The sequence below is a fragment of the Dromiciops gliroides genome, chromosome 2 (assembly GCF_019393635.1).
Source record: "Dromiciops gliroides isolate mDroGli1 chromosome 2, mDroGli1.pri, whole genome shotgun sequence".
Lineage (NCBI taxonomy): Eukaryota > Metazoa > Chordata > Mammalia > Microbiotheria > Microbiotheriidae > Dromiciops > Dromiciops gliroides.
Genome location: NC_057862.1, coordinates 428,456,683 through 428,528,771, shown reverse-complemented (window position 1 = coordinate 428,528,771; position 72,089 = coordinate 428,456,683). Strand labels below are relative to the sequence as shown.

Sequence of the window (72,089 nt, the reverse complement as noted above, 5' to 3'; positions counted from 1 at the left end):
AGCTGTGTGACCCTGGACAAGTCGCTTAACCCTCACTGCACCGTCCTCCCCCCAAAAAATTAAGAATGTTTATGGAGGAAATACAGAAAGAGTCTTGGGTTTTTGTTTGTTTGTTTGTTTTGTGGGGCAATGAGGGTTAAGTGACTTGCCCAGGGTCACACAGCTAGTGTCAAGTGTGTGAGGCTGGATTTGAACTCAGGTCCTCCTGAATCCAAGGCCAGTGCTTTATCCACTGCGCCACCTAGCTGCCCCCCAAGAGTCTTGGGTTTTAAAGCCAGAGAAACTTTGTTCAAATTTCAGCTCTGATTCCAAGTAGATACCTGGTCAAAGAATATGAATAAATCACTTCCAAAAATACAAACTATTAAAAGCCATATGAAGGAATGCTTCTAGTCACTGATGACAAGAAAAATTGAAATCAAAACAATTTGGTTTCATCTCACATGCAGCAAATTGGCAAAGATGACAAAAGATGGAAGATGTTCAAGAAATTGTAAAAGGACATGCACACAAAGGCACTGTTGGGGCTATGAACTGGTCCAACCCATTCTGGAAAAGTCATATGGGATTTTGAGAAGAGTAACTAAAATATCCATGCACTTTGACTCAGAGATTCTACTATTAGGCATATACACCAAGGAGGTCAGAGATAAAAAGGAAGTTCCACATAAAAAAAAAAATCTTTGTAGCGGTACTTTTTGTAGCGGCAAATAACTAGAAATCAAATACATGCCTATCAATTGGGGAATGCCTAATCAAATTGTGGTATATAAATAAAAGGGCAGCTAGGTGGCACAGTGGATAGAGTGCTGGGTCTGGAGTCAAGAAGACTCATCTTGAGTTCCAACCAAGCCTGAGACCCTTAGTAGCTGTGTGACCCTGGACAAGTCACTTAACCCTGTTTGCCTCAGTTCACCAGTAAAATGAGCTGGAGAAGCAAATGGCAAACTACTCCAGTATCTTTGCCAAGAAAACTCCAAATGGGCTCATGAAGAGTTAGACATGACTGAAAAACAAATGAACAACAACATGAATGTGATGGAATATTATCGTGCTGTAAGAAACAGTGAACATGATGAAAAGAGGAAAACATGGAAATACATATGAACTGATGTAAAGCGAACTGAGCAGCACCAAGAAAACAACATGCACAATGACTCCAACAACCTAAGTGGAAAGAACAACAGGCACAAAACATTGGAAATTGAATTCTTTGAAATTATAAAGGAAGCCTGGTCCCCCAAAATGAGATGTGAAAAGGCTTCTCCCTCCCTTCCTTGCATAGCTAGAGGACTATGGGTATGAGACCCTATATGTATATAAAATGTCAGACTTGGTTGATGTGTTGGCTAGTTTTGTATAACAGCTTCTTTATCTTTTTTTATTATTTGTTGTAATGAGGGGGGGAAAATCCAGGCACTGTATTAGGTGCTTTACAAATATGACCTCTTTGGATCTTTGCAACTTGGGTGTTTTTTACTCCAAATCCAATATTCTGTCTGCCACACCACCTATCTAGAGAGATACATAGAGAAATCTGGGTGATAGAAGGACAAAAGATATCAATAAGTATTTATATTTTGAACATTACATTTCTAAAACAAAACAAAACAAAACAAAACAAAAAAAAAGGGGTCAGCTAGATGGCGCAGTGGATAGAGCACCGGCCCTGGAGTCAGGAGTACCTGAGTTCAAATCCGGCCTCAGACACTTAACACTTACTAGCTGTGTGACCCTGGGAAAGTCACTTAACACCAATTGCCTCACTAAAAAAAAACAAAACAAAACAAAAACATTACATTTCTGTCATTTACTACCTGTTCAATCTTGAGTAAATCATTTCATTTGTTCAGGCCTCGGTTTCTCCATCTGTAAAATGAGAGGGTTGTACTAGATGAGCTTGAAGGTCCCTTCCAACTTGAAATTCATAACTTTATTAAAGTATAAAAGTGCTATAAAATATAAGGAAGTACTAATAATGATGATAATAATACTGACACTTATTTGTCTGTCATGGAGGTGATGTGGTGTAGTGACTAGAGAGCTTGGCTTGTCTGGAAGCCAGAAAGATATGGATTTAAGTTCTGCCTATGACACATATTGGATGCATGACTCTGGACGAGTCACTTAGCCTTTCTTTGCTCTAGGTCACAGGTGTCCCAGGAAAGAAACACTCCAGAGTGTTGCCCAAAGCAGATTAAAATATAATTGGGAAATATTTAACAAAATACATTAAAATAGAAGAAAACATAGATAATGTTAATATGTGTTTTTCCAAGTTAATACGTATGTGGCCCACAGGGATCCTAATGTACAGCTTGGTAGCCTCTATTTATTTCTATTTGAGTTTGATACTTTTCTCTAAGGTTACAAATTGCAGTGAAGGTACTGACCTGCACTTGTAGAAGGAATTTCCTCACTCAGGAGTTCCCAATACAATAAAATCATAGATCTAGTCCCTATCCCTAACATTGACAATCATTTAATTTCACCTTGGGGCAACAAAAATACTAGGTTTGGCATCAGGTTTGACCTGGGTTCAAATCCTGTCTCTACTACTTACTACCCCACCTCTCTAGGTCTCAGTTTCCCCATCTGTAAAATTAGGGGGTTGGGCTAGATGACCACTAATCAGTCAGTCAATTAATATGTATTAAGAGTCAGCTGAGCTAGGTGGTGCACTGGATAGAACAACAGCCCTGGATTCAGAAGGACCTGAGGTCAAATCTGACCTCGGACACTTAACACTTATTAGCTGTGTGACCCTGGGCAAATCACTTAACCCCAACGGCCCCACCAAAAAAAAAAAAAAAAAGAGTCTGCTGGAAGGGCACCCTTCCAACTCTAAATATATGATCCTATCAAATATCTAGGGGAGGTTAAATATTCCTTTGGAGGCTGTCCTAGGAATTGGGGTGGGGGGAGGTGACAAAGGGAGGCTGTACTAGGCTTGTGGTCTCTAAGGAACAGTTGACACAATGTCTAGTCTCCTTGGAAGCTTCAACCTGCCCTGTTTGGTATGTAAACCTCCCTTCTCAGAGATTGCGAGAGCAGAGCAAAGTGCTACTCGCAGGTCCAATAGTGCCCCCTGCTGGGGTCTTTAATCATTTCACCCCCGATTTGAGAAGGAGATTGGGAATCACCATCCAAAGTCCTTGCTACACCTGTTTGGGGTTAAGTGTGCTGCTGCCCGCGTGGGCTATCTCACACCTGCTCTCCGCACTGATGGAATGCCGATCTCTTCCAGCTGCACAAGATTGTAAGAAGGGATAGCCCTTGGCCAAATGGTGACATCAGCTAAATTTCTCTTCCACCAGATTCCTTTTCAACATACTTCTTTACAGTTTTGCGATGGGAAAGAATCCTGGATTTGGAGTTAGGGCACCTGGGTTTGTATGCTCACTCTGGCCAAGTCATTTAACATCTCTGGGCCTTGATTTCCTCCACTGTAAAATGAAGCATTCTGCCTAAATGGTATCTGAGGTTCCTTTCAGCTCTAAATCTATGACTCTTTAGGGACCCATTCTAGGCTTTCCTCTGCTGGGGTCTCCTCCCAGGTATTTGGCTGATGACACCAAAGTATGAAGACTTAATATGTCAAGAGAAGCAGATGACTTAATTGTAGAATATCAGAGCAGGGAGAGAGTTCAGAGGTTATCTGAACTCCCACTTCACAAGGTGGGGAAACTGAGGGTCAGAAGAATTACTCTAATAATAAAACACCCTCACGTTTGTCTAGTTCTTTATAGTTTCCAAAGCACTTTCACATACACCATCTCATTTAAACCATACAATAGACTTGTAAGATAGGCAGGGCATGTCTTATCACCCAGTCAATAACCATTTACTAATGCCAGGTACTGTGCTAAGCACAACAAATACTTTGATGCAAAGAAAGTTAATGAGCTCACAGTCCAGTAGGGAAGACAACAGTGATGTCCAAATGAGCTATATAGAGATAAATAGGGAATAAGAATGACCTATAGTGGGAAGGCACTACAACTAAAAGAGGAAGGAAGGCAGAGATGAGGAGAGAGAGCATTCCAGCCCTGTGGGATAGCCGGTGAAAGGGTTTGTAGGCAGGGGATAGAGTGGGTTGTTTGAGGAACAACCAGTTCCAGTGGTAGCCAGGAACCCAGTGGCCCTGGATTTCAGAGTGGGAGTGGAAAGGGGTGGGGGAGTGGCATAAGGTATGGGGAGATTGGAAAGGTAGGGGCGAGCCAAGGACAGAGGATTTTATATTGGATCCTAAAGGAAGCCTTGGGAGTTTACTGAGTGGGGGATGGGGTAGGATTGGGGTGCCACCCCCCCACACACACACAAACACACCCCAGGAAGGGGTTAGCCTGATCAGATCTTCCCTTTAGGAAGACCACTTTGACAGTTGAGTGGAGGATGGATTGGAATGGGAAGAGAGTAGTGGTAAGGAGACCAACCAACCATTAGAAGATTGCAAATTTGACAGGCCTTGGCAACAGATTGGATATGATGGGAGAGAAAGACTGGGGCAATGAGGATGATACCTGGGTTGCAAGCCTGGAGGTCCAGGAGGATAGTACTGCCTTTGATAATAAGAGGAGGGAGATAATGAGTTCAGTTTTATACATTAAGGTGAAGGGGGGTTCAAAGTCAAATAATTTTCCTGTGGTCAGATAGTCAGTCAGCAAGCATTTATTAAGCACTTACAATGTGCTAAGCATTGGGTACACAAAGAAAGTAAAAACAAGCAAAAAACCTACCCCCCCCAACTCACCCGGAACTCACATTCTAATGGGGCAAAAAAGCTTCTAAACAATTAGGCACAGATAAGATACAAACAGAATAAATGGAATATAATTTGAGAGGTGAGTGGGGGTGGGAAAGGTCGCTTGCAGAAGGTGGGAAGCAAAGAGTCGAAGGTGAGGATGCCTAAAGAACAGCCTGGCAGTGCAAAGATATGGAGGAGGGAGTGGCCAGCATCACTGGATTGTGGAATGCATTTTGTTAAGTCGTTTTTTTCAGTCTTGTCCTATTCTTCATGACTCCATTTGGGGTTTTCTTGATAGAGATACTAGAATGGTTTTCCATTTCCTTCTCCAGTTCATTTTACAGATGAGGAAATTGAGGCAAATAGGGTTAAGTGACTTTTCCAAGGTCCCACAGCTAGCAAGTATCTGAGGTCAGATTTGAACTCAGGTCTTCCTGACTCCAGGCCTGGAACTTTATCTACTGTACCACCTAGCTGCCCCAATAGTAACAGAGAAATTGAGAAGAGGGGAAGGGTTTGGGGTTTTTTTTTGGGGGGGAGGGTAAGATAATGAGTTCTATTTGGACATGTTGAGTTTGAGATCTCTTCAAGATATTCAGTTAGGGTGTCCAAGGGGTAGCAGGAGATAAAGGCTAGGGTTTGATATCTCAATCTGGGAACCCTCCACAAAGGAGTTGGTGAGTTCACCAAGCAGGATAATATAAGGAAGAAAGATGACCAACCAAGAGAGTCTTGGGTTGGCATGAACTTGATGAAGATCCAGCAAAAGAGACTGAGCAGGGCTTGCCAGAGAGATAGGGAGAGACCAAGATCCAAGGGCATCATGAAAACCCAGGGGAAAAAAGCTCTTTTTTTTTTTTTTTGCTTTGTTCAACTCTGAGGGACCTTGGTGATTGATTTGTTTGTAGCATCCAATGAGAGAGCGTGCAGGAAAGAAGGCCTTGGGATTTTCTCCCCGCTGAGGCCATATGGTCCTTGAGAAATAGGCTTTTCTCCTTAACCTTTTAATGAATTATTTTCCATTCTTTGGGAAGGCAGTGGAGTCTCAGATCTTTGGATAGCCAAAGGAATACAGGGGACTGTGATCCAGGTCAAGTTTTTTAGACCTTGTAGCATTGATGCTGCAAGGAACAATGCAATCTTTGAGAATGAGCTTCAAGCTCCTAACCCAATGGAAGGACTCCCCTCAAAGACATTCCCTATCTAGACATGAATCTGGTTAGACCAATAATATCTGGAAACTGAGCTAAGTTTTGAGTTTACTTCTCCAAAGACTAAGGTGGCATAGGGGAGACCAAGGTGGTGTCAGGGACATTAGATCCTGGAGATATTGGAGAAAATGTTTGTTGATTTGTTCTTGCTATACATCTAAAGTAAATATTCCCTTGAAAGAGCTAAAAACAAACAAAAAAACCCCACCTAAAACCTAGAGAGAATCCATGAGGAAACGGTGATCACCAGTGTCAAAGATTGAGGAGAAGTTAACAGGATGAGGATTGGTCCCAGAGCATGTACAAATTCAGCAAATCCATTCAATTCATAAGTAGTTCCTAGCTCAATATAAGGATCATTGATTTCCCCAGATCTGGTCTTGGTCTTTCTGGAGTTATATGACTACAGGACAAATAGATTTGTTTCCTCTCATTCCAGGTTTCTAATACTTCTTTCAAGATAGAAGCTAAGAATTCAGGCATAAATTCTCTGCCACCCATAAAGGGAAAGTAGAAGTTTTGAACTAGAAGAGATCATAAGATCCAGAGGTGTTAAACTTGGTGTCAAATCTCTTGCAGCGAGCAAAACTCCCAACCAGATTAGAATGCAATTGGGAAAAAAAATAATAATCATTAATAATAATAATAAAAAGGAAAAGGAAAAATTAAAAATTTTTAAAGAAAAATGTAATAAAAGAAAAAAGAATGCAATTGGAAAATATTTTTAAAGTAACTAAAAACACAACATAGATAATGTTAATTTATAGTTTTCTAAGTCAACATAAGGCCTACAGTGAATTTAATACCACTAACCTCGTGTTTCATATGAAACAAGTGAGTCCCAGAGAAATTAGATGACTTGTCTGAGGTCACACAGGTAGTTAGGAGCAAACTCAGTTTTTCTAGATTCAAAAGTAATGCTTTTTCCACTAAACTATGCTGACTCAGAGAGTTCTAGGAGTTTTCTGAAGGATAAGGCATTGAATATGGATGAAAATGCAAAAGCAACCACAGGACATAAAAGAAACCCACACATCACACTGGACTGCATTAGGGAGACACACCTCAGCCCCTTGTGTTCTTTGGAAATACTGCTGGAGACTAGGTGGGAACCACCCACCATTTTGGTTAAGTACAACTTTGCTGGAAGGGAAAGAGGAAGCAGGGGTTTTCTCCATAAAGACATTTGAGAACATGGCAGACTTGGCTTGACTTGATGCTCCCAATATTCACCCACCAGAGTATTTTCCTGGAGCCTAAAATCCCTCAGGCTGACTTCAGTGGTCTTAGAGAAGGAAGAAAGCCATAAGGAGACAGGGTATAAGGGTGGTGCCCCCTGAAAACACGCCAAGAGCCTGGGCAGCCCGCAGGGAACCATTGCAGAGATCAGCCTGGCAGCAGCGGATGTGCACTCCAGGTAGTTCCTGCTGCTGGCAGTGGCGAGAGGTGGCACAGCCGCTGGTGAGCAGGATCCCCAGGACCACTGTGAGAATACAAGAGTATAACAGAAGTGCCACATTAGGAAAAGAAAAAAGCAGAAAAGGAGACCCAGCCCCAAACCACCCAGAAGTGGGTGAGAGTCTCCTCTTTAATCTCAGGATCTATGATAGTGGAATTATAAACTGTAGAGTCACAAAGTGAGAGATTGGTAGAATCCTAGAGCTGAATCATCTAGAATAGCCCCCTCCAACATGACCTGTCCAGTTTGTACCCGTCTTTTCAGTCCGTTCCAAATGTTCCATGTGCCAAGAAGCTTTTTCATATACATACATCTACAAGTGATTCCCTCCCCTTTTCAGGTCTGTTAGCTCCCTGAACCTCTGTCATTGTGCTTTCACATGATGTCTTACTTACATCATTGTTTATTTACTTGGTGACTTTCCTCTTAGATCATCAGCTCCTTGAAAGGAAGGACTATAGCTCATCCATCTTTGTTTCCCCTTCAGCGTCCAACACAATATCTTGAACATAGGAGGACTCAATGAATGTTCACTGAATGAATGAATGAAGTCCAGGATCTGCTGGTGGCTTGCTGTGTATTACTTTGGGCTAATCATCTCACTCTCTCTAAAAAGAGGGTGGAGAGCAAAGATATCCTCCCAGAACCTCCTTTTAAAAAGGGTGCCCAGGGAGCAGCTAGGTGGCGCAGTAGATGGAGCACCAGCCCTGGAGTCAGGAGTACCTGAGTTCAGATCTGGCCTCAGACACTTAACACTTACTAGCTGTGTGACCCTGGGCAAGTCACTTAGCCCCAATTGCCTCACTAAAAAAAAAAAAAGGGTGCCCAGACCAGTCATCCCCTCATTGCCCATCCAGCTGCACTTCTCTGGACTTCTCTATCTTTCCCCTAAATCAGGATTCCCCTTCACTTTTCAGCTTCCTTTTATGTTTTGTCTTCTCCCATTAGATTATAAGCTCATTGAGGGCAGGGACTGTCTTTTGCCCTTTTTTTTTTTTTTTGGTATCCCCAACACTTAACACAAGTGCCCAGCACATAGTAGGAATTTAATAAATTTTTATTGACTGACTGATCTCTCTGACCTCAGTTTCCTCTTCTGTAAAATGGGGATAAGACGTGGCCTCCCTCTCTTACCACAGAGTTATAATGAGAACCAAATGAGATCAGGTATGACATAGTGGATAGTGTTGAATTTGGGATCTGAGAGCTGGGCCCAATCTCATCTCTGACATTTATTAGCTGTATGACCATGTCATTTAATTTCTCTATACTCATTTCCTCACCCATCAAATGAAAGATTTAGACAAGCTGTCCTTCCTCTAAGACCTCATTCGAGATCTAAATCTATACTCCTGTAATCTTAATAAATAAATAGAGAAGTGTTTTAGGCTTCAACAATAATTTAATTCAGCCAAAACGTATTAAGTGCCTACTATATGCATATAAGGCAGTGGGCTAGTCACTGGGGATACAAAGTCCAAAACCTAGAGGAGCTTACATTCTCCTCTTCCAATATACCATAAAGAGCTCTACAAGGGGGAAGAGATGTGATATTCCCACCCCACCCCTAACCTTTCCTTTGCAGACATTAGTCATCTCTAGTATGGCAGAGGGACTACACAGAAGGACTTACCACTTTCGGTTTTTATGCAGAATTTGTGCTTGAAGCCTTGGTGTGATTCTGAACAGGTGACAATCTCTGGCTTGGAGCAGCCAGGGGCAATGTGCTGGGTGCCAACCACGATATTGCAGGCATAACACTGAAGTCCATGAGCTAAGGGAAAATGGTGGAGTGGTGAAGGTCAGGCTTTGGGCAGGCAGGCACCTTTGGGCTTCTGGGTCATGGGGGTAAATTCCCAGTTGCCAACCCCCCTCCTCTTTGCCTTTTATTCAGCCTAGCATGGTCTTAGTCTTTCCTCTTTTTCTTTTTCTCATTTTCCACTCAATCCCCTCTACAAAGAAACCTTCCATGATTCCCCATTGTCTATTGCAGGAGACCCCAAACTGGTCAACTTTACAAGAAGCCTGCATTTGGAGTTATAGGACCTGGATTGAAATCCTACCTTTGTTACTTACTACCTATGTGATCTTAGGTAAATTATTTCCCTTCTCTTGGGAGAAGCTACTTCCTAACAGAGAGGTGATGGACACAAGGTACAGAAACATTTTTGGTCATAGATACCGTGTGGATTTCTTTTGCCTAACTATGCTTATTTATAACAAGAGTTCTCTTTCTTTTTCTTGGTTAATTGTGGGTGTATAGGGGGTGATTAACAACAGTGATTTCCCTCCCTCCCCGCAAAAAAAGCATTCCATTGTAACATTTATTAAAATTCACAGAAAAGGAGGCAGCAAGGTGGTACAGTGGATAAAGCCCCGGCCCTGGATTCAGGAGGACCTGAGTTCAAATCCAGCCTCAGACACTTGGCACTTACTAGCTGTGTGACCCTGGGCAAGTCATTTAACCCTCATTGCTCTGCCTAAAAACAAACATAAAATGCACAGAAAAGAACAAAAATTCAAAAGGAAGCACAGAGAAGCAGGAGAGTTTTGAAAGCAGCATATAGAATTTGTTCCACTTAAAAAAAAGAAAAAGCAAATGATATGGCCAGTGCAGTAGTACATGTATATAATTCTTGTTACTAGGAAGGCTAAGGCCAGTGGATCACTTGAGGTCAGGAGTTCTGTTCATCGTGGAGCTAAACCATTTGGGACTTAGAACTAAGTCTAGCAGCAATATGGTGGACCCCCAGGAAAGGGACTGGGCACCAGGCTGTGAGAGGAGAGCCTAACTAGCCCAGGTAAGAAGTGAAGCCAATGAAAGCTTGTGTGCCAGTAAGTAGAGTGATAGGGCATGTGACTGCCCATTGTACCTCTATCCTGCGCAAGATGAGGTCAGTGAATCAACAAAAACATTTCAAAGGACAAAAATAAAAAGCAAGCAGTATGAAATAGAGATTCATAGTTTTGTATAGAATCCTTTGTGTGTCCTGATGTGTATATATATATATATATGAGTGCTTTTCTTTGGTGTTTAAATAAAGAATAAAAAATGAAATTAACAAATAAAAATAAACACCATTTGTTGATAGGCTAATAACTGGCAGGCATTCTACATTCAGTTATTTGTTCTTAGTGCAGCCTATCTTCTACTCTTAGGTAATTCTTTTTAATTAAATGATTTATTAAAACATTATTATCTGAAAATTTAAAAGTTTTATTGCAAACAAACTTATCAAATACTTACCATGTGTCCTATGGCCAATTCCAGGGACACCAAAATGACAATAATAATGTTATCATTTTATATAGTTCTTTATACATAACTCATTTGATCGCACCTGTCAGGTAGGAGATATTATCCCTGTTTTATGGTTGAGGAAACTGAGACTAAGACAGATGAAATTACTTGTCCAGGGACCCACAGCTAATAAGCATCTAAGATGGGATTTGAACTCAGGTCTTCCTGACTCTAAGTCCAACATTGGATTCACTATACCACATAGTTGTGTAACGATTGGAATGACACACCTGCTGGAGACTTACTGCAGAACACTCCGCCATGAGGAGAAGGCATCTGAGGGCAAGACATGTGGATCTTTGGCGTCAGGAAGTGACTTTTGCTTGTGGGAGGAAGAGGGGCGAGGCTGGCGCTCTCGCTCTTTCATCAGGACGCTGGTGGAGAGCGGAGCTAGAAATGTGCTCTCCCTTTAATAGATAGATGAATCTAGGCCTTTCTCTCTCTCTCTTTACCAAATTCTTATTCTCCTTAATAAATGCTTAAAAGCCTAACTCTTGCTAAAGCCTATAATTTATTGGTGACCACTCATTAGGTATTTTAGACAGACTAGCTAGAATTTTAGCCCTTACAGTTGTGTAGACAAATATGTATTAGATTCTCTCCTTAAGTATAGCCTGGGGGGCAGCTAGGTGGTGCAGTGGATAAAACACCAGCCCTGGATTCAGAAGGACCTGAGTTCAAATCAGACTTCAGACACTTGACACTTACTAGTTGTGTGACCCTGGGCAAGTCACTTAACCCCAATTGCCTCACCAAAACAAAAAAACAACAACAAAAAAAACCCCCACCAAGTATAGCCTGGGAGACAGACCACACATATGAAATGTAATTACCAGGATTGGGAAGCTATAGGATTTTTCTGCAACTATCAGTCAGGCAGTACTCAGTACAAGTTACAGAAACAACGATATCCTTTGACCTATTGGAAATGTATTGAAATATTGAAAATTTGAACTATATTGAAAGCGTTAGCAAAAATAAACAAACATAAAAAGAGAGGTCTTTAAAGGTTTGCCCAGAAGCTTATATGTAATTATTTAAAAATAAACAAAGAAACAAACTAGAGGCAAACCAAATCCCCAACAACAGAGGAATGATTAAATCAATTGTGGTTCAGTAATGGAATTGAACATAATGCAATTAAGACTGACAAGTATGAAGAATGCAAAGAAACCTGCAAGGTTCTTTTTCTTTATTAAAATAATATGAAGTAGAAAAAAGAAAAGCAGAACCAGAAGAATGAAATCCATTCTAACCACTACCACATAAGTATAGTGAATGAGTGAGTTCACTAAGAGGAAAACCGAATGAGAATGAATGGACAAGCCAAAGAATCTTTTTTTTTTTTTATAACAGTATTTTATTATTTTCCAGTTACATGTAGAGATAGTTTTCAACATTTGTTTTTATAAGATTTCTAATTTCAAATTTTTCTCTCTCCCTCCCCTCCTCTCCCTTCCCCAAGACAGCAAGCAATCTGATATACATTATATATGTACAATCACATTAAATATATTTCTGCATTAGTCATGTTGTGAAAGAAGAATCAGAACAAAAGGGAAAAAACCTCAAAAAAGAAAAACAAAAAAATAGAAGTAGTATAGGTCAATCTGCATCTAGATGCCATCGTTCTTTTTTTCTGTATTTAGAGAGCATTTTCCATCATGAGTCCTTTGGAACTATCTTGGACCATTGTATTGTTGAGAAGAATCTAGTCTATCACAGTTGATCAACACACAATGTTGTTGATACTGTACAATGTTCTCCTTGTTCTGCTCATCTCACTCAGCATCAGTTCATGTAAGTCCTTCCAGGTTTCTCTGAAATCTGCCTGCTCATTGTTTCTTACAGCACAGTAGTATTCCATTACATTTATATACCACAACTTGTTCAGCCATTCCCCAATTGATGGCATCCCCTCAATTTCCAATTCCACAAAAAGAGCAGCTATAAATATATATATATATATATATGTATGTATGTATGTATATATTTTAGTGAGGCAATTGGGGTCAAGTGACTTGCCCAGGGTCACACAGCTAGTAAGTGTTAAGTGTCTGAGGCCGGATTTGAACTCAGGTACTCCTGACTCCAGGGCCAGTGCTCCATCCACTGCACCACCTAGCTGCCCCTATAAATATTTTTATACATGTGGGTCCTTTTCCGTTTTTTATGATCTCTTTGGAGAAAAGACCTAATAGTGGTATTGTTGGGTCAAAGAGTATACATAGCTTTATAGCCCTTTGGGCATAATTCCAGATTGCTCTATGGAATCAAGCCAAAGAATCTTGATGGGACTTAGAGAAAGAAACCCCAAAGCCTGATGCCTTATCTGTTGGAATTCATTTTAGCTGGTTGCACTGACATATAGTCTTAAGTGGTTAATAAAACATCTGATTAATAGCTAATAACCAGGAGTCAAAGGGAGCTTTTGCTAAGTTCAGGTAGCAAGTGCTACTTGGGAGGGCTTTGAAGGCAGAGAAGAGTTAACAAAGGATCTGAGGTGACAGGTTTGCACCATATTACATAGCTGTCTTCATTATCAGTCTGCTTTCTGGGGGGAATTCCAATTCCAGACTGTTCAGAGACCAAAGACCCAGCACCCTCTGACTGCCCAGGGATGCTGAATGCAGAATTGAAGCCACATTGGCTAGGGTTCCCCTCTTCCTGACTTTCCTCTTTACCTTCCCAAACCTCATCAAAATTGGGCTATGTTACTTTCCCTCACAGTTAACCTTCATTCAGGAACTATGTATTGGACACCTCTCTTCATGACCTCATTTGGGGTTTTCTTGGCAAAGATACTGGAGTGGTTTGCCAATTCCTTCCCCAGATCATTTTACAGATGAGGAAACTGAGGCAAACAGGGTTAAGTGACTTGTCCAGGGTCACATAACTACTAAGTGCTTGGAGCCAGATTTGAACTCAGGAAAATGAGTCTTCCTGACCCAAATGGGGTCGTGAAGAACCAGACACAATTTAAAACAAATGAACAAAACCAAAAAAACAAATGAACTACAACAACAAATTGTATATTATATTATTATCAAATGAGATACTATTGTAAAGTGCTTAGCCCAATGCCTGGCACATAGTAGGTGTTTAATAAATGTTTATTCCCTTATTGCCTTATCCTTCCTTATGAATGTATCATCTTCCCCCTTTTCTCCCTACTAGAATGAAATCTCCATTAGAGGAGAGATTATATCTTTTCTAAGCTTTATCATTCTCAAAAGCTCCATCTAGCAACACTAAGTATTTAAGTAAGTATTTAATAAAATATTTGTGGGGGTAGCTATGTGGCGCAGTGAATAAAGTACCAGCCCTGGATTCAGGAGGACCTGAGTTCAAATCTGGCCTCATATACTTGACAATAGCTGTGTGACCTTGGGCAACTCACTTAACCCTCATTGCCTCACGAACAAAAAAATTAATTAGAAAAGTAAATAAAATAAAACATTTGTTCATTTGAATTTAAGTGAGTGATACCACTGGCTTCTCCTCCATACAATGAATCAACCCACACCCACTAAGGACCCAGCCCTAGTTCTAACCATAAAACCCACACAGTTTCTGACACTGAGACCTCCCTTTCCTCAGTACCCCTTGCCATAGAGAGGGAAAGTCCCCAAATCATTTTTTTCCATGCTCCACATAGACTTCTCACCAAGAGACCCATATGCTTGCCAGAGCTGAGCAAAGTGACTTACCAGCTGGAAAGAAAGAAATCATCATGATAGGAAGGAAGAGCCCCCCGGTGGAGCCAACTCTAGACTTGGACAGCATGGGAACAGAATTAGAAGACTCCTTTGTTTTCCAAAAGCAAGAAAGGCAGCTATGGGCCTAGAGAGGCGGGGAAGCCCGAGCTCTAACAGACAGCCTGTCCTTCCCAAGTGAGGTGATTATCTGGCAATTCAGATGACCATCTTGCTGAGCCACCTTAGTCACCAAGACCTCCTCTTCAAAAGAAGAAGCAGTATCAGTCTGAGTTTGCTGATGTCCATCTGGAAGAGAAGTTATTTAGAAATAAATTGGTATCTTCTCTTTCGCCTCTAGAGAATGTTTCTGGATGGGCTGGATATCACTGTGGCATCTTCTGAGTCCATGATCCCAAGAAGTGGCTGGCTCTCTCGGCAGACAGGACGGGAGTGTGAGAACTCTTATATTCCTCTGTACAGGTGGAGCCCCTCCTGCGGCAGTGTGAAGGGGGAGAGAAGGTGCTCCCCCAGCCCCAGTTCAGTTGTTCTTGAAATTACTGGCCACTAATACGATCAAGTTTTAGCTTTAAATCCACCCCACAATCCTCTGATTCTGGAGGATTAAGCGGGGTGGTTGGATTGGATTTCCCCCCCCCTCTCATCTTTGAGCTGAGTCTTTCATCTTGGAGAACTGAGCCACAGTGAAGCTATTGTCCAAGCTGATTTTCATGGAAAGGAAAACCACTTCTATCAGACCTTGACCTTCATACCTGAAGCTTGACCCAAAGACCATGTTTGGATGTCAAAGAGAGTTTGGGACCAGTGATAGAGATTTAATTCAGTTTAACAAATAATTTTTTTTAAATGTCTATAAAGCCTTGAACTTGGCATGGAATGATGAATGTGACACAGATCCTGATTAAAATCTAATTGATGAACAATCTAAGATTAAGATAATGAATTAGAATAATAATAATAAATAATTATAAGATTAATAATAAGGGGCTACTATATACCAAGCATTGTGCTAGGCATTGGAAATACAAATGAAATAGTCCCTGTCCTCAAGGAATTTATATCTGGTGGGGAGGAATAACATGGATGCATATAAGTATAACAAGGACCAGCCATTTAAGGCCCAGCATTTCAAACATCGTACATCAGACAACTCTCTGATCTAGGAATAGGAATTTCTTGTTACAGTTTCACATACAACATACAATTCTTTTTATTCTTTTTTTGTATAGTGAAATGTTGGTGTTTAAATTAATAATAAAAAATAAAATTTAAAAATAAAAAAGTAAAAGTAGAAAAAAGTTCCTTGTGACACCCCTTTTACCTCAAATGGGGTTCTTGTGTTTCCCAAATTCCAATTTGGAGACTCCTGAAAAACATGAGCATGACATGAGCAATGTACAATCCAGGGCTAAGAAGTAGACTTTGTTCCCAAGAGCTTATCTGATTGCCATGCAAATGAAGTTGAGCAAGATCCAAAGTTAAGTAATGAAGACACAGTCCTTGGCCTCCACCCTTCTGGTCCACATTCCTGCCTTCATTATGTATATTAGCAGATAGCAAAGTCCTCGACTTTCATGTTGTATGCTGGCCAGGGCAAGACCTTGTCTTCTTACACATGATATAACTTTGAAGGATGGGTCCAAGCAAAGTACTATTAGAGCTCAGATAAGAGAGAGATTGATATTATGGGGATGAGGGTAGGAAGGAAGGAGGTAATTTCTTGAAGGAGGTAATACTTGAGTTGGGCCTTAAAGAAAGACAAAGGCTTCAATAAATGAAGGTGAGACAGACTGATATCAATGGAGGGTATCCATTTCTGGCATGGGGATATGGTTAGTCAAGGCATGGAGACAAAAGACAATAGGACAAGAATGGAAATCGAAGAGTAGTCCAATTTGCTTGGAAATGGGATATAGGAGGGGGAGCAGCATTAGATAAGTCTAGAGCCACAGCCAATAGACTTGGTTATCATTGACAAAGAGTTGATAGCAGAACTCATGAGGAGGATAGATGGTAAAGGGAGAGAGGAGAGGTATATTTTTGAAGCAGAGAACCATACAAGATAATATTTGATGAAAAGTTGGAGGATTGTATATCTCAAGCTGGAAGGAACCATAGAGGCCATCTGGTCAAGCCCTATTATTTTACAGATGAGAAAACTGAGGCTTAGGAACATTAAGTGACTTGTCCAAGGCAATAAGTCCACTGACTCCATAGTCATGCCCTTTATATTGTATCATGTTACCTGCAAAACAGGAGATAGTTATAGACTGGAAGAGCTTCATGATCACCCCCATTTTGGAGCAGCTAGGTGTCGCAGTGGATAGAGCACCGGCCCTGGAGTCAGGAGGATCTGAGTTCAAATCCAGCCTCAGACACTTAACACTTACGAACTGTGTGACCCTGGGCAAGTCACTTAACCCCAATTGCCTCACCAAAGAAAAAAAGAAAAAAGAAAAAAAAAAGATCACCACCCTTTGTTGTATAGCTGAGGAAACTGAGATCTAATCAATCAATCAATCAAGAAGCACTTACCCCACTTTGAATATTTTCTATTTTTCCAATTACATGTAAAAGCAATTTTTAACATTCTTTTTAAAAAAATTTTGAGTTCCAAATTCTCTTCCTTCCTCTCTCCACTTCCCCTTCCCAAGACAGCAAGCAATTTGATACAGGTTAAGTGTAGTCATGTAAAACATATTTCCATATTAGTCATGTTGTGAAAGAAAACACTGACCAATAAATCAACAAGAAAAATAAAGTTTTTAAAAGTATGTTTTGGGGGCAGCTAGGTGGTACAGTGGATAAAGCACTGGTCCTGAATTCAGGAGGACCTGAGTTCAAAGCCAGCTTCAGATACTTGATACTTACTAACTGTGTGACCCTGGGCAAGTCACTACCTTCATTGCCCTGCAAAAAAAAAAAAAAAGTATGTTTTGATCTGTATTCAGACTTTATCAGTTCTTTCTCTGGAGGAGAATTTTTCATTTTTCATCATAAGTCCCTTAGAATTATTTTAGATCAGGGACAGCTAGGTGGCGCAGTGGATAAAGCACCGGCCTTGGATTCAGGAGGACCTGAGTTCAAATTTGGCCTCAGACACTTGACACTTACTAGCTGTGTGACCCTGGGCAAGTCACTTAACCCCAACTGCCTCACCAATTAAAAAAAAAAAAGAATTATCTTAGATCACTGTATTGCTGAGAATAGTGAAATTATTCACAGTTAATCGTCATACAATATTGCTGTTACTGCGTATACTGTCCTGGTTCTGCTCACTTCACTTTGCATCAGTTTAAGTAAGTTTTTAAGCACCTGCTACATACCAGGAACTGTGCTAGAATCTGGGCATATAGAGACAAACACAATTCCTACCCTCAAGCTGCTTACATTCTATCTTATAAAACAACATGATATATGTGAGTATATATATATATATATAGATATAGATATAGATATAGATATAGATATAGATATAGATATGTAGTTTAAGGAGACTGGGCACTAGCAGTTATGGGGAATAGAAAAGTTTTCATATAAAATGTAGTGATTGAGCTAGGTCTGGAAGAAATTAAGGGATTCTGGAAGGTCCAAAGGGATCATAGAATTAGTCTGTCAGTTGATTTAAAAGCATTTATTAAGCAGCTACTCAGTTACTGTGCTAAGCTCTGAAGATACCAAAAAAAAGACAAAAAATGGTCCAACCTCTCAAAGAACTCACAATAAAATGGAGAAGACAATATGCAACATGTAAAAACAAAAATCGGTACATACAGAACAAATTGGAGTTAGTCTCAGAGAGAAGGTGTTAATTTTAAGGAGGACTGGGAAGGGCTTCTTGTAGAAGGTGGGAAGTCAGCTGAGACTTAAAGGAAGCTAGAGAAGTTAGAGGGTGGAGATATAGAGGGAGACCATTCAAGCAGAAGTAACAGCCAATGAAAGTCGGTAGGTAGAGGGTCAGGTGGAAGGAACAACCAGTAGGTCAGTGTCACTGGATTGCAGAGTATGTGGAAGGGAGAAAGGTACAAGACTGGAAAGATAAAGGGGCCAGGTTATAAAGGACTTTTAAAGTCAGATGAATGATTTTATATTTGATCCTGAAGGTAACAGTGAGCTAAAAGTGACTTAAGAGTAGGGTCTACTGCTCCCCCCTCCCCCACTCCCTTACAGATGAAGAACTGGGGCCCAGAGAAGTTAACAGACTTGCCCAGAGTCCTTGGCACTCAAGCACTTAGTGGCAGTGCCAGGATCCAAGCAGAGTTCTCTAATTGTAAAACCACATAAAGGGACTTGCTTAAGGTCACACAATGAGTCAACACCAGTCAAAAGGAAAGCCTAGTCCTCCCAATGCCCAGTCTAGTGCTCTTTCTAATTGATCATTGTCTGCATTCAATTCAGAGCTGAAAAATGAGTGTCTAATAGTATAAACAATTTCTTTAAATCATTAAGCCACCCGCAGGGATGTACAATGTCACAACTGGCTTTTAAAATAATCATCTAACCCTGCACAAGCCGCCAAACTAACAAGCCACAAGTTGGAGGGGGAAAGGCAGGAAATTAGATCAAATGAATTCCTACATAGAATGTGATTATTAAGAGATGAAAGGTTTCCTCTCCTTAACTTAATGGGTCTGTTTTGGACCAGAAAGGAGGCTGACTGCTGCATATTTGGCCAACAGCCGTTCACACAAAATGTGGCAAGGATACATGAGCAGTATGTATAATTAGAAACACCAAGCCCAAGAGAATTTTTTTTAAGTCAGCTGCAAAATTGAGTTTACCATGCCCCTCTAAGTAACAGGCCCCAAAGCAAGAAGGCTAGGATGCTGCTGGTAAATTGATTTTGGGATAATTAACAATTCATTCCACTACTAAATACTTAGCCTCTCCCTTAAACCATTCAGATACCCAGAGACAGAGAGGATTCCAGATTAGAACAGGCTTGGAACTAAATCTCTTTTCAAGCTCATCTCTAATCACAAAATCACAGAACACCAGAACATGGAGGGTCTCGACAACACAGAATGCCAGAACTTCTAATTTTCCATTTGCTTGATTCCCCTAAATCTACTCTTCATCCTCCTGAAGGATTTCGACCTCTTCCTGACTTCCTGGACCATCAATGACCTCAACACTACGCTCACTTTTTCCCTTCATTGTCTTCAACCCAGGGTTGATAAATTTGATAGAATGCTAGCCTTCTCTCTGTCTTTATGGCCTTTTCTCAATCCTCATTCTTTTGACTTCTTTACAAGCCTTTGACATTGCTAATCAATTTATTGTTGTATTATTTGAGCCTTGTGACCCTTTGTGACCCCATTTTTGGTTTTCTTAGCAGAGATACTAGAGTGGTTTGCCATTTCCTCCTCCAGCTCATTTTCTAGATAAGGAAGTCAAGGCAAACAGGGTTAAGTAACATGCCCAGGGTTACATAGCTAGTAAGTGTCTGAGGCCAGATTAAAGTCAGGAATATGAGTCTTTCTGACTTCCATGTTGATCAATAGCCCCTTCTCATGAATACTCTCTCCTTTCTAGTATTTGTGACAAGGCTCTCTGCTGGTTCTGTTCCTACCTGTCTGATGACTCCTTCTTCATCTCCTTTGCTGATTCTTCATCCAATTCACACTTACTAACTGTAGATATCCACCAAGGCTCTGCCCTGGACCCTCTTTTCTTCCTCTATAATTTCTCATTTGGTGATCTCATCAGCTCCCATGATCCCATGGGTGTATGCAGATCTAAAAATCTAACCCTAGTCTCTTTCCTGAACTCCAATCCTCCATCACCAATTGCTCCACAGATATCCCAAACTCAACATGTCCAAAATAGAATTCATTATTTTTATTTCTAGATCCTCCTTTCTCAACTATCCTGCTACCATCAAGGGTGCCACCATCTTCCCAATCACTCAGGTTTACGACCTCCATGTCATCCTAAACCCCAACAATGGGATACCCACCACCACCCACTTCCTTTATACCTACTAAAATGCTCCTGGGAAAGAATTTATTTTTTTAAAATAAGTTACAGGGGGCAGCTAGGTGGTACAGTGGATAAAGCACTGGCCTTGGATTCAGGAGGACCTGAGTTCCAATCTGACCTCAGACACTTGACACTTACTAGCTGTGTGACCTTGGGCAAGTCACTTAACCCTCATTGCCCCACAAAAAACAAAAAAGTAAAAAAATAAAATAAGTTGCAGCTTTTACGAAGGTATTATAAAACATTAGGACTCCTATACATAAAGTAATTGATGTATATATAAATTTTAAATTATCTGTGTATTAATTTTACTTTTTAGCTTGACTTTCTAATAAATCTTTAGCTTCATTGATTTTGGCTGCTACATAAGGAGATCTTCCCTTGTCTGGGTTGTTTAAAAGCATGATTTGTCAGTGAGCATCCCTAATTTTCCCCTTTTTGGCTATAGGGCTTACTCCCAATATGAGTGCTGCTTCTCATTTTGTCATTTTGGGTTCAAATCCACCTCTACAATAGCCACCACTGAAGGCACATTTTGGCAGACTTCGAATAGCTTGCTTTACCTGAGGTTCCATATGCTTCATTGTTTGCAAAACATATCAGCTTGCAAATCCCAAAGCAGCAATTGTCATTCCAACTGCTACCATTGTGCTGGCCATAGGCACTACCCTGAGTCTGGGAAGTTGCAGCTCATCCCAGCCCCATAGCCTCCACCTCAGGTCAGGTCAAGCAAAGAGGAAGCACGCAAGTGCCAACTAACAGCCTGAAAAAGACTTTAAATCCTGATCAATGCAATGATTGATTGGTCACAACTCTAGAATCCTGATGATGAAGCATTCTGGTTACCTCCTGCAGACATGCAAATGATTATATATATATATATATATATATATATATATATATATATATATATATATATATATATATATATATTAGTACAAAATGTTGGCTTACGTGGTTCCTAGACCATCTCTACACCAAGTTAACTGCAGGCATTCCAATTTTGAGGTCCTTATCCAATGACTGAGTTGACATACTCAGACATAAAGGAACTGAAGCAATATTGAGATTGATATTCTCAGCAAAAAAAAAAAAATGAAACCAGAAGATATAAGGAAGTTGCAGGTAAACGAAAAGAATGGCTCAAAGGTTCTTCTTGGGTGGCAAATGAAAAAGTTAGCAGATGTGGTTTCATCTTGTGCCCAAAGGAAATCTAAGACTTCATGGGACACCTAGCAGTGCTCATGATGCAGCTGGAAAGGTAGCCAATTGTTAGCCCATCAGTACCTTGGACAGGTACTGCAGAAGACTGCCTAGTTGGGCCCACAAGTGGAAAAAGAATAGGGTAAACTGTTTTGGGGAAATGATGCAGCACATAAAACTCTATCAAGACGCTCTGTGACATGGTTATTTTTGACATAGATCTTCTTCTATCAGTGCTCCATGGTTATGAATCATGAAATAGTATAATCTCAGAAGAATCAAATTTGTGGTTGACCCAAAGGGCAACAGACAGAGAAATGGTGGACAGAAAGCAAGCTGAAATATGTTACCAGTAATATGCAAGCAATGATTAAAGACAGCACCCAGATGTCACATCAGAAATGGAAGTGGGTTTGTCATGTAACAAGAGGAAGGGATAAGAGATGGACTGTCTATATTCCTAGACCTGGGGGAAGACTCCAAGAATGTGAGATAAATCCTCTTAGGAGGACATGGGCAGAAATCAAAGGATAAAAAAGCACAAATGGGTTGTAGTCTACACCACTGGAAGGTGTACCTACATTGAGGATATTCTAGATCAATTCAACAAACGCTTTTTTAGTTCTCTGTGTATCAATGAATAAGAGGAAGTATAGCATAGTGAATAGAGGATGACTTTCAAGCCAGAAAGACCTAAGTTCAAATATTACCACTGGTAGATGCTAGCAGTGAGATTTAACCTCTTAGTACCCTAGGCAACAAGATAATAAATTAAAGAAAATTGAAGATCTGCATCTGTGAGGTGATTTATCACATTAGGAATTCCCCACATAGATGAAATCACAAGTCTGAACAGCCCCCCCCCCAAATGTGTAAGTCGTCTGTGCTAGGTGCTCAAGATGCAAAGACAAAAACCAAACGTTATTCCTTGACTTCAGAGAACTTACACTGTACTGTAACATGCTCACAAATAAGTAAAATATAAGGTAACTTGGGGGCCTAAATACTGGGGGGAGGAAAGGGAAAAAGGAAAGGCTTCCCATAGTAAATGTCACTTGAACTGAGCCTTGAAGAAAACTGGGGATGTTAAGAAGCAGAGGGGTGGGCAGCTAGTTGGCATAATGGATAAAGCACTGGCCCTGGATTCAGAAGTACCTGAGTTCAAATCTGACTTCAGATACTTGACACTTACTAACTGTGTGACCCTGGGCGAGTCACTTAACCCTCATAGCCCCACCACCCCACCCCACCCCCCCAAAAAGAAGAAGAAGCAGAGGGGTAAGGAAGGAGTTCATCCTTGACCTGGAAGATGTACTGAACAAAGATGTGGAGATAGGAGGTGAAATGGCAAACATAAAACTCAACAAACAGCTAATTAACCAGTTTGACTATGATGTAGAGTGTATAAAGGGAAGCAATATAAGTCAAGAAAGGTAGGTGGGAATCAGAGTTTGAAGGTCTTTAAAGGCCAAGCTGAGGAGTTTGTTGTTTGGAAAGAGGGAGCCAGTGATGCCTTTGAGGTGGGCAATAACATGGTCGTGTTTGAGGGATATTAATGTGTGGCAGGAATGTGGAGGATTGATTGTAGAGGAGAGAGGCTGGATTCAGGGAGACCAATTAAGTTCTTCCAATGGTATAGAGGATGAAGAGGGCCTGAACTAGCAAAGTAGCCATACAAGTGGATAGGAAAGAAATGCAAGAGACATTTTGGGAAAAGAATTTACAACATTTAGTAACTGATTTTATATGGGAAGTAGGGGAGAGAAAAATCAAAGATGAGTCTGAGGGCATGGACTGAAAGGATGTGGGTACCCTCAACAGAAATAGGGAAATACATAGGAGAGACATGTTTAAGAGGAATATAATGAGGTCATTCCATCTGAAGCATGATGAGTTTGAGAGCACAATAGGACATCCAGGTGGAGATGGTTCAAAAAGAGTTAGAGACATAGTACTGGAGAGATATTAGGACTAGATATATTGATTTGTGGATCATCTGCATAAAGACAGTAATTGAACCCATGGAAGATGAAGAAATGACCAAGGAAGAGAGTATAATGAAAAAACAATAAGACCTAAGACTGAATCTCTGAGGACATCCATATTTAGAGGGCTAATCCATTGAAGCAAAAGTAACACTTTTAATCTGATTTTTTTAAATTAAAAAATTATTGGTACCTTTTATTTTTACATCATGGCAGCTAGGTGGCACAGTGGATAGAATGGTGGGTCTGGAGTCAGGAAGATCTGAGTTCAAATCCAGCATCAGATACTGACCAGCTGTGTGACCCAGGGCTAGTCACTTAACCCTGTTTGCCTCAGTTTCCTCATCTGTAAAATGAGCTGGAGAAGGAAATGGCAAACCACTCCTGTATCTTTGCCAAGAAAATTTCAAATTGGGTCATGAAGAGCCAGACATGGCTGAACAACAACAAATTTGTTTTTATATCACTTTTACGTAGTCTTCCTTCCCTCTCCCCACCAGCCATCCCTTGTTACAAAGAATTTATAAAAGAAGGGAAAAAAATTCAGTAAAATCAACCAACATACCAAATAAGTCTAACATTACATGTAGTGTTCCACATTCACAGTCCTCCACTTCTGTCAAGAAGAAAGGGAAGTGCCTTTTCATACCTCTTCTTTGGGGCAAAACTTGGTCGTAATTTAGCAGAATCCAGTCTAGTTCTGTTTTGTTTTGTTTATTTGCGGGGCAATGGGGGCTAAGTGACTTGCCCAGGGTCACACAGCTGGTAAGTGTCAAGTGTCTGAGGCTGGACTTGAACTCAGTTACTCCTGAATCCAGGGCCAGTGCTTGGGCCAGTGCTTTATCCACTGGGCCACCTAGCCGCCCCCATAATCCAGTCTGGATTGTTTTGTTGTGATACTTTCCATTTACATTGTTGTGATATTGTGTTTGTTGTTTTCCCAGCTCTGCTTAGTTAGCTCTTTATTAGTTAATATGTTTTTCCATGTTACTCTGACTTTTTATAAATGTGTACATTTTTCAGGCTAGAAAATTCCTTTCTAGAAACCATGGAAATATTTCTTTACTAATAAATTAAAACAGGTACAGTATATCATAGTGAAGGATCAAAGCCCATGGTAGGGGAGGGGCAGGGGGGGTGGTGGTGACACAATTATAAAAAGGACCTGGGTTGATTCCAAGTCTTGCCCAGGACACATGGCCTGAGACACTTGAGCAGCCTTCTCTCACACTCATCTCAAATTCTATTGCTGGGGTTCTTGGGTTTAACTGACAGTTACAATCTCATTTTAGGGTCTGTTAATTTTTGGAGTTGTCGTAGCCCCTGGAGAATGACTAGGTCAGGTGATGATGGAAGGAGAAGATTAAATAGCAAGGCCTGCTCATTAAGGCATTAAACCTAGGCCCAGGAAGACTATCATTCTAAACTCTGCCTTATCAGCAAAACTCTGTCAAAACCCTTATCAGTTGGGGCCGCTAGGTGGCGCAGTGGATAGAGCACCGGCCCTGGATTCAGGAGTACCTGAGTTCAAATCCGACCTCAGACACTTGACACTTATAGCTGTGTGACCCTGGGCAAGTCGCTTAACCCCCATTGTCCCGCAAAAACAAACAAACAAAAAAAACCTTTATCAGCTGTGGGTAAGTTATTTTAAATCTCTGTGCCTCAGCTTCTTCATTTGTAAATTGAGGTGGGGTTGGACTCCCTGACTTCTAGGGTCCTTCCTGCTGTAAATCTACTTTCCAATGAATTCAGCATTTGTTGTCCAGAAACAGGAGAATGCCTTTTTCAAGGTCTTTTTCCAACCCCAGTGTTCTAAGAAGCTAGGAAGACCTCACCAAAGCAAAGGATGAAGTTGTAAGATAATAACAACAGCAAGAAAAGTATTGATAATAATTAAGTGGCAAATCTTTATGATCTAACTCCTAATTTGGGAAAGATGTTACAATACTTCCAAATGTCTATAAAATTAAATGTCTACCAATTAAATCAAAAGATTTTTTCTGTTCTTTAAAAAAAAATTAGGGGTAGCTAGGTGGTGCAGTGAATAAAGCAACGGCCCTGGATTCAGGAGAACCTGAGTTCAAATCTAGCCTCAGATACTTGACACTTACTAGCTGTGACACTGGGCAACTCACTTAATCCTCATTGCCCCGCAAAAAAATAAATAAAAATAAAAAATAATAAAAAGCAGAAATACTTTTAGAGTAGCATGGTGATACAGGAAGACGGGAGTTTAAATATCATTTCTGATCCCTACTAGCTGTGTGGTTAATAGCAAGTGGCTTAACATCTCTGGACCTTAGTATAAAATAAGAATAATAATGTTTTTACTATCGACCACACAGAATTGTTGCTCAAAGGAGGTAATATATGTAAATGCTCCTTACGAGCTTTAAAGCTCTATATAAGCGTCGGGGCGATATTTATTCTTTTTCAGTGGGTACTTTCAAAGGCTTTCCCGCCCCAAACTGGACTCGAATTAGTGACCTCGGGCGCCCCCGGGCGTCTCACCCTAGGGAACACAGGCATTCATTCTGTACTAGTTAGTTACCCGCCCTAAGCACGGAACACAGGTGAAAGGAAGTTAGCTTCCCAGTTCTTATTTGCAGATTCGTCCCAGCGCGTTCTCCATTTCAATACAAAGCTATCAAACACTTAAGGAATAATGTACAGTATATTCATGATACAGGCTCTGCTTAACCATTCCTGATTTTTTTAAAGCACTTTTAAAAAATCTATAATTACTATGATTCTTGCTGTGGTTTCGGCATTTTCGTTGACTCCGGTTTTTTTTAGCTTGCTTATGATTGGACAGTTGTATGAATAAATTATAGTCACAAAATAAAAGTATTATTTCCTTATAATGCCACTAAAAAGCCCGTTTTTACGTTATTTTTGGCGTATTGCCCTAGAAAACAATTCTGTTTTTCTAGAAAACGATTTTTGAAAAAGAAAAAAATTTTCACCATAATCAAAAAGTGTCTCGAATTTTGATGCTCTATATAGTGAGAAGTGTTAGTTCAGTCTTGTGTTGTATGAAAGGAGAGAAGGTTAGCACTCCCCTTGATAAGGATGGAAGAGGTCCTAGTGGCCTTTACAACACATATACGGTTAAGGCATTGCCACCTACTCTGTGGCATCTAACCATGTTTTTTTTTTCTTTTCCTCCCAGACATGGGAATTCTGTCAATTTCAATTTGTATAAATTCGTTTAATTTACAAAATTTCAGAACTGGAAAGGACAGCGAAGAACCTTGTAGGTGCAACCCGAACATAAACGGAAGTGCTCTTTCCAATAACCTCACAAAATCTAGGTAGCCTCTCCCTGTAAACTCCTAGTGATGAAAAGTGTAGCATCCAATGCAGCCCAATTTCTTTATTAGGGGTAACTTTGTTAGGAAGCTTTTTATGCTGTTTAGTAAAGAACAAATACCAAAAAAAATTCTCTTTTCAACTTGCTCATCTATGCATGTTTTCACCTGGTGCACTGAGTGTTGCCCTTAGAGTCAAGGAGAGGGAGTTCAAATCTTGCCTTAGACACTTACTGTCTGGGCAAGTTACTTCACCTACCCTCGGTTTTCCCACCTGTGAAATGGGGACAATAGAACCTAGCTCAAAGGATTGCTGTGGGGAACAAATGAGATAGCAGGAATGAAGAAAGCTCTTTGAAAGTCTTGAAGTTCTATGTAAAAGCTAGTTTATTATTATGCTGGGGTCCATATTCAAGGGGCTTTTTGCTCAGATTGCCAGCTCAAGACAATCTGACTTTTCAAGTGTTGACACAAGAGAGGCAGAAAGGATGATGGAATGGAGAAACCTGTACCAGTAGTCTGATGCCATGGATTTTTACCTCTGGCACTGTCCCCCGTTCCCCTAGGTGACCTAGGGCAAAGCATCTGCTAAACATTAACTGAACATTTGAGAAATACCTTTCCAATATTCTGGTTCTCTCCCTGTGGTCACCCACAGCATTGCAAAATAAAACTTGGGAAACAGAGTCACTGAGTCTTGTAATTCTTTTGGGATGCCTCACGATCAATTTGACCCCAAAATTCCATTCCACATCATTATGACAACCTTTGAAAATACTTGATGACGGCTAGAATATACCACTCCCCACCCCCACTCTCCCACCCCTGCTTTTTTTCTTCACCTAGTTGTTATGGGTCCCTGGGTACCTCCAAAGTTTTCTGTGGTAAATCAAAGAACCTTCTTGAGAAATTAAACCAAAAGGACAGAATCACCCAAAGAGATAAGCAGCACTGGATAGGGACTGAGTTAGCTCCAGGACCATCACCCTTCATTCCACTCTCCCCCACCCCTTGAGGAGATAATCCTATTAGACGTGGCTGCTGCCAAAGTGGTGGGAGGGGACAGAACTGCCCTTCACCAGACTGCTTCCAACTCACCATCCTATAAGGGAACTTTCCACACTCAGATGATCACCCCCATTGGACCACCATGGTTCTCTATAAAAGTATTTTACTCTAATTGGATTTGTGTGCAAGAGGGTGTAATGTTTTAAAGAATGTTGTGAGAAAAATAGGGTAGGGAGGTTTGGGATAGGGGTAGGGTTTTGGGGTCCTTAGGAATTCCTCTTTAAAGAATTACACCCTCTTGTACACAAAACCAACAGAATGAGATAGTTTATTGAGGGGCTGGGGAAGGGAAACCAAGAAAGAAATCCTTGGACTTCTCATGGGGAGAAGGCATGGCACAGAGCGTGGCTCCAAGATACTAATCTCCTCCAGCAGAAGACAGGCAGATACTTTTATAGAGGTCTGATGGTAGTCCCATGAGGTGATCGTCTGACTATGGAAAGTTCCCCTATTGAGGGAGGACCATCCCCCACTGGTGGTGGTTGGAAGAGTTGGGTGAGGGGTGGCTGCGGATCTCTAGAGCCATCTCTCTGCTTCTCAGGCCACAAAGGCAGCAGCCATACCTAATCTTATCTCCCCAGGGGTGAGGGAGACTGGAATGAAGGGTGGTGGTCCCGGAGCTAGCTTAGTCCCAATCCGGTGCCACTTATCTCTTTAGGTGTGTCTGTCCTTTGGTTTAGTTTCTCCAGGAGAAGTTTCTTTGATGTGCCCCAGAGAACTTCTGGGGTGCTATGGGCCCATAACAAGAGGAATTCCTAAGAACCTCTACCCCAAAACCCCATCAATTTCCCCATAACATAGTTAACCATTCCCAGGGCCTCGGCTAGGGTGCTGCCCTTGCTCCCAGGTGCTAGCATCCATCCAACTCAATTATACCCACTGGAAAATATTGTTGTTGTTGCGGTTTTTTTTGGGGGGGTGGTTTTGTTTGTTTTTGCGGGGCAATGGGAATTAAGTGACTTGCCTAGGGTCACACAGCTAGCAAGTATCAAGTATATGAGGCCAAATTTGAACTCAGGTACTCCTGAATCCAGAGCAGGTGCTTTATCCACTGTGCCATCTAGCTGCCCCTGGAAATTATTTTGTATATTCTTTTTGTACAGTTTTTATATTTATTTACTTTTTTCTAGAAAAAAAACAGACTTTATTTTATGGTGCAACATTTTAAATCATAAAATTATTTTATTATTTTCCAGTTACATGTACAGATAGTTTTCAACATTTGTTTTATAAGATTTTTAGTTCCAAATTTTTCTCCCTCCCTCCCTTCCCTCCCCACTCCCAAGACAGAAAGCAATCTGATATTGGTTATAAATGTACAATCACATTAAACATATTTCTGCATTAGTCATGTTGTGAAAGAAGAATTAGAACAAAAGGGAAAATCCTCAAAAAAAGTAGAAACAAAAACAAAAGTAGAAACAGTATGGTTCAATCTGCATTCAGAATCCACAGCTCTATTTTCTGGATGTGGAGAACATTTTCGATCAAGAGTTCTTTGGAATGGTCTTGGATCATTGCACTGCTGAGATCCACAAACTATCACAGTTGTTCATCACTATGGTGCAATATTTTAAGAGTTTTTCTGTATGACCTAAACTATTCACAGTGGACTTGGGGTACATATGGACAAACATGACATGAGAGGATGAGCCAGTGCTCATCTGGACACCACCATTTGTTGCTTGTTATTCCTAAGTTCCCCTTATTCCATGTACTGCAGAAACTTCACTCTTCATGGATATCAAAGAGCCCAACTACTTCAATTGAGATCTTTAGGCTCCTCTCCATCCTTAATGATCTTCTTTGCTATCTGCATCCCGTTAAAGATGAAATCCCCACCGTGACTTTATCCCTAAGATAAAAGACTACACCTTTGCTGAAGTCCTCCCCAGGTAGGGAGCTCTGTGAAGTCTCCGTATGGCTGACAGGGATGTCAATGTTTGTCTCACTCTGAATGGAATACCAGTCCCTGACTGTTCAGTTGCAAATTTGGGGGTGTCGTTTGCAGTAGCTTTGGCGAGTGCAAAATTTGGAAGGTGATTACTTCCAATAAAGTGTAAGGTTCTTAGGAGCAAGGTCTTTCGTTTTTGTCCTTGTATTCCTAATGCCAAACACAGAACTAAAGGAATATTCCTAAAATACAGAACTGGCCATGTCATTCCTCTGTTCAATAAACTCCAGTAGCTCCCTTTTGAAAGAAATTATTATTTTTTAATTATTATTAATAATCAATTAATAGTAAGTGAGTTATTGGTAGGGCTTTTTCTTTTTACTTCCTCATTCAGGGACCAGCTCTTGAAGGTCAGACAGTCTCTGAAGGACAGAGCTGGTGATGGGATTGCCCTAACCCTCCAAGAACATTCTCAATCTTGGGCAGGACCCCACCCCACTAGGAAAGTTTATTTCTGATTAAATTCTGATCTAGGTAGGGGCAGCTAGGTGGTACAGTGGATAGAGCACCAGCGCTGGATTCAGTCGGACCTGAGTTCAAATCCGACCTCAGACACTTAACACTTACTAGCTGTGTGACCCTGGGCAAGTCACTTAAACCCAATTGCCTCGCAAAAAAAAAAAAAAGAAAGAAAAGAAAAGAAAAGGTCTGATCTAGGTGAATTCTGGCCTAAAAGGCATTAGGCTCACACCCTGGAACCCTCCCACCACCACAACCAACTTTGTTCAGTTTAAGTGCTCTAGGTAGAGATGGATTCTTTTGTCCAGATAGCTGGAGGCAGCTAAATCCCATCTAGCTGAGTTCTCTCTGCAAGAGGAGCTATAGCCTTTCAGCCCACTTCCTTGTCTAGCCCCAGCCCTGTCAGAGCCACCCACTTTTTTTTTCTTTCTTTCTTTTTTTTTTTTTTTTGGTGACACACCTAGTGTTAAGTGTCTGAGGCCGGATTTGAACTCATATACTCCTGACTCCAGGGCCAGTGCTCTATCCACTGCACCACCTAGCTGCCCCACTTTTCCCACTTTTCCAGAGGTATTTAAGTGCTCAATGATCTCCATGATTTGTTTGTCTTTGGTTACTGAGAGAAACCACTGACCATCAATTCATCCATTATTTGCTATTTTAATTAATACATTTGATGTGGGATGGAATTAAGGTGATCTAATTGATCATGAATCATCCCAAAGAATTACAAGACTAAGTGATTCAGGGGCAGCTAGGTGGCACAGTAAAGATAAGAGTACCAGCCCTGGAGTCAGGAGGACCTGAGTTCAAATCTGACCTTAGACACTTGACACTTACTAGCTGTGTGACCCTGGGCAAGTCACTTAACCCCAATTGCCTCACACACACAAAAAAAGACTAAGTGACTCAGTTTCCCAAGTTTTACTGAAAGACTGTTGACCACAGGGAGAATACCCGAAAAATAGAAAGGTATCTCTCCAATAGGGAAAGAGAAGACAGTTATATTTATAGTATGGACAAATTGATTATCAGTCTCATTATAATAATCTCCACCTTAAGGAGGTACAGGGGAGGGCCTATCCCAATTTGGAGTTCCTGGGGGCTTAAGCTAACCCCTGAGGTGGGTACCTTTTTCCGTAGTGTGGGGGCAATTTTGGCTTTTTCTGTGCATGTTACATCAACTTGCCAAGGTCAGAGTGTCCCTGTGTTTTTCATTCTCAGGCCTAGTTTCTGGGTATTAACATTTATCAATTAGGATTTCTATAAGCTGTCTCTTTATGTTTTTGTTGTAGTTAAGGCGTCTAAGACCTGCCTTTTTATGTTTTTGTTATAACTGGTGATTAATGGGAGTAATTAATAGGAGCCAGACCTCCAGGTACCAAGAACCTAGGCCCTGACTTTGATGAGGGCCCAAGTCTTAAATTATCCATTAATCCCTTTCAGAACTGGGGTCTGAATCCCTCTTAAGAGCTCAGATCTAAATCAGAGCTTGGGTCTTAGGTTTGTCTGTTAACCCCTTTTAGGTACTATTGATAGCTACTATTGATAGGCTATCCATTAATCCTTTTAGCCTCCTCCATCACATTGATTACTAATTATTCAGAAACCCCTGTCTCCTGGACTTTTCATACTATCTGTTATCTCTAGAATCCAAGACAAATGCCTCGGTTTGGCATTTAAAGCCTTTTGCAAATGGATCCCAACCCTCCTTTTCAGGTTTGTTCACAAACTCTAGGGTCCAGCCAAATATGTCTTGCTGTTCTTGCTGCAAAATATTCCATCTTCAGCCTCCATCCATATACAAGCTGTCCTTCAGACACAGAATGCAATTCCTCTTCATCTCTGCCTCCTGGAATCCACAGCTTCTTTCAAAGCTTGCCTACTTGCTTCAGCTGCTTGTGCCTGTCCCCATCAAATCTCCCTGTATTGATTGACTAGATCATTTGTGTATTATTATATGTCATTTCCTTGAAAGCAGAAATGATTTTTTGTCTTTGTATTCCCAGCATCCAGGATAGGGCCTAGCATGTGGTCGGTGCTTAATAAATACTTGCTGAATAAACAAATGAACTGACCTTCAGTGTTCTTGCCATCCTGATCACACTGCTCTCGACACAACTGAATTTGTTCAGTTTCTCCTTAAAATATAGTATCCTATAGTAAATATACTAAAATATAGTATAGGGGCAGCTAGGTGGCGCAGCGGATAGAGCACTGGTCCTGGATTCAGGAGGGCCTGAGTTCAAATCCAACCTCAGACACTTGACACTTACTAGCTGTGTGACCCTGGGCAAGTCACTTAACCCCAATTGCCTCACCAAAATATATATATATATAGTATCCTGAACTGAACTTAGTACTTCAGTTACTATGTGAGTCTAGCAGAGAATGAGACTGTATCACCTACCTTAGCCTCAGCCTCATCACCCTATTTTTTAATAAAAATGTTATTGATGTGTCTTGTTTTTGTTACACTTACAGATTACCTCTACTCATGGGAAGTCTCTTGTAACAAAGTAAAAGGATTAAATAAAACTAATAAGATAGTAACTTCATCTGAAAGTACATGAAACATTCCACATCTGTAACACCTCCTGCCCCATTAAAAAAAAAAATTAACAGGAATCTTTTTTACTCTTCCTCCTAACCCACTTCCTACTCCCCAGTTTGTGGGGAAGTAGGTTAGGGAAAAGAAAAACATTTCTTGTAATAAATATATATGGTCAAGAAAAACAAATTCTATCAATGATTGCATGCAAAAATACACATTCTGCCCCCTATATCCATCACTTCTGTCATGGATAACATGTTTCATCATCAGTCATTTAGAACCATGGATGGTAATTGAAATAATCATCAATGTTTGATTTACAGTGTTCTTACTGGATGCATTGTTCTCCAGGTTCTGCTCATTTCATTCTTCACCATTTTATATGTCTTTAAAATTGTTCATCTTTATGATGTTGGTATTTTATTATAAATTGTTCTTTTGGATCTGCTTACTTCCTGCCAAATCAGTTCATATAATTCTTTCTATGTCATTTTAAAGTCAACCATTTCTTTTTTTTTTAGTGAGGCAGTTGGGGTTAAGTGACTTGCCCAGGGTCACACAGCTAGTAAGTGTTAAGTGTCTGAGGCCGGATTTGAACTCAGGTACTCCTGACTCCAGGGCCGGTGCTCTAGCCACTGTGCCATCTAGCTGCCCCAACCATTTCATTTCTAACAGCACAATAGAATCCAGAACATTCACATGCCCCAATTTATTCAGCTATTTCATAGGTATTTAGCTAACTGATAGCTATCCCCTTAATTTCCATTCTTTGTCACCACAAAAAGAGCTGCTTGTATTTTTGTACCTATAGGGCCTTTTCCTGTTTTATTTTATTATCTCTTTTGGGTATAGGCCCAACCATAGTATAACAAAGTCAAAGAGCACATATTGTTTATTAAATTTTTGTGTATAATTTGTTGGGGCCAAATTTAATATGGGGAGAGTTAATTGGGTGGCTCGCTGTAATATTGGGGTTCAGAAAATGAGGGACCTCTAGGTCAAAAGCTTCCTCCCCTCTGAACTGCCTTTTTTAGTTATTTCTCCCAGGCCAATAAGAAAGGAGCTTAACAGCCTCTTTTCCACAAATAAATCAGGTTTTATTAAAAGTCAAGGACAAGGGAATAGAGAAAGAGGAAAATGGATAATCTCCCTGGCTCTAGCAAAGGCTATCTCAAAACCCAAACTCGTTTTCAGCTCAGCTAATTCAGAACTGGATTTTATTAACTCACCACCAGGGGTCCATAATTTCTATGGGAGTCAGCTGTTCAGTCAGCTCCAACAGCTCCTCCAGGGCCAGAGAGAGCTACTTCCTGTTGGGGTCCCTTTTTCTACTTTTTTCTCCCTCCCCCAAAGGAGAGGTCCTTCAAGTTGTGTGGCTGAGACTGGTTCCCTGTTGATGATGCAGACTCTGAGGACACTACTTCTCAGGGTTGGCCAAGTTAAACTAGGGTTAACAGGGCAGGCCAAGTGTGGCTAAAATCTAATCATCTTTAAGTGGGTACTTAGTAGTTTCTCATTCATACCCAATTCAAGCACTACTAAGTCAATCAAGTCCGACCCCTGGCCATCTGCCAAATTCCATTATTTTATCACAAATTATAAAATGCTTTCCCGAATGTACCCATTTAGAAATTTATCAACAGAGCATCACTGTGTTTGTTTTCCCACAGCATTTCTAATATTTTTTTATTATTTTTTTAATCATCTTTGCCACTCTGATGGGGGTGAGGTAGAATTTCAGAATTACTTTAATGTGCATTTTTCTAGTTAATTATAATAGTCAGCTTTATATAATACCTGGTAAAGCTCTTTATGTAAATTAGATGATCTCATATGACCCTCCCAATAACCCTATGAGATAGGTATTATTATTCTAATTGTACAGATAAGGCAAACGAAGGTTAAGTGACTTGCCCAGGGTCAAAGTCTGAGACAGGATTTGAAGTCATCTACTAGTACCTATTAATCAGTAGTGATTTGGAGTATTTTTTCATATGGCTATGGATAACTTGGATTTCTTCCCTTGAGAACTCCTTAGAACATTTATGAATTAGGAAATTGCTTTTTTCTCTCCTCAAATATTTGAATCAATTCTTTATATACCTTGGAAATGAGATCTTCATCAGAAAACCTTTCTGCAAAGATTTCCCCAGCCCCCACCAGTTATTTCTATTTTTTTTTTCTACTGGAAAGACCACAACATTTTTTTCTCTTTTTTTGTAATAAACATTTTTATTTATAGTTTGGGGTTCCAATTTTTATTCCTCTTTCCCTCCCTCACCTACTCCCTCCCCATGGTGGCAATCAGATATGGGTTATACAGGTATGATTATGTAAAACATTACCATATTTGTCATTTTGTACAAGAAAACTTGATTAAAAGGAAAAAAAAAAGAAAGAAGTGAAAAATAGCATGCTTTGGTCTGTTCCATCAGTATCAGTTCTTTCTTTGGAGGTGGATAGAGAATTGAGTTATTTCTATTTTAATCAGCTTTATTGGATCATTTGTGCAAAAATGTCTTTATTTTATGTAATCAAAATTATCTTTTTGTTATTGTTGTTATCCTCTATCCATTTTGGTCACAAACTTTTCTCTCAGACAAATTTCCAGTCGCCCCCTCCCCCACCATGTTTATATAATTTATGATATGACCTTATAAAAGGTACACTAGGTCATGTACCCATTTAGAGTTTATCTTGATATATAAGATGTGAAATATTGGCCTAAATTCAATTTCTTCCATACTGCTATGCAATATTCCCAACAGTTTTTGTCAAATATCTTTATTCCAGTAGTTGAGATCTTAGTTTATCAAATACTAAGATACTTAATACATTTGCTTCTGTAGGTTGTGTACCTGATTGATTCCACTGATCAAACTCTATTTTTTAACTAGTACCCAATTGTTTGTTTTGATAATTACTGCTTTATTCTATAGTTTGATCTGGTACTGTTAAGTCCCCTTTATTTCTATTTTTTATTCATTATTTTCTTGAGATTTTTGACTCCCTTTTCTCCCCCACATAAATTTCATTCCTATTTTTCTTGTTCAATGAAGTAATCTTTTAGTAATTTGATCAGTATGGCATTGAAGAAATTAATTTAGGTACTATTGTAATTTTTAGCATATTTGCTTATCTAATGATGAATAATTAATATTTTTCTAATTATTTAGGTCTATATTTCTGTATATAGTGCTTGTGTGCATCTTGGAAGGGAAACTCCCATACATTTCATACATTCTGTAGAAGCTTTAAACGTAATTTCTCTAACTCTTCCTTATTGGCTTTATTGTTAATATAAAAGACATGCTAATGATGTGTGTGGATTTATGTATTTAAGTTATTCCTTCAATTAGTTAAATGATTCCTTCAATTAATTTTTAGGGGACTCTGGGGTTAAGTACACCATAATATCTGCAAAAAATTGACAATTTTGTATGTTATTTACCTACAATTATTCTCTCAATTTTTTTCTTGTGTTTGCTATAACTAGCATTCCTAGCTCTGTCAAATTAAAAGTGGTAACAATAGAAATGTTTCTCCTCTGAATTTATCAGAAAAGATTCCATTTTATCTCCATTACATAAAATGGTAGCTATTGATTTTAGATATACCCTATTTATTGTTTTAAGGGAAAGATCCATTTATTCTCATTTTCTGTTTTAACAAAAATGGGTGTTATATTTTGTCAGTTTTTTCTGCCATCTTTTTCTTTGGAAGTTCATTTATGGCTTGCTCAATTTCTTCTTCTGAAGATTAGGTTGTTTAAATTCTCTATTACTCGTTCTGTCAATTTGGGTACATTTTTGTAAACATTTATTTCATTTCAGTTGTTGGTTTTATTGGCATGTAGTTGGGCAAAACAATATTCTTTACTTTTTTGATAATGGTAATCTAAATTAACTAATAGTTTATCAATGTGTTGTCCTCTCTTCAAGAAGCTCCTACTTTTATTAATTCAATGAAGTTTTTTTTTTCAATTTTGTTAATTTTCTTCTTTCATTCTTAGTATTTCCATTTTGATGCCTAAATGGGGCTTAAATTTTTGTTTGTTTTCTGGTTTTTTAGTTCTGTTCCCAGTTTATTATTTTCTTTTTTATTAATAAGTGCTTAGAGATATATATTTTTCCCATCAACAAAATTTCCCCTAAGAACTGCTTTAGCTATGTGGAATGTTGTCTCATTTTTGTCAAGATCTTTAATGAAATTATTTATCTATTCTATGATGTGTTCTTTGACCCATCATTTCTTTAGGATTGTTAGTCTCTGGTTGATTTTTAGAACTTTTTTTTTCAGTAGGCGTTTATTCAATATCATTTCTTTTTTTTTTTTTTTTAAGTGAGGCAATTGGGGTTAAGTGACTTGCCTAGGGTCACACAGCTGGTAAGTGTCAAGTGTCTGAGGCCAGATTTGAACTCAGATACTCCTGAATCCAGGGCTGGTGCTTTATCCACTGCGCCACCTAGCTGCCCCCTCTAATTTTTCTAAATGTCTCTTCAGGTCCTTAACTTCCTTGTTAATTTTTTGGCTTACAGCAATAAACAAGTCTCCCCACTATTATAATTTATTTCTCCTCATAACTTTTCCTTTTAAGTACATAGAAGCTATGCATGTTAAGAACTGAAATCAATTTATTAGGTTACCTTTCAGCAAAATATAGTTTATCTAGCTCTCTTTTAATTAATCAATTTTTGCTATTACCTTATCTGAAATCATAATGGATACCTGTTGTTTTTTAAACATTCAACTGAGGCATGATAGTTTGTTCCTAACCAGTTCAACTGTGTCTTTGTTTCAAGTGTGTTTGCTGTAAACAACATATCCTTGTGGATTTTGCTTTTGAATGCATTCCGCTAGTATCTTCTTTCTTTTTTTGTTTTTTCATTTTTTTTTTCATGAGGCAACTGGGGTTAAGTGACTTGCCCAGGGTCACACAGCTAGTAAGTGTTAAGTGTCTGAGGCTGGATTTGAACTCAGGTCCTCCTGACTCCAGGACTCTATCCACTGAGCCACCTAGCTGCCCCTATCTTCTTTCTTTCTTTTATAAGTAAATCCCATTTAGGTAGGGTAATTATTTTCTTCTATTCTATTCTTAAGACTTCTCTATACTCCATTTACCCCTAGTTATTACACTTTTTTCTTCCCCTTTTAACCTTTTCTTCACTATCTCCTTTCCAAGTTCAGGATTCATTTTGCTTATGGTTAATCTTTCCCTGAATCCACCATCTCATATTCCCCTATCCCCTCTTCTTGTTCTTATCTGTATCCTTGATGAAGTGAATCTACTTCTATATTAAACTGTGTATGTTCTGCCTTCTTTTGATGCTCACTCTCCCTCTCCTTCCATGACACTATCAATGAAGCCTAAGGTCACATTAGGTTCCTTGGTTAATTGCCATTCTATTAACCCACTAGCTTTGTAGACCCTATGTTCTAATCAAACTGGACCATTCACCTTCCGACCTCTTTGCCACCTATCTCTGTGCATTCATTAATATTATTCCCAATGCCTGCACAGAAACCTCCCCGTAAAGCCTAACATTTAATAAAATTAAGCATCTTAAGAGTTTTTCTCAATCCTCCCAAAGTAGAAATGATCGCCACTTGAACCAACCATAAAGCCACTGTTTGAATGTTCACATTCACTTAAATTCTAACCATGCATATTATTCTCCAATGCCCACCCCAAGTATTATTGCCAATTCCAAGAACAGGGACTATCATTTTCCAGTTATGTAACTTCCCCAGAACCTAGCAAACAGTAAGCAGAGCCTGTTGCTATTCAGTTGTGTCCACTCTCCCTGACTCCATTTGGGAGTTTCTTGGCAAAGATACTGCAGTGATTTGCCATTTCCTTTGCCAGCTAATTTGACAAATAAGGAAACTGAGGCAAAGTGACATGACACCGCCAGTAAGGTCGCACAGTCTGAGGCTGGATTTGAACTCAGGAAGAACTTTCTTAATCTGTTAAATTCAAATTCAATTGCCTATGTATCAAGCACAATACAAGGAGCTCAATCTAAAAGGGGTAAAGAGCCATGAGCACAAACTAATGCAAAGCAAAATGAGATATGGTAAGATACCAGAATAAGTTCAGGAGAGAACTATTACTTAGCAATCAGGGGGAGGGGAAAAGAGTAGAGAGTAGAAGAAAATAAGGAAATGATTCTTGGTGGTGGCATTTGACCTGGACTTTAAAGAATTGGTTTGGGGCAGGTAGGTGGTGAAGTGGCTAAAGCACTGGCCCTGGATTCAGGAAGACCTGAGTTCAAATCCAGACTCAGACACAACACTTACTAGCTGTGTGACCCTGGGCAAGTCACTTAACCCTCATTGCCCTGCCAAAAAAAAAAAAAAAAGAATTGGGGTTAGGACAAAAGAATGGTAATCTAAGAAAAAATTGCAGATCCAAGAAAAAATTTAAAATATCACTTGTAAATACACTTCAATTTGACAGTAAGACAGTCTATGAAATCAATCAAGTTTTTCTAAACCCAAATGGATTTTTCTATTGAAATACTTCAGCAATATGCTATTTGATTATCCCCTGCAAAAAAGATAAATTGCCTAAGTCACTTAACCCCAATTGCCTCATTAAAAACAAAACAAAAAACAAACAAACAAAAAGATACATTGCCCCATACCTCTTTCTCTCCATACATTAAAGTATAAATCCTATAAAAACAGAAAAGTAAGCTTTGTTAGCAAAGTTGTCTGGAAGGTGCAAAGTATTCTACGTGAACCCCTTGAAAGCAGGGGATTGTCTTTTGCCCTTCTTTGTATTCCCAATGCTTAGCACAGTGCCTGGTATATGGTGGCACTTCATAAATGTGGACCAACTTTCTGCTATTTAATTCTATTCAAAAGCTCCTTCACCTCCTAGAAGTTTTGAATTGCAGAGGGTTTCAAGCCAGGATGTAGGTAGAAAATAGAAGAAGAAATACATGGTTACAAATATGGAACCAGACAGACTGGAAATTTCAAGTATGTTAAGAAACTGACTGATTTCTGACACATTGTAGGCATGGAAATCTTTATTCTTTAAAAAAAAAAAAGGCATGTGCTTTTACATAAATCTACAAAAAATTCAAATATAGAAAAAATAAACTATATGCAATGATAGGAGCTATGTATACAGCTCACCTCATTCCTGCAAGGAGTGACTTATGGCAGGAGAGCAAACAAACAAAAAAATTCAGAAATACCTAAAAGAACCAAAACTAACATGGTTTTGGTTCAAATGAAAGTTGACTCACAAACACCGAAACTCATTTTTTTGCATTTCAGTCATTTGTATTAGGCTTATATACAATTTTTTTTCTGACCCTTAGGCTGGAAAAGTCTTTCTGAATGAATAAGCCAACCCGCTACACGTGTGCTGATAATCAATACACGTGAATGTAGACACATGAGTCAAAAATGGGAAGAAAAGTGTCAGAAGCTTATTTCCAAGTACCTTCCATGATTGTTCTACTCAATAACTGCAACCAATGATTGGGAGATATTTTAGAAAACTGTATTTTACAGTCAGCCCTGTTGCCCAGTTATCAGTGAGTGCTACATTCTGAGAGCCTAGTCCACAGGAGAGGCTACAACTGCTTCATCCAATCAAATCACAGTTGGTAGTCTTAGCACCAATTGCAAATGAGCTCATGGCTTCATTCTGGCAGTTTTACAGAAACAGAACAATGACTTTAGGAGACGAGGATCAGTCTCTTCAGCAGCATGCAATCATACTAACACTGTCTATAGAGGCGCATATCAAGAAAATGGCTTGTGGCATTCCATGGAGTAATACATCTCATTCAGGTTCTGAACAAGGTGGAAAGCAAGATACTGACCTCCTCAGCTAGTTCTAAGACGCTCTTACTCTCTGCCTGCCCCCCACCCTCCCCTCAGGATTCCAAAAAAAAAAAAAAAAAATTTTTTTGAATGAACAGCAGGAGATTGTCACGGTTACAAGCATTACAAAAATCACAATGTTCAAATGTGTTCTCTCCACCTCCGTTTTCCCTAAGTATCCACTTCACATTCCCTCTCCAAGGACTAAGATTTCAAGTCTCACAAAGGTAAAGAAAGTTAAAATCCAGCTTAGGCTATAAAAACTCACTAAATAGTCACATCATTCAGTTCCAATTATATGTTTCTATCGTAGAAACGAGAAGCCTAAACTTAATACCTTGTGCCTTCCTGAAAGTTGTTAAGCCACTGAACGTATTGGATGCTAGTGCCCAAACAGGGAAAACTGGGTACTCCATATTGATAAGCATGTTCTCTCTTCAAGATAAATTTAGTGGATCTACCAAAGACCTTAATTTAAGCCTTTTAAAATTGAGAAAAACAAATAGATCTAAATAGACATTTCTGTTTTAGTAAAGGTGTTGGGAGACTAACACCGATAGATGAGTGTAAGAGGACAGACAATGCATTTAATTGTAGTTCTGCCTGTCACACTCAACTGCACATGTGACCACTAATTTGACCTGCAATGGGAGCCATTTTGGCAATTAACATACTGTCAGTTCTTGCATTTGAGGTCTGGCTTCTTTCCCTGTCTATTCCACTGAGATGTAGTATCCTGTTTATTATTTCACAAGTACAAAATACAGTTTGAAATATACCCTTCAAAGACAAGTTTATGGCTACATGTCACTTAAATATAGTTAAAAAGGAAGACTGAATAAACCGCTAGGGCAATTATGTCTTGTCAAGAGTTTTTTGCCACTTGTGAATGTAAGAAACTAAATGGACACAAACACTGCATATTAGAACACAGCTGCCACACATTACACAAAATCCCACCTTTTTATTACAGCACATGGTACTGTCAGATGTGTAAACAATAGTGTGACAAATGGGAAAATATTGAGGCTGAGTATACAGTCATGCCATTAACAGTTCCGTACTATGAACTTTAAAGATACAAAATTGTCTTTACATTGAAAAACTTTACAATGTTTTGAGTTTTGTTTTGTTTTGCTTTTTTTTTTTCCCCAGAAAGACTTCAAAATGTGCTGGAACGTCTAAGGAATTAATGGTTTGGGGGGGAAAGGTAGACAACTCGTGATATAATAGTATCTATTAAACATACATAGCAAGAGGTAAAACTATACAGAAGTTTAAAAGATATTTCACTACAAGGTCAGTGAAACTGGGGGATAGAAAGCCAAAAACTTACATGGTTGTATTTGGTCACAGAGTTAGAAGTGAGTAAGTGAAAACTTTTTAAAAATTACAGAACATTTAGTTGAGGAAAAATTCATGATGAAATGAAATTTATCCTTCTGTAATAAAAAATTAAAAATTCAGGTTTTTGCTGACTCGATTTATACACAATATAGATTGAAACTCTTCCTCTGACAATCAGGAGAGTTGGCAAGAAGCATCACCAGTCTTTTGGGACCTTCTAGTAAATAATACAAGCAAATTTTTTTCCCCTTAAAAACAAAAAAATAAGAAAAGGATCCATTTGTCAAATAAGGCAGATACTGCCTCTTCTCACCAGGCTACCCATTCCAGGGAAGAAAAAAGGGGATTTTCCCTTTAGGCCAAGAAACCATTCTCAAATATCTTAGTTTCTTGCCTCACAGGATCTACTTCTTCTTGATATAGTCTCTAACATGATATTGAAAGGGCTTAACAGTCACTCTTCCAGAGTTTAATCGTTTTGTCATTTTCTAATGCAGCTGATGCAATGATGTTTTCTGTAGGGTGACAAGCTGTTGAAATCACAACATCTGGAAAAAAGAAAAAGACAACCCCATTGTATGCAAGCTATTCATGTATGGTCTTCAATTGGCAGATGTGACTAAGTTGTCCCCTAGCAACTGAAATGGTCCTGCACCCTTGAGTCTACACTCTTGTTCCATTTTCATCATAACCAAAGGATACACTTTAACAGTTGGTGCTCAGGGGCAGCTAGGTGGTGCAGTGGATAAAGCACCGGCCCTGGATTCGGGAGGACCTGAGTTCAAATCCGGCCTCAAACACTTGACACTTAGTAGCTGTGTGACCCTGGACAAGTCACTTAACCTCCATTGCCCCCCCCCTCCAAAAAAGTTGGTGCTCAGATCTTTGGCCCTTTGGCTCTAATGAAATTATCTGATTTTTGAGAGAAGATTAGAGGGGAGAAGAGAGGAGAAGAGAGAAGAGAAAAAAAAAACCAGTCTGTTAGCCTAATACTATCTTCACTTTTAGGGCATTATGTTCTAAGTAGAGCTAAAAGTAGACAAAATGACATTCATTTCGATCATAAATTGTTTTCAGCCAAATCAAAGAGCTTAAAAACAAAAATTTTAGAAGGGGGTTAGCTTTTATTTCCCTGTGCTTAAATGAAATCAAGACCTGCTATTTCAAGTACTGCAAACCCTTTTGTCCCAAAGAATGAACACCTCATGAGTTGTCAGGACATGAGAAAAGCAATCAGTTACATACAGGGCCTCTGTACATCAAGTGCATGAAGCATGAGGACCTAAAGGAACAAAGTATCAAAAACTTAAATATAATGGTCAGATGAGTAACTACTAAATGAATATCAAAGATAAAACCAGCAAATTTTCTAAGTCCTGAACCTGAATCCTAACTTGTTTTGTGGACTTAAACTTTCCTGTCAATTAAGTGAGTAAGTGGTTAGGCACTTTTATGGCTGGTGCTGCGCTATAGATAGTGAAATATAAAGAAGACATGATCCCTCCTAGAGCAAGCAGTCTTTTTGTTTGGTTGGTTTAAAAAAAATTTTTTTTAAGTGAGGCAATTGGGGTTAAGTGACTTGCCCAGGGTCACACAGCTAGTAAGTGTCAAGTGTTTGAGGCCGGATTTGAACTCAGGTACTCCTGACTCCAGGGCCGGTGCTCTATTCACTGTGCCACCTAGCTGCCCCTCAAGCAAACAGTTTTAATAGGGACAAAAACATACTAGAAAGAACCAGATACACAACTGTGTGATAATAACAAAGTATAATAGGAATTGAGAGAAGAAATTGGCATGGACTAGAGTGGTCAGAGAATGTTATTTATAGGAGTGGAACTAGACTTTATATAAAGATAAAAGAGAAAGATGTTTGATGAAGAAGGGAATATTGTAACCAAGACAAATCACAGTAAACAAAGCTTGCTCAGGAATTAATCAAGAGATCTGCCAGGCTATACCTGTATATGAAGGGACCAACATGTTATGAGACTCAGGAGATAAAGAGACACTGTGAGATGGAACATTAAGTTAATTTTAGTTCAGAATAGACTTTTATACACACATACAAACTGAGAACACTACATGTGGCCTGGCCAAAGCCAGAGGGAAGAGAACGCTTGCCCGATGACCCCTAAACGGTGCAAAAAGAGCAATAAGGGAGACCATGGACAAGAAGGCACCAGCTCTATGTTTACAAGGTGGGTGCTCAGCTGTCACATGGTTCAAAACAAACAAAATACAGATATCATAGTTTAGGAAACCTTTACCAGTTTAAAAAAAAAAGAAAAGAAATTTGTCCTCACCTGTGTGGCCTTGTAATTTCTGTACGATCTCTTTTGTCTGAAGGTTCCAAATGTAAACCAGGTTATCTTCTGACCCAGACACAATCCACTGTGATAAAAGGAGGTAGGGTTAGAAATATTAAGGTGGAGAAAAGTTACATGTTTCCCCAAACTTATCAATTCTTAAGCCCATCTTTGAAGACTCTTTTTTTTTTTTTTTGCAATGTATCAAGTCTGAAAATTGCATTCTTCTAGCAGGCATATGGAGCATAACTGATAGTTAATTGCTAAATTCAAAGCTCTCTGGGCAGATTTTAGATACATTTGCCTTCTTTGGGATTATTCAGTTCTGACATGGCAAGAAGTAGTTTCCCTTTCATTTTTCCATACTCCTTGAAAGCAGATGGGGTTTTGGTTTGCTTTTGTCTCCCTGGGATCAGATACACGGCAGACCCTCAAGAGTACTTCATCTATTACAGAATGGGTATTTGGCATAAATCAAGTTATCGATAAGATAACCTAGTATCATTCCAGTACTCGAAGCCTTGTTAACTTGTGCACTATGTGGCATAACTTTTGAGAGCTAAAGGTCATCTCTTATTTCTGAGGATTTTGGTGGAGGACACAAAAAAAGGTATCCACTGTCATCTAAATCTTCTACCATCACTTTTTTTTTTTACCTCAACCATCTTGCAAAGACCCAAGACAATAAAAATAGCCACATGAAACATACCTTTCCACCAGTGACTGAAAAATTAGCAAAAATGCAGTATTTCTCATTCTTATGACCAGTGTATGTCTTCAGGCACTGAAAGAAAAAAAAAAGTTATTCTCAGGTTTATCTCAGGCTTAAAGAAAAAGTAGCAATTTATCCCCAAAGCTACATAAGTAATTTTATTCTTAATTTCATTTGGGTCAGTCAATCCTGGACATAGAACACAAAGGCAATGATCATTATCATCACTACAGTTCCATCTGTCTAAGAGAACTGGGCCATCTGGTTTATCCCAGTGATTTCTTGACCTTCCAGTTTGTTATTCCACAGGATCCAAGCTAAGTCAGGCAGTCCATTCAGGTTAATGGACTCCTCTTCTTTCCTCTATAAACCACCTAGTAAAGTCAATAAACATTTATCAAGTGCCCACTACATGCCAAGTATATTGTGTGAAGTGCTAGAGATACATACACTTAGTGAATCTCTTCATGCAACAAACTGACACCAGCACATCTGCCATCCCTAACCTTCAGAAGGGCTTCTTAAAAATAACAGCAACAGCAGCTGGCATTTAAAGAACGCTTTAAGTTTCATAAAGCCCTCTGAATATGTCATCTTATTTCTGCACAACATTCCACTAAAGAACCTTCATTCTCTATTAGAGACCAGTGTTGAGAGGAGGGAGGGAAGGAAAGAGAGAGGGAGAAACAATTATAGGCAGAAAAGCAGAGTTGGGTAATGCTTCATCTTTATGGGCATTTAAATCTTTGTCAGCATTGTGTTGATGTAACTGGAACCAATTCAAATCATTTTGAATGTTCTAGTGCATTTTTCATGCTCAAAGTGGCTATTCAAGTGGCCTAAGCCTAGTAATTCTTCGACATCCAAGCCTTCTCCAAGCACATAGATCTACATCCATTTTTTTCATTACTTACTCCTAAACCTGAGACTTTGTATTTAATTCTTTTGTAAATGTGTCCTCCACCAAAATCCTCAGAAATAAGAAATGACCTTTAGCTCTCAAAAGTTATGCCAGATAGTGCACAAGTTAACAGGCTTCAAATACTGGAATGATGCTAGGTTATCTTATCTAAGGAACAGGGGCAGCTAGGTGGTACAGTGGATAAAGCACCAGCCCTGGATTCAGGAGGACCTGAGTTCAAATCCGACCTCAGACACTTGACACTTACTAGTTGTGTGACCCTGGGCAAGTCACTTAACCCCAACTGCCTCACCCCCCCCAAAAATTACCCCATCTTATCTAAGGAACAACCCATGTAAGACCAGAAAAGTTCATCACTAGATTAGCCACAAGGTGACAAATTTTTTTAGCCACAGCAACTATCAAAAATCACCTATCAAAGACTAAGTCAGAAAGGTTCCAATACACAGTGGTGGAGAGCATTCATACAAATGAAACTGCAGATCCTTGAAATATTTCTTTTATTATGAAGACATGTTTGTTAACTCTTACAATTTTTATATTTGTGTCAATATGTGAAATTAAATTCTTTGGCAATATGGCCAACTCTATGAGGTACCTAGCTCTCACTAAGATTTCCCCTTTTAATCTTGTGCCATTACTATCACATAACACCCAAAGTAGGAAACCTGATGGAATGCTACTTTTATTATGCCTTTATAATTCATCCAATTTAAACAAGTCCTTACCTTCCCTTTGCTGTAGTCCCAAAGCTTAAGAGTGCTAGAGGTTAAAAGAAAGTAATGAATCAATTTTTATTTCAGGTCAGTGTCTCCAATTAAATTTGCTTCTTCTGTCAGTCTATTCAAAAGAAGACTTTCTACCAAAATAAGAGTACTTATATTTGAGTTTTACATTTTGCTTTATAATTAATTAGAACTCTAGGATTACAAACAAGGGTGGAGAACCTGTTTTGATCATGTAACTCATTCTGTCAAAATGAGTAATCCAAACCTGCCCCCAAACTTAAAAATAAAACATTTATACCTATAGGGCTTAGATAGCTAATTAGCTTTTAACATTCATAAAGATCTCAGAGCAGAGGAGCTTCCTAACATTATGAGGAAAGTAACTTCCCATAATCCTGATTATCATTGAGCCCATAGCCTCAGTCATTCCAGAAATGTGGGAACAAAAATTCAAGTTGTCAGAGAACACATTTTATAGCAGACATATTACAAGCCCTAATCAAGTCTGAAAGGTAAAATGCTTACCTTAGAGGTATTGGCCAACTTTTAATTCCCAGTCAATGTGATTCTGCTATACAGTCTATCTTATCTTACTCATTCAAGTGCAATCAAGACATTACAAATGCTAAAAAGCTATTTCAAAGATTAAAGTGAATAGCAAGTTTCTTAGTTAGGCTTTCCAATAAGTAAAATGAAAGAGCTGGTTTCCAATAAGTAAAATGAAAGAGGTATGGTTTCCCCTAACTCTGATATCCCAAATTTTAAGTGCTTATTTATACTCATTTTAAATAATTTAGTATCATTTATACATGTGATTAATACTACGGGTAAGAAATCTTCATATTGGTGTAAAGGAAGTACTTTTTGTAAATTTATTTTCTTATAAATAAACAAAAATGCACAAAATACTTACTTGTCCAGAGTTGCAGCAAGAATGTATTTACCATTTGGAGAGAATTTCACAAAAGACACAGGGGGATTATCATCATCTGTATTAAAAATAAAAATCTTAAGATAAATTTAAAACATTTGGTCCAATCTCTGTAAGTTATGCCACTATCCAAATACAACAAAAAATTTTATATAAGATACCACCACCAGTATTGAACACTATGATTTTGTGGCTCCCTTTAAAAAGATAGTTTGAATTTACTTTGCCTAGGAATACCAAAAAATGGGGAAAGATTAGGTTTATTTCAGTTATTTCCTCAATCCTTTAGTTAAGCCACTTACTATGGACAGAAAAAATAATCTTGAAGTTTCCTACTTCTTTATTCTTTTGGAAGCTAATCCTCCATTTGTCTTAAACCAAATTACTATTTATAGATTCTTTTGGAAACATTTTAACTTCAAAAGTGTCAAAGCTTAGGATGCTAATCAGAAGCCTATCTCAAATATTCACCTCCTGCTCCTTGCATTCTGTTTTGCCCCAACCTCTAAGATGATGGACAATGTTCCACATAAAAAGTTTGCCAACATTCTACTGAAGTTAACAGTGCCACCAAACTCAACACCTTTTATAGCGTGGTAGGAAGGAATTGTTGCTTGGGGGGAAAGAGTCAATGACTTTCCACTTAATTTCTGTGGATCATTTTCCTATTGGACATTACATATTACCCTGTCTTTGTCTACAAAATTTTGGGTCTACTTAACACTTCACCAGTGAATGCCTGAAGCAGTATGGGGATAATGGATAGGTGAGGAAGACCCAGTACAAATTCCACCTCTAATCCTTATTATGTGACCCTGGCATATCACTTAAACCCTTAGCCTTAGTTTCCAAAACTGTAGAATGGAGATGGAGGTATCCTCTAGGGTCCAACTCTAAATATAGGATTTTAGGAATGATCCTGAGGGAAGGATGCTTGTAGCATCAGCTTATAGACTCAAATGGCTAAAAAAATAGTGGCAGTTAAGAAATGGGTGATCTTTTGATATTAGCGCTTTTTTTGGTGGGAATAAAAGAGTGGTGGTTAAGACCTGTGATTCTACTGTGGCAAACTCCCAAGGTAGAAATTCCCTCTATTGGGAGATTAGCAACTTCAGTCATATTTGCCTTCAAGAGCTTCAGTGATGTGCCCGCCATCTCACAGCTAGTATGTGGCAGAGGTAGGATTTGAAAAATGTTTCCAACTTCAGGGCTGATCTTCTTGCTGCTTCATCATTATGGTTTTCTGTATGATCCAAATGTCATTAATATTATTTAATCCCCTAATTCTCTGAACTGAAACATTCAAGTTTTTTCCTCATGAGAACTGGGTTCTAGACCCTACTATATTAAAAATTCAATATTCTAAGACCTCTAACCAATCCTCATAGTTTATAACTAATCTTACCCTTTCACTTACAATCTATTTTGAAAGTGAGAAAAGTATGCCCAGAGTGCTTGTGTACCATAAGTGCTCACCCTCAAATAACAGTGAAACACATTTTATTACCCAATTTTCTGGTAGGTTTAACACGCCAATCGATCTTCACAATTGAGGGATATGCTGTAAAAGGTGTGAAGAATTCAAATACAGTGCCCTACATTAGATGTTCACTTAATCCTATCTATTCTATTTCATTCTACTTAAAATGTAAATACAAGCATTTCCTTGGCAGCTGCCCCATGCTGCTTGGCACAAACAGCAATTATAGTAAAATATCTATAACTGGAACTGAGGATAAGGACAAAATATATCTAATTCTTAGGAAGCTTTTAAATCCAACAAAAAAATACATGAGAAAGAGTAAAGGCTAGACTTGGTTTTAATGATTTTTTTTAAATCCATGCTCAATTGTCAATAGGGTCTATTTCACCTACATTAGGAAGTTCCATAAAAACAATACCATAAAAAGATGTTCCTTTAAAGGCAGTTCTCAAGGGAAGAAATCCAAGCTATCTATAGCCATATGAAATCATAATTCCAGAAGAATGATGAGGAATGCTATCTACCTCCTGGTAAAGGAGCGATGCTCTAATATGCCGGAAAAGATACATTCTACGATATGACCAACATGAGGATTTGTTTGCTTAAATAGTTATCTGTTTCAAGATTTTGTTTTTTTAAGGGAGAGGGAAATAGAAGATATAGAAATGAGGGGGGAAAATGCTTGGTAATTTTAAAAAACAAAATTTAATTTAAATCTTTGGTAGACAAAAAATTTTGACTATAAAAATGTTAAAATAGATCTTTTCTGAAACCTGAGCAAATCAAAACAGTAGGGCTGAGGAAGCCAGATTCACCAGCATCTGAGACGCTAAGAAGCATTTTACCTTATGTTAAAGATATTATCTGGGATCCATGTATCGAATATCTTCCAAAACATTCTCTGCGACACATTTGCATAATAGCAATAGTTCACAAAACAAGAGTGCAGGCTTCTCTTCTTCCCCACCCCAACCCCTTGTCCAAGTTCTCAAGGTCAAGATTTATGAGGCTTCCACACAGCATAGCACTTGATGTTTCAATGAAGGTTTATTAACTTTATAAAAGTTAAGAGTTAAAAATTAACAAAAATAAAGATGAATTAACTTCAGAGAAAAAAGACTAGAATATGGAATTGCATCAGAGCAAAATAAGGTAGAACTTGGCTCCTGTTTTCTACCTAGGAAGGAGACATAGGAAGCAGAATGATGACTCAATCATCAAGTTTATTCACAGAAAAACTGCATTCCAGACCTTTGAACCCTGGTTCAGTAGGGCTTTTCAGAATCCTTTTGTTTTAGTAATCCCCTGAAGCCATGCCTATGTAAAATTATTGTAGTAGGCAGTTTCTTTTTGCTCCCCCTTATCCCACCTCTTAACATCCTACCAAAGGTATTAGCTGACAAAGATTTTAATAGTTAGGATAGGGAGAGGGAGTGCCACAAAAGCCTGGAGTGGGATATGATGCAGTAGGTAATATAGTGCATCAAGGCATGCTTCTTCCATATAGGCATACATGAAAGTATTAATAAACATTATTATAATATGTGTAGGGGTAGAGAAGAGTTGGAAAATACAAATTATGGGACTGACAGAGCACTGAGTGGATGTAGATCTAATAGACAAATATCTAATAAAGAATCCAATTTAGAAAAAGAATAAACATTGTTAAGGTTGGCTAAATTAGAAGAGAAAGAGGAGGCTTCAAAAAGATATGATTTGCTCAATTTCAAATGTGTATTTTTGTTTTTTCAAGACAAATTTTTACATAAATGTAAAGGTCTTTCGTAAGGGCATAAGAAGCTAGGATTGAGACTTAGGAAGTTACATACATACATACAGATATCAGAATGTTAGAAATATCAGGAGGTTCCAAAAATGAATGGTATGGGAAGAGAAGAAGAGAGACAACCAAGACAGTGGTATCATGATATCACAAGTAAGCATCATTAAAAAGTAACAAAGGAGAAGGGTGAGAAGAGACCATTAAATTTAGGCTGGAGATTATAGCTGGTGATCTCAGAAAATACACTAATCTATTAGGGAAAATAAAAATTGTCTCTCAAAAAATAAATGGGATGCCAGTTCCACAGACAGAATTATTGAAGTATCACTTCAAGATCACAGATGTATGGGTATTCAAGAGAAGATGAAAGAAGCTCAGGAAGGGATTCTATGCCCATGTCAGGTCCTACAGGGCAAGAGCCAAGTCATTCTCACCTTTGAGCCAAGCAAAGCATTTACAGGTATATGTCATTTGATCAACTATAAGCTATGTTAATGATAAGAGTTCAGAAGGATGGCTGTTGGAGGGAAAAACTAATTTGAACTTTCTCAGGTGACACAGGTAATATGAAATAAAAACGAATTTTCTTTCTTTTAACCTAAAGATCCAATTAACACCTAGGGAAAAGAATGGGAAAATGGAGGGAAGACATCAAAAAAACCACCAACCTCAAATCTGACCTGATTTAGGGGAGAGATACAGCAAAACCAGATCCAAGAAATGTCAGTGAAGGAAGAAGTTAGGAAGAGCTAAAAGAAGTCAAACCCAAGCTCTCATTTGCATTTCAAGCCACCAAGCCAAGAATAGTTATTATCATAAGATTTCTTTTAATTAACTACATCCTTTAGAAGTGTAGAGGCAGAATAGAACAAGAAAACCTTTCTGAGAAAATCATGAATCATTAAACACAAACAAAAGTAAACTTTGTTTACTTACCAATAAGTGTTTTTAAACATTGACCTGATGCTGTATCCCATATTCGGCTTTTGAGGGGAAAAAAAAGATGTGTTAATACAGGTAAAAAATGGATAGTCTTTGAATTTTAGGGATTAAAATACAAGCAAAAAGCCCAAATAAACTGAAATTATTTTAGCTTTAATGCATTAAATTAATAACTATTAAAAACAAGTAATGAAATATAAAATTTTCTCTGTCCCTTTCCAGTTATGAAGTCCTACCACGTTTGGTTTTGACAATTACTTAATAAGATATGTACATGCAGTCCTAACTGATCTTTTCATATTTCTTCAAACGCTTAATTTTAAAAATTGCTCTAAACTCTTTTATAACATACTCTAATGTAGTCAGCCACTCTTGATTATTGAACAGTCTGATTCTATTTTTCTGCTGTTACAATAGTGCAGCTGTGAATCTTTTTAAAAAATCATTTTCCCTTTTCAGTTTGTTGCCTTTTCTTTATACACTAGGCAATTCCTCTTAACTCCCCACCTCCTGCAACTAAACCTTTTAAAAACAATAATAGCTAACATTTTTAAAGCAATTTAAGATTTGCAAAGAACTTTACAAATATTTTATTCTCACAACCACCCCCTGGTGGTAAGTGCCATTATCATCCACATTTTACAGATGAGGAAACTGAGGCTGGTGTTAACCGACTTGCTTAGGATCACTTTCACATTGCTTGTGTCTGAAGCTGCATTTGAACTCAAATCTACCTCACTACAGGTCCAGTACTCTAACTGTTGCACCAACCTGGGTGGCTAGGTTGGCCCCAGCAAAAGAAAAAAACACTTGGTCAAAGTCAAATAACACTGAAATACTGTCTGGCAATGGATTCTGCATTACCATCTACAGTCCCCGACTTGGGAGGAATCTTCTCCATGCCTACTCATTAACATTCTACTTGACATCTTTAATGTTGTTTCAGTATTGTAACTATTTTGTAATCTTGGCTTTTTTTTTTTTTTTTACTCTGCATCACTTTGTACAAGCATTCCCCTGTTTCCCTAAACTACTTTCACATATCACAATTTGTTCAGCCAACCCTAGCTATTTTCTTTCCAGTTTCTTGCTACCATAGAGAAAGCCACGAATACTTTATCAAATTTAGGCTCTATCATCTGCCTTCATGGGGTACATGATCAATAATAGATCTGCTAGGATTAAAGATAGAACCCATTTAGTCCCCTTTTCTCATATAACTCCAAAATTATTTTTCAGACTGTTTAGACCAATTCACAGCTCCCCAATTAGGGAAACTTCTCACACTGATTATCGTTCTGTTTAATGTCTTTGCCAATTTTCCTTTATAAGATTTTAAGGATGAAGTCCTAGGCAACAGAACTGATGTGAAGGTATTCATTGTGACTTGTCTCATTTAATGTTTGCATGAATCAAAAGTCCCACCAATGTAGAGTACCTGTTGTCATAAAATTAACTTCAAGTTTGGGGTCATTTTTTGATTCTGGTGGGTGTTAGGGAATATCTTTAGGTTGTCTTGATTCATTTTCTATTGGTTACTAAGGAATTTGAGTAATTTTTTGTTAACAGCTTACGTTTTTACCTTTAAATACTTTCACCCTCTAATGACTGGTCACCAGGGGAATTTTTTTAATCTTAGTCTGTTGGATGCTAGATCATAGATTTACACTTTAATGGGACCTTAGAGGTATAATGCAACTTTCTCTTATGGATAAGGAAACTGAGTCAGGAAGGTGAATGACTTGCTCAAGCATACAAGTTGTAAGCAGCAGAGTCAAGACTCAAACCCACATCTTTGTAATTCCAAATCCAGTAGTCTTTCTATTGAATCATGCCACTTTTTGTCAAATCTGTATTTTTCAATGACATTTTAAGTATCACCAAAGAAATCATGTTAAGACAGAGACTAATACAAAATTTATACTTACCAGAGACCATCATAACTACTTGACACTATCAAGGACCCATCACGATTAAAATGAACCTACAATTGAAGCAACGCTTTTAAAAATTCACCCATCTATGGATTATGTTTCATAAAAAAATAGTTAAGGGTTATAACTCTCAGATACCTGAATAACACTCCTGTACAACCTGAGATTAGAACCATAATTGAGGCAATAGTTTTAAAAATAGAATCATGGATTTATGATTTATTTTACCGTATGGTTCTCCTGATTAACGACTAAATCAAAACACTATTAGTCACTGCCCAACTTTTTCACAGTGCTGGACACTGCTGAACAACATGCTGTCAAACAACCACCCCAAGGCCTCTTCTAAATGTTCTTTCCTCCCTTAGCTTTCAAGACATTTTTCTCTCAATTTTTGGTTCTAGACTGTTCCTTTTCAGTCTCCTTTGCTAAATCATCCTTCTCTTCATGGCTTCTATGGATGTCCCACAAGGTTCTTTCCCTTCACTCTCTTGTTAAATCTTATCAGCCACCATGGGCTCAACTATCATCTTTAGGCAGCTGATTCCCACATTTATATACCCACTCTTCATCTCTTGAACTCTACTACCACATAAGCAACTCCCTAAAGGACATTTCCATCTGGCTGTCCTCTAAGAAAAACTCAAACTTATGCCCAAAACTTAACCTGTTCTCCCCATCCCCCTCCCCCCCATCCAAATGCAATTTCTTCCAATCTTCCATTTTTATTCTAACACCACCATCCTTCCAGTTACCAAGATTTACAGCCTTGGTCATCTTCAAGTCTTTACTCTTCCTCAATCCTCATATTCATCCAGTTGCCAAGTGCTACTGACCCTAACTCTAAATGCTATATCCATCATTCCCTCTTCTGGACTCAGAGCCTCCACCCTAGTTCAGGGTATCACCTCTCACCTGAACTACTCAACAGCCTCATTCATCTTCCTGTATCTACTCTCTTCACTTATTCTCATATAGCTACGATACTGCTGGGATCTGACCTTATCTTCCCCACCCCAAGTTTCCAGTAGTCCTCTACTTCCTCTAAAATACAAAGTCCTCTGCCTAGTACTTAAAGCTCTCTGTAATCTAGCTCTCAACTACCTTTCCAAACCTATTTCATATTCCTTCCCTTCCCACATAGTCCATCTCCCTTCTCGGTGCCGCTGCATGATTAGGCTCCCCATGAATGAAATTCCTTCCTTCCTCCTCTTCAAGTCAAAGAATCCCAAGATTCCTTCAATGTGCCAGCTCTTACATGATTATCATTACCCAATAACTGTAGTAGTAGCTAGCATTTATATAGGCCTATGTGCTAGGTACTAGCTAAGCACTTTACACATGTTATCTTATTGGATCCTTAACAATAACCTTAGAAGGCTGATCCTTTTATGATCCCCATTCTACAGTCGAGGAAACTGAAACAAGCAGAGGTTTAAGTGACTTGCCCATAATCACAGAGCTAGTAAATGCCTGAGGCTGGATTTGATTTCAGGACTTTGTGCCCAGCTCTCTATCCACTGCACCACCTGGCTGTCTCAATTGTAATCCTGCCCTCCCTTGCCCCTCACCAGTTATTAATGTTCTTGTCCTCTTGAAACTATTTTGTATTGATTTACTTTGAAACATGCTGCCTCCAGTAGAATTCAAGTTTCTTCCTTATAAGCAGAGGATGTGTCTTTGTATTGCCAACATCTTACACAGTCAATCCTTAGTGTTTGTTGAATGTAGGTGAATTTAACTTCATGCATAAATGGACAGTATGCCCATTCTATTTCAGGATAGATCACACACATGAAAAAATATAATGGAATCATTTATTGGTATACCTAATTTATTATAGGATTCAGTAAATATTTATTGAGGAAATCTAAAGGCAGTCCCGACTCTTACCTACCAGGGAACACAAATATATACAAATAACTATTACATCACCCTCCTATTCCATATTTTCCCAGGGGAGTGCTATTTACATTAGGGTAAAAACATCCAGCAGTGTTCTGAAAGACTAGACCAAACCACCTGATTGGGTATGAATTGCCCTCTCAACTTGGAACAAAAAAGAATGCTTATTTTAGCTTTAGTCTCCCCATTTAAGGCACTGAAATTGATTTACATTTCTCTTTGGAAATCAAAAACCCTGTCCTTTGTCAAAGATAAATAGGCCTCATGTGATAGATGTCAATATCACATATCCCTTAGGCCCAAGAGTATTTCAAGGTCTCTTTAGGAAAAGGTTTTTGACATTCACCTTGTTCTATGTATCCCACCCCAAAGTGGTCATTATTCCCAACTCCACATTCAGCTCATGTCCCTACCTATTCTGTCTATGAAAAGTTTACACCCTGGGGCAGCTAGATGGCGCAGTGGTTAAGCACCGGCCCTGGAGTTAGGAGTACCTGAGTTCAAATCTGGCCTCAGACACTTAACACTTACTAGCTGTGTGACCCTGGGCAAGTCACTTAACCCCAACTGCCTCACTAAAAAAAGTTTACACCCTGGGGCAGCTAGGTGGCATAGTAGATAGAGCACCAGCCCTGGAATCAGGAGGACCTGAGTTCAAATCCAACCTCAGACATTTGACACTGGCTGTGTGACCCTGGGCAAGTCACATAATCCCAATTGCCTCACAAAAAAAAAAAGAAAAGTTTACACCCTGTAAGGCCTAGATGAAATTCCTAAGTGTTCCCTGAAGTTTTTTTTTTTCCTTCATCACCCTAATAGCATTGACTAATAATCTGCCCTACTCTCTTGTATTTGTCAAGCACTTTGAAAATTTACTAATTACCTAGGCCATGGGGTTCTTAACCTAATTTGTGAACTTAAAAAAAAACAACACACAAACTATTTTGATAACTGTATTTCAAAATAATTAATTTTTTTCCCCTTCAATTTGTAACCTTATAGTTTATTTATTTTAAAAATTCTGAGAAGGGGCGGCTAGGTGGCGCAGTGGATAAAGCACCAGCCCTGGATTCAGGGGGACCTGAGTTCAAATCCAGCCTCAGACACTTGACACTTACTAGCTGTGTGACCCTGGGCAAGTCACTTAACCCCACTGCCCTGCCAAAATAAAACAAAATCAAAAACAAAAAAAAATTCTGAGAAAAGATCTGTAGGTTTCATCAGACTGTCAAAAGGGTCCATGACACAAGCAAGGTTAAGAACCCCTTACAGTCTAAATGTTTTCCTACCCATTATCATATTTTACTTTCTCCAAATGCTGTGAATGGGGTTCCTGCAATTTCTATTTTATAGCTGGGCAAAGCAAGGCATAAAAGAACTGATCAATGTTCACATAAATAAATTTGAATTACATAGTTTAATGTTCAGTTCTTCATTTTGTGGATTGGTCATCTCTGCTGTGGTGGTTTAGTTGTTTTTCAGCTGTGTCTGGCTCCTCATGACAATTTATGGGTTGTTTTTTTTTTTTGGCAAAGATACTAGAGTGGGGGCAGCTAGGTGGCGCAGTGGATAGAGTACTGGCTCTGGAGTCAGGAGGACCTGAGTTCAAATCCGGCCTCAGACACTTGACAACTTACTAGCTGTGTGACCCTGGGCAAGTCACTTAACCCCAATTGCCTCACCAAAAAAAAAAAAAAAAAGATACTAGAGTGGTTTGCCATTTCCTTTCTCTAGCTTATTTTACAGATGAGGAAAACTGAGGCAAATGGGGGTTAAGTGATTTGGCCAGGATCACACTACTAAGTGTGTCTGAGACTAGATTTGAACTTATGAGATGAGATCTCCTTTGCTCTATCCAATGCACTACCTAGATGTCCCTGGTTTTACTTGCCTATCAAGTGCATACATTTTCTCATAGACCTGTGATTTCAGTCATATAGGGAATTTGCAATGAAGAAATTCCTTTTTGCCAATCAATCAGTAGCATGTAATATATTCTTAGAGAGTTCTTAGGACATTGAGAGGTGAATTGTTTTTGTGTAGGGTCACATAGGCAGTATGATATAGAAGAGATAAGACTTGAATCCAGTTCTTCCTGCCTTTTGGGTCAGCTTTCTATCCATTGTGCCATGACATTGCTGCAATAAAGTTGAAATGTACATAAGAGGACTTACAGCTGAAACAGGGTCAGAATGAGCAGGTAAAGTCTTGAGGCACTTTCCTGTTTTCACATCCCATATCCTTACACTTTCATCAAACTAAAGGAGAAAAGCAAACATTAAAAAGTCAAGATGGAGATTTCTGCAAAATTGGCAACCTCCTGATTGCCTTAGACAGCAAAAGACGATATTGATGACCTGAACATACCCTATTCCCCCAAGTGATTAAAAACTAAAGTATGACAGAAAACTGGCCTATTATCTTGATTACAAATGTTCACATACAAATTAATTGCCACAATTAACAACTTACAGATCCTGAAACGATGAGGTTGGACTGAGGATTGAAGTTGCAGCAAAAGACATAATTACTGTGACCCTTCAATGTTTTTAGACACTTCCCCTAAAAAGAAAAAATATCAAACCAAGTTATTTTTTCCAAAATACTAGTATTCACCTTTTAAAAAAATTACTATTCAAACTAAACTTATCAGAAGATCAAGAAAAACTATATTCTAGAATCTCTTGAAATTCATACTTCAACCTATAAACAGGCTATATCAAAGATTCACACAGCATCAAAAAGTTGAATTAGTTGGGGCAGCTAGGTGGCACAGTGGATAGAGCACCAACCCTGGAGTCAGGAGGACCTGAGTTCAAATCTGGCCTCAGACACTTAACACTTACTGGCTGTGTGGCCCCAGGAAAGTCACTTAACCCCAATTGCTTCACACACACACACACACACACACACACACACACACACACACACACACACACACACCAAAAAAAGTAAAAAAGTTGAACTAGTTGACCTAAGGTTCCTTTGGAAATCCCTCATTTTACTCATCCAGAAAAGGAGAAGGGATGTTCCCTAACATATACTAGTAGTAGTAGGCCTCCACCAGTCCTCGACGACCATGGATCAGTGCCGTGAAGAGCCACAGGCCACAATGTGGCTGTGCAGCCCGATACAGGAGCCACAGCTCTTGAGTGACTTATAACTGGTGACTGACGCATCCTGTGTTGCATCTACCCCATGAGGAGTAGCTGGAGTGTCCTCTCCAGGGTGCTGGCCTGGGCGGATCAATATGGAAAACAAGCTGTTGCCTATGCAGCAGGTTTCCCTCTCCACAACATTGGTGGATCCAAAAGAGAGGCAGAGCCAATACAGTTTGGCACCTGTGCCGCCGCAGGAGTTGCCAGAGGGATGTGATGTCCAACATCCAACTGCCTAAGGGACTCCGACTCCTGATTTTTCCTCGGGGTTAACTCCCGAATCCTTTCCCATATATGGGTATAGCCGCAAGGCAGCGGAGGTTTAAAATTAGGGTTTCCTTCCCCATGGCAGATTGCCTGCCAAGGCTAACGAGCCCCACTTGCCCGAAGCGACTGGTTTTAAGGCGCCAGTGACTCGCCTTTGCCCCTTCTCCTGTTAATGGAAACAGTTCCACCACGAGAAGGCCAGGAGTTGGGCTTCGGTTGTCAGAGGCTATTTGAGATGCACGTTATTGGAGCATTTTATAGAGTGGGAGCTTATCCCCACTCCCACCTCGGCATGACAAACCTTTGGAACAAACGTATACTGCTTACAAATATTAAATCCCTTGTCTATTTCTCAATTGTAGATAGTCAATAAATATTTGTAGGGAAGTAGAGGAGATTTACATGGAATCTAACCAATTACTTACAGAGCTAACATCCCATATCTTAAGAGTTTTATCATCAGAAGCAGACACAAGAAGATTGGAATCTGATGACCAGGCAACATCTGAGATTCCCTTTAATAAAAGAAAGTATAGAAAAAAAGCATATTATTTCCCAGGTGAGATAGGCATGAAATGCTCCACCCCCCCACCCCCCCCAAAAAAAGGCACTAGCCACTTAATTGCCAAAAAAGCTTAGATAATGCATTAATACAGAAGTGTTAGAAATATGAAGTACTGCCAAGTCACCCAGTTTAGTTGCTTTGTTTAAAGTTAGTGACTACTAACTGGCATTTGCAAGAAATGACAGACAAAAAGTATAGCAAAGCTTTAAATTAGTACATTTCCAAATCTGAAGCCAATGAGCCCCACCTTTTAGCTTTTAAAATGCTCTTATCCCCCTCAGCTTCCACTGTACAACATTAACTTATTAACTTTATAACAAACTCCAGAAAGGTTTTTTTAAAAAGCCTACCGGGGGCAGCTAGGTAGCACAGTGGATAAAGCACCAGTCCTGGATTCAGGAGTACCTGAGTTCAAATCTGACCTCAGACACTTGACACTTACTAGCTGTGTGGCCCTGGGCAAGTCACTCATCCCCCATTGCCCCGCAAAAAATTAAAAAATTAAATAAATAAATAAATAAACCTACCAGTTTGTGTCCAGATATTGTTTTCTCAAATTTTCCATCATATGCTCCCCATATTTTAATGAGCTTATCTGCAGCTAAAAGACAGAAATATTTATTGTTAGTCTATTAGAGATGGGTCTATTAGAGTTCAGCTTTCAAATGGTCTCATTTCATGCTAAAAGCTACTGAGGTTAGCAGCTATTCTTCCCACCTCCAACTTCCGGATAGGATAAAAGGTGTTCTGACTACAGCAAAACGTTTGCTTTGTCATGACATCCCTTTATTAGATTAATGGCAAGCAGTGAGACCTTTTCTAACTGTACCTGAAGTACCAAGATTAAGAGGAAAACTGTGACATGTCTCAGTATGAGTATACCTCGTGAGGTAGGAGTGTACCTGGGAGTTTTCAGGCTACAGACTGGGGAAAAGTGATGGACACAACATTCTGCTTTAGTTCTTCATTTCACACAATGTGAAAAAAGCTTTTGCGTCACACCTCAAGTATGAAATGAATCAAATAGGATTTAAATGCTATCTGTCTCCATACATAACTAAATTTGATGATGTTTTTTATGGGTACTATAAAAATATGGGTACTATAAAAATATTACTCTTCATTGATCTGGGCATTCTAACCCATGCAAATGGAAATCTTTGCCTTAGTGGATGGCACTCATGAGTTGCTATGGCTAAATCAAAAGGTAGTCAGCCAGGCTTTTGATAAGTTGATTCTCAAATAGGCCTGGTCTATATTTAAAGCCTTCCCAACTAACAGGGTCAGGCCTGCTGGAATGTGTGCTCTACTGATGGTTTTCAAGAACCCAGTCACCTCCATACACTGAAGCACCATGTAGGTCTAACTTTAGTAGAGGAATGCCATCTTAGCATGGACACCATGCTTCTATTAATGCACAGAACAAAGGAAGGGACCACAGTAAAACATAAAAAGACTCAATCTAAAGCTCCATAACCAAATCTGGACATAATTTTTAAAATTATGTCATTTGAGCAAGTGAATCTCAATTTAGGATGATACATAACTTTGACATTACCTAGCTTTGCACAGCTGTAAAATGAAAGGGTTGGACTATATGGCCTGCAAGGTCCCAGGAAAGCTCCAGATATAACATCCCAAGATAGTTTAGGATTATCACATGAAAGAAAGATCAAACCTGTTATCTTTTGTTTCACTAATGCTCAATATAAAGAGCAAATTTCCCAACAATTGGAGCTAGCCAAAAGTGGAGTGAGTTTTCTCAGAACAAAGTCCCTAAGGTTTTTTTAAACAGGATCTGGCTGAACAGTAACTACAGCTGTTTTATAGAATTCCTATTCAGATATGTGTAGGCCAAAGTATCCTGAGGTCTCTTCAACTCAGACTGTCAGCAATACTGACAAGAATGATATAATTTTGGGGCAGCTAGGTGGCGCAGTGGATAGAGCACCGGCCCTGGATTCAGGAGGACCTGAGTTCAAATCCGACCTCAGACACTTAACACTTACTAGCTGTGTGACCCTGGACAAGTCACTTAACCCCAATTGCCTCACCAAAAAAAAAAAAAAAAAAAAGATGTAATTTTAATATAGTAGGGTCGCTTAATCAGCAGGACCACAAGGGCTGAAACCCCAGTCTCAATTTTCTCAACAACCAAATTAAATAGTGACATTATATATTTGGGATTATACTTACAAGAACTTGCTAACCATTCTCCATTTGGACTAAATTTTACTGAAGATACAGCTTTAGTGTGTCCTGCTAGTGTGAACTTTAATGCGTAGTTTGGCTTTACAGGTGCAGGCTAGAAAGAACAAAATTAAACATCAGAAAGTGATCATGGGCCACCAACACAGATTCTTACAAAGTTAGAATGGGGGCAAAAGATTATTGACAGCATTTTACTTAAGTGAAAAAAGAGAAACCATATAAAATAGATCATTTTGACTATATAAAATTTAAAAGTTTTTGTAAACAAAACTAACGTAACCAAGATTACAAAGGAAGCAGAAAATTGGGAATTTTTGAAACAAATTATCTCTGATAAAGGCCTCATTTCTCAAATATATAGAGAAATGAGTCAAACTTATAAAAACACAAGTCATTCCCTAATTGATAAATGGTCAAAGGATATGAACAGGCAGTTTTCAAAGAAATCAAAGCTATCCATAATCATATGAAAAAAATGCTCTAGATCATTATTGATCAGAGAAATGCAAATTAAAACAACACTGAGTATCAGTTGTGAAAAGATCCAACCATTCTGGAGAGCGTTTTGGAACTATGCCCAAAGGGCTATAGAACTGTTCATATTCTTTGATCCAAGAATACCACTGCTAGGTTTATATCCCAAAGACATCCCAAAATAGAGAAAAAGACCTATCAATTTTGTAGCAGCTCTTTTTGTGGTGGCTAAGAATTGGACATTAAAGGAATGCCCATTAATTGGGGAATGGCTAAACAAGCTGTGGTATATGATGGTGATGGAACATTATTGTGCTATAAGAAATGACAAGCAGGATGATTTCAGAAAGGCCTGGAAAGACTTGCATGAACTGATATATAGTGAAGTGAGCAGAACTAAGAGAACATTGTGTCAGAGACAGCAATATTGTTTGATGAAGAACTGTGAAAGACTTAACTATTTTCAACAATACAATGATCCAAGACAATCCCAAAGGACTATTGATGAAACATACTATCCACCTCCAAAGAAAGAACTGATATTGATGGAACACAGGCTGAAGCATGCTATTTTTCACTTTCTTTCATTTTTTCTTTCATTTAAGTTTTCTTATACAAAATGACTAATATGGTAATGTTTTACATAATCATACATGTATAACCTATATCTGATTGCTTATGTCTCAGGGAGAGGGGAGGAAGGGAAGGAGAGATAAAAATTGGAACCCAAAACTATAAATAAAAATGTTTATTACTTTAAAAAAAAAAGAGAAAATTTAACAATATACTAAGTGGTCAAGAAATCAACCTCAGTGTGGCAGTAAATGTATTTAATAGTCTGCTCTCTTAGAAAAAAATGTATATATTACACACTTTCAAGTTTAATCTCTATTATTATTATCCCATCACTTTGTCAACATAATCAACAAAACAATAAAGCAAGTCCTGATTGATAGCACTGACCAGATGGTCAAGGTGTAAATGTTCACATAATAGACTCAGCTGCTCTGAGCTTAGCTCTAGCACACCCACCTTTGGATCAACCATACTTTAATAAGTCTTTCCATGCTTAATTTCACCTAAAAGTACATCAGATGTTTAAAGAACACACCTTGCTCTGATTGGTTGATGAGGAAGGTGTAGATTGTGTTTTTGTGGCTTCTGCCTCTGGTTTCTTTTCTTCTGTTGCCATGGTTCTGAAACTAGCAAGTCAAACGGAGGGTATTTAGGGATGAAGGGATGATCAACCAGAATGCTTCAATGGTGAAAAGAAATCCTACGTCTGGTAATTTGAACCTGTAAGGGGAAGAAGAAGAAATAGGGACAACCACTATTTAAAGGAAATTTTATTTAAAACAGCAATATCTAGAAAAAGTTAATAATAAATATTTAGCCATAATACTGAACCATATCATACAAAAACTTCTCTGGTTAAATGTAAATTTATAATAGAAATAAATTAATTTAGAGGACTCATTTCTGTTCCTACTTTTCAGTTTATTATTCATGCCAAGTTAACTATCTTTGTATTCCATGTTTAATATCCCAAATTATGAAGGCTTTTTCATTGTTATTCAAAAATGCTGTTAACAATAGCTGAGATCCAGTAATTTCTTTAGAGATTTTTAAAGTTTTTTGTTTGTTTTTAAATTCATAAGATTGACAGGAAACTAGGATACCAAGTGACAAGAGGAAAATTAAATCCCAGCAGGATATAGTAGTTTCAGAAGTCACCCAGATTCCAAAACACACAATTAGAGGCAAGTTAAATAGATACACTAAAATACAAGCCCACTGTACTTTCGAAACCTTATGGTTGTTATCTGCTGCTACAGCTTCCATACTATAGGCGTAAAGATGTTTTCTAGAATGTTTCCCTAGTGAGCTGAGAAGCTCATTTACTTATGAGACAACCAGGAAACAGCTGAAAAGCGCAAGCCAAAGTCAGCTTTGTGTTGGAATTTCAACCGCCTTGCCTTCTATAGCAAAGCTTGAAATGCTGCATTGATACTCTGCAATCAAGACTCATACTGCAGATGAGAAAAAAAAAATCTCTACTGCAGCTCAATTAGATTTCAGCTTGACAATGGGAAGTATTGAAAATCTGTACTGTAAGTAATTATTTCACCTGCCTCTTGGATCAGTAGCTCTGGATGTAGCTTCAAGACTAACTTCCATTACTTGCCTACATCAAGCACATACCACTTTAATGAGAAGGTAAATGTCTATTTAAAAAATCTAGTATTTTTTCCATAAGAAAACCTTAAAAACCACTACACTAGAAACTAGCAATTTCTCTCTTTAATTGAGATAATAAATTCTAATTCAGTTTAAAACGTCTTACCAGAACTTCTGGTTGCTCTACAGGGAAACAAACCATTAAAAATAATACTAAAATTGGCCAAAGAGTCATTGAGAAGAGAAGGGTGGGGGTGGGAGAGAGGGATTACATCATAAGCACCCACTTTACAAGTCTTCTGGAAGACCAAAAAACACACAGATATCAAGCCCACAATTAAGGTATTCCCCTCCCTGCCCCTCCCCCCCAAACAGAGGTTTTACTCAGTGACCCTAACCCCTAGTATATCCTGGAAAGCCTTAGAGGGCTTGGTGCTCAGGACCTGGAAAAGTTTAAGTCTTCTGAGATCTGGAGGAAAGGAAAAGGAAATAGCATCAGGGGGATGAAAAGCAAAACCCAACATTTAGTAGCTGGCCTAGCCACTTAAAAAATATACCGAAACATTTAAATAGGGAAAAGACTGAATTCAGGCCAGGAACACACCTGAGGGCTACAGGCTGAAGAAATGAAAAGACTCCTCAGCTCTCCAATGCAGGAGCTAATCTCATCTCAGGTAAAAGGTTCAGGTAAAGCTAGAAACCTAATTCCCCCAATGAAAGATAGAAAGTAGAGCCCCACCCCACCGCACCCTACCCCCACCCCAGTGGGGGAAGTGGCCATTCCTAGGAAGTGGCTAAAACAGAAAAGTGTGATTGGGTGGGGAAAAGAAGGAAAATTCAATTAGAAAGGTGGAGATCCCTGAAAATAGGGGAAGCCCATCCTATAGTTTGACCCAGAATTAAGAGCTGTGAGTAAGGGTATGGAGTGAAGTGAATTGGGCCATGGCTGTCTGGGAAGATACCATGAGAGGGATCACTAAAGAAAGAAGCTTGCTCCCTATGCACACCTAATGGTTCACAGAGTTTTTATGGAGAAGAAACAGAGCAAGTCAGACTAGGGCCAGGCTGTGTAAATGAGTGGAATGGGGAAAAAGGAACAACTGAAAGGGCAGTTATTGAAGGGGAAAAAAGGAATGCCACTCTCAGTCTTCACCTGGTTGTCTCAGGACCGATTTTTCTTACGTGGGATGTGGGGCAATAAGGGAAAGCACTTGGGGTTTGGCTGCTTAGAGGTTAGGGTGCACTAGAGATTAAAAAAAAAAAAAGGTAACAGAACTAGTGTATTCCTTCTGAGTCCAAATCCAAGTGTTTCTAGATAGGGTAAAGGGTAAAAATGGGGATTCAACTGGAGAATGGAGACTCTGAATGCAAACCCAGGTACCTCAAAGTGGAATTTCTAGAGAAGTAGGGGATAGTGCGGACTGTATGATTAAGTGAAAGTGATCTGTCCCTACTGACCTGGAAAAAGGGGTGGTCGAAGATTCTTTCCGAGTTCAATCCAGAGGTTTCAGAGTAAAAGGGAGGTGGTGCAGCTATGGGAGAGAGTGGAGACGGTAATTGGGGGTGCCCTCCCAATTCAGAAACAGCTATTTCTAAGGGTGTTGGAGAAGTGAGAAGAGGGAGAAGCAGACTGAAGCTATGTGGCTTGGCAACCTGAAGAGACAGGGAAGGAGTCGTGCGGAATGGGGGGCACCGCCTCTTAGTCTCTGCCAAGATATTTCAAGGAAGATTGGGGGGAGAGGGTGAAGGACGGGGGACAAACTGGGGCCTGTCCTTCGGGGGAGGAAGAATGGGTCACAAACGAGGTCCAAACTTGGGGATTATGGGGTGGTGGGGAAGGGGAGACCATCAGTGGTCACCTGGAGGAGGGGTTAAAATGGGGAGCACGGGAACAGTCAGGGCGAAGGGGGCCCTACAAGGAAGGGGTGTACCCCACTCCCTCTATCCCTTGCAGGCTGCATGGCGGTGGGGGTGAGGGGCACAGGAGCCCCGGAAGAGACCAGATTCTCCGCAGAGAACGGGAACAGGGGAGACCTTTGTGGGACGCACCCCGGGCCGGCGAACAGGAGGCCCTGGCGGCGCAGGCCCGTTCCCTGCGGTCTGGCAGGCGGCCGGGGTCCGGGGTCCGGGCGCGGCCGTCCCCCCGGGCTCGCAGGCCCAGGCCCAGGCCAGGTGCAGACACGCAGACGGTGGCCGTCCGCCGCGGGCTTACCTCACCTCCGCTCGGGGCGAAGCCTCGTCAGCCGCCGCCGCTCATGAGGAGCGCAGCGCGGCTGGGCCCGGGCGAGGACCGACGACCAAGCGCCCGCCGGGACGAAGTGGAGGTGGCAGCGGCAGCACAGGCTCCTCCTCCCGGCTCCAGGCGGGTAATGTGGACAGGCAACTCCCCCGGGCGCATGCGTGGCGACGGGGCGGGGGCGAGCGCAGGGGCGGAGCAAAGAACAGGGAGGGAGGAGGAAAAGGAGGAGGGAGTAAGGACACAATACCAAGCTGTTTCCGAGATGGGCTACGGAAAGCCGCAGAGGCCTAATTTCTCAGATACCTCAAACTCCTTAAAGGATTTACTAGTGTGCTTTTATAGCGTCTTGATGGCAGAGTGGTAAAGAGACTGCAGATGTCCCTAATTCAAACCTCTCATTTTACACATGAGCAGAACGAAGTCCAGACAGAAGTGACTTGTTCTTTTGAGACAGAGGGAACAGAGCGGGTATACGAATTATGAGAGAGAGAGAGAGAGACAGAGGGAAGAGAAACACAGAGACAGACACCAAGAGAGACAGACCGAGAGAGAGACACACACACACACACAGGTAGGGGAGAAAAGACAGACAGAGAAAAAGACCGACAGACCGGGGTCGGAGGGGGAGGGGGGAGGCAAGGAGACCGAGAGGCACAGAGAGAAGGAAAAAAAAGAGAGGGAGGGGGAAAGAGATAATCAGACAGAGACAGAGACTGGGGGGGGGGGGAGGGGGTAGTTCCTAAAATTTTATATTATTAAAGCTTAAACCTGCACTAAGACTTTTAGGAGACCCAGTAAACACACACACACACACACACACACACACACACGGGATAGGAAATTGTATATACATATAGAATTGTCACATGAGCATACCCGTCTATGATTTCCTATACATTATATACATATGATGCATGTATAATTTTGAGTTATATTCATTATTTCATATACATATGTATTTACAGAATGTCCCAAAAGTCTTACTGCAGTTTTAAATGTTAACACTGCAAAAGAATTGGAACACATATACACGTGTGTAAGTACACATATATGTATGTGTCTTCTGAGAAAGAGAAATAAAGAAGGAGTGAACTTCACAGTACAATAGAGAGAGCATTGCACTGGAATCAGGTAATAATTTAAGTTCCCAGCTCTGAAACTTACTAGGTCCATGACCCTGGGCAAGACACTTAATACCCCGTGCCTCAATTTCCTCATCTGCAAAGTTAAGGTAATAATACTTCACTACCTATCATATAGGGTTGGAAAGAAATTGCTTTGGAAACCTTAAAGTGATTTATATGTATGTGTACATATATACAAGTTGTCATTATTACTATTATTGCATCTGTGGTGTATGAAAAGGAAAGGAGAGGAATTGGCCTGTCAGAAGGCACTGAGGTAGGAAATAAAATGCCAAATTCAGAGATTAGCTAGTTTGACTGAAACATAGAGTTTATTATGGGAGGAATAAGAAATAAATCTGGACAAGTAGATAGGAGCCAGATTATAGAAGGTATTAAATACCAGTCTGAGCAGTTCATTTCTTATCCTAGGGGCAATGGGGAGCTACTGAAAGTTTTTAAGTGGAGGAGTAACATGGTCATACTTGTGCCTTATCAACATTAGTTTGGTAGGTATGTGGAAAATAGATTAGAAAAAGAACATAGGTTTATAGCTAGAAGGACCCTAAGAGATCATCTAATCTATTTGTTCATTTTTCAGATAAGGAAACCGGGGCCCAGAGAAGTGAAATGACTTGGCTAAGGTGGAACAAGTTAATATATGGCTGACTCCAAAGCCAATGTTGTTTCTACTGTGCCACATTGCACTGGAGAGACTGGAGACAGTAAGATAAATTAGGAAACTATTATAATACTCCAATCGAGAGACCTGAATTAAGGTGAGGTCAAATTGAAGAGGATGCATATGAGAGATGGTAACGGATGTAGAACCTACAAGTCTTCAGAACTGGTAGGATATTAAGGAATTGAGAGTGAAAGAGAAGGAAGAGGGGGCAGCTAGGTGGCACAGTGGGTAGAGCACCGGCCCTGGATTCAGGAGGACCTGAGTTCAAATCCAGGCTCGGACACTTGATACTTACTAGCTGTGTGACCCCAGGCAAGTCACTTAACCCCCATTGCCCTGCAAAAGAAAAGAAAGATAGAAAGAGAAGGAAGAGTCAGTTATTACTTCAAATTACAAATCTGGATAACTAGGAAGATGGTGGAACCTTCAGAAAAAGAGGGAAATTGGAGGAGGAGAAAGATTAGGGAAAAGAGAATCAGTTTCATTTTGGATGTGTTGAATTTGACTTTAGGTAGCCATACAACTAATGATTCTCTTCTGTTGACAGCATCAGATGAGAATTCCTAAGTATTTCTGAGAATTTATGGCTCTCATAAATTATTATTTGAAATTTAAATTAAGGGAGGCAGTTGTTTATCCTTCATTCTCAAAGAAGACTGTTACCTATCAGGATGATAGGACAACTGGAGATGGCCCCAGATGTTTAAGGCAATTGGGGTTAAGTGACTGTGTGCCCAGGGTCACACAGCTAGTAAGAGTCTCAGGTGAGATTTGAACTCAGGTCCTCCCAAATTCAGGGCTAGGGCTCTATTCACTGCACTGCCCAGCTGACCAAGGGGAGGCAGTATGATATAGTGGAAAGAACATAGCTGGGAGTGTGGATTTTGGTTCTGGCTTTGTCACTTGATCTAGATATGCCCCACTCTCCATATTTATTCTGCAAAATAAAGGGATTGGACTAGATGGAATCCAAGGTCCCTACCAGCTCTTACTTCCTCTATGGTATTTCTACAGGTTATAGCCCTCTCACAACATCCTTAGGCTGGTTAGTTGGAGCATAACCCATGTTGAGAAAGACGCTTTCCCATATTACTAAGCAACTGTGGGCTCTCTTGGGATTCCACCTTAGTAACACAGCCTCAACTTTCCATCTCTATTTTTACTCAATATATGCAGAGAGTTTGTGACACCTTCCTATGCCCTCCTACATACTTGGAATATGGGGTTCAACTCAACTTGATAGGCAAGGATAGTATAGGAACTTATAACATGAACAATACTTACAGGTTAAAATCATATGAAATCAGTCAGACCAGAGACCTACCTTATAATAATGTCTTCTTTTTAAATAATGTTCCATGAAAAAAAAAATTAGGAAGCAGCTAGGTGGTGCAGTGGATAAGGCGCTGGCCCTGGACTCAGGAGGACCTGAGTTCGAATCCAGCCTCCGACACTTGACACTTACAAGATGTATGACCCTAGGCAAGTCACTTAATCCTCATTGCCCCACAAAAAAAAGAAAAGAAAAGAAAAGAAATAGTGTCCCACCATTTCAAAGTACATTCACACTTTTGTTTGTTTCTTTGTTTTTTGCAGGGCAATGAGGGTAAAGTGACTTGCCCAGGGTCACACAGCTAGTTATGTGTCAAGTGTCTGAGGCTGGATTTGAACTCAGGTCCTCCTGAATCCAAGGCCAGTGCTTTATCAGCTGTGCCACCTAGCTGCCCCCCCATTCACACTTTTATAACTGTGAAATAAGTAGTACAGTGAAAGAGTAAAAAGGCATTTATTAAATGTTAACTATTTCCCTGTCCTATGCTAAACACTGGGAATAGAAATAAAGGAATTCCTGCCCTCAAGGAGCTTGCATTCTAATGGGAGGTAACATATTAGGGAGGATTTTTATGGTTTGGAAAGTTTAGGGGATGGTGAGTGGAGCCACTGGGGAGTAGATTGACACACCCTCTCCAGTAGCAACAGCAGTGTTGATTTTGATTCATTCTAGTTCTAGAACTAGAAAAGGGAAGTGGAGGAGGAGGGGGAGGCTAAGTTGTCAAAGGCAAGGGAGATTATAAGGAATGGCCTGGGTGTAAAGGAAAGCATTTCTGGGGTTGGCCTGGCCTGAGATAGTGGTCCATGTGAGGTACTCACCATTCAGGACAGTAGGGTCCCAAGGCAAGAGTCTCATTGATGAAAAGGTTAAGGGTATAATATGTTCTCTCCAGGGGGACAGGAGCAGTCAGTCAATAAACACTAACTGCTGGCCATGTGCTAAATGCCTCCTGTGCTGACCTGAGCACTGGGGATACAAAGAAAGATAAAATAGTCTCTGGTCTCAAGCAGCTCATAACAACTAGGTAGGGGTTGAGATGACTGGGGAGTCAAGTGTTATCTCCATTTTATGGATGAGGAAATTAAAAGTCCCACAGTAAGGGACAGAACCAGAATTAAAACTCCGATCTGAATTTTTTTCTGATTGTAATCAGGATACATGATTTCTGAAGAATATGAATTTTTGCCCTGAAGTAGATGAAATTAGACTGGTCCAATTGGACCAGTGAGTGGCAAAAAGAGCTTGGCTTAGAAGCCAAAGAAGGATGGTGATACCGAGGATACCCTACATTTATTAAGCTAGTACTCACCGCCTCCCTTGATATCTCCTTGTAGATGGAGGTAACCCTGAGCTTTAAAGGGCTATGCCAATGGATCTTGAGCTCTGGAAAATCCTACCAAATTGGAACGGCATTGAGTACTGGAGTGGAAACAGATTGTGTCTCCTGTCTGAGGTGTAAGCCAGTTAAATCCAGAGAGGTTCATTACCAGTAGTCTGGGTATAGCAGGATACAGTCTTTGGCAGAAGGCCAAAGGAAGGTGGCCTTGGGTGTGAGGTTGGGGTAGGAAGTAGTCTACAAAGTGGGAGATGTGACAACCCCAAGAGGGCTCTGGTTTGACCTTAAGCAGTATGTGTTCAACCAGTTTTGAAGATGGTTGGGAAGATGGGTCGTAGCCTACCCTCCTGAACTGTCTCCAACACAACCATACTTGCCCCAATAGTCTCCCACTCTACCCCTTCCCTCCTGCACAAGCTCTCAACCTCTTCCCTTGATGGGGGAGTGCTAGCCATACCCCCCTCTTTGCTCCCCTTCCCCCTCCAGTTTTATCCAGTTTATGTTCCAGTTTTAACCTAATTGCTACCCAGGCAGCTGTACAGATGCCTGTGGGAAAAGTCTAGTCCTTCCCCCAATTATGGAAACCTCCTGCCCCCCAGATCACACCAAGTAGCTTTGGCAAGTCCCCTGAGAGAGTGGCTTCTGTGTTCCAGGGCAATGACTGGTACATAAGCAGCCTGGTTAAATTCTTCCCCCTTTTCATTTTGGGTAGGGCAGAATGAGTTGTG

The 72,089-nt window shown here is 39.5% G+C and overlaps 2 protein-coding genes, 1 non-coding gene and 1 pseudogene across 8 annotated transcripts; 1 reads left to right on the top strand and 3 right to left on the bottom strand.

Moving 5' to 3' along the window:
• Window positions 1–7,244: 7,244 nt before the first annotated feature.
• LOC122740392 (lymphocyte antigen 6H-like) lies at window positions 7,245–14,504 on the bottom strand. Its single transcript, XM_043982519.1, has 3 exons — window positions 14,429–14,504; window positions 9,051–9,191; window positions 7,245–7,441 (listed from the first exon to the last, which is right to left on the bottom strand). Exons 1-3 carry the CDS (start codon window positions 14,502–14,504, stop codon window positions 7,245–7,247), a joined length of 414 nt encoding a protein of 137 aa, XP_043838454.1.
• Window positions 14,505–20,724: 6,220 nt separating this feature from the next.
• On the bottom strand, window positions 20,725–21,075 carry LOC122744542 (annotated as a pseudogene).
• A 5,560-nt stretch (window positions 21,076–26,635) lies between these two features.
• LOC122745121 lies at window positions 26,636–26,763 on the top strand. Its single transcript, XR_006355408.1, has one exon. It is a non-coding gene; the product is annotated as a U6atac minor spliceosomal RNA (small nuclear RNA).
• Window positions 26,764–38,127: 11,364 nt separating this feature from the next.
• Window positions 38,128–67,018, bottom strand: WDR5 (WD repeat domain 5). Of its 6 annotated transcripts, none has more exons than XM_043983641.1 (15): window positions 66,862–67,018; window positions 66,103–66,176; window positions 63,578–63,762; window positions 61,978–62,086; window positions 60,309–60,382; window positions 59,642–59,731; window positions 58,264–58,353; window positions 57,966–58,049; window positions 53,881–53,936; window positions 51,947–51,993; window positions 47,727–47,802; window positions 46,814–46,847; window positions 45,161–45,235; window positions 44,449–44,536; window positions 38,128–42,693 (listed from the first exon to the last, which is right to left on the bottom strand). In XM_043983641.1, exons 3-15 carry the CDS (start codon window positions 63,656–63,658, stop codon window positions 42,593–42,595), a joined length of 1,005 nt encoding a protein of 334 aa, XP_043839576.1. In that variant the 5' UTR covers window positions 63,659–63,762; window positions 66,103–66,176; window positions 66,862–67,018; the 3' UTR covers window positions 38,128–42,592. The 6 variants fall into 6 exon arrangements, with proteins under 6 accessions (XP_043839576.1, XP_043839578.1, XP_043839577.1 ...); XM_043983643.1 differs by having other exon boundaries at window positions 63,578–63,668; XM_043983642.1 differs by having other exon boundaries at window positions 63,578–63,668; window positions 66,857–67,015.
• Window positions 67,019–72,089: the final 5,071 nt, after the last annotated feature.

Excerpts from the sequence above, each read along its gene's own strand:
- LOC122740392 (XM_043982519.1), bottom strand. The coding sequence starts at position 14,504 with ATGCTGTCCAAGTCTAGAGTTGGCTCCACCGGGGGGCTCTTCCTTCCT. Across the intron at positions 9,192-14,428 it reads GATTTCTTTCTTTCCAGCTG|CTCATGGACTTCAGTGTTAT; the intron begins GTAAGTCACTTT and ends ATTTTCCCTTAG. Across the intron at positions 7,442-9,050 it reads CTGCATAAAAACCGAAAGTG|TGGTCCTGGGGATCCTGCTC; the intron begins GTAAGTCCTTCT and ends GTATTCTCACAG.
- WDR5 (XM_043983641.1), bottom strand. The coding sequence starts at position 63,658 with ATGGCAACAGAAGAAAAGAAACCAGAGGCAGAAGCCACAAAAACACAA. Across the intron at positions 58,354-59,641 it reads AGATATGGGATGTTAGCTCT|GGGAAGTGTCTAAAAACATT; the intron begins GTAAGTAATTGG and ends TTTTCTTTTTAG. Across the intron at positions 42,694-44,448 it reads GAAATTACAAGGCCACACAG|ATGTTGTGATTTCAACAGCT; the intron begins GTGAGGACAAAT and ends TCTTTTTTCCAG.